Source organism: Miscanthus floridulus, chromosome 5 (genome assembly GCF_019320115.1).
Source record: "Miscanthus floridulus cultivar M001 chromosome 5, ASM1932011v1, whole genome shotgun sequence".
Classification (NCBI taxonomy): Eukaryota; Viridiplantae; Streptophyta; class Magnoliopsida; order Poales; family Poaceae; genus Miscanthus; species Miscanthus floridulus.
The window spans coordinates 26,070,783-26,142,871 of NC_089584.1; the positions used below are offsets into that span (position 1 = coordinate 26,070,783).

The 72,089-nt window shown below is 47.4% G+C and overlaps 2 protein-coding genes and 1 pseudogene across 2 annotated transcripts; 1 reads left to right on the forward strand and 2 right to left on the reverse strand.

Moving 5' to 3' along the window:
- Positions 1-23,624: 23,624 nt before the first annotated feature.
- LOC136451824 (uncharacterized) lies at positions 23,625-43,343 on the reverse strand. The gene is made up of 17 exons (XM_066452508.1): positions 42,920-43,343; positions 42,615-42,712; positions 41,047-41,166; positions 40,419-40,508; positions 40,218-40,336; positions 40,047-40,146; positions 39,218-39,289; positions 38,943-38,990; positions 38,779-38,856; positions 38,571-38,690; positions 38,353-38,458; positions 36,623-36,786; positions 25,708-25,842; positions 25,346-25,476; positions 25,011-25,073; positions 24,846-24,924; positions 23,625-24,023 (listed from the first exon to the last, which is right to left on the reverse strand). Exons 1-17 carry the CDS (start codon positions 43,245-43,247, stop codon positions 23,967-23,969), a joined length of 1,908 nt encoding a protein of 635 aa, XP_066308605.1. The 5' UTR covers positions 43,248-43,343; the 3' UTR covers positions 23,625-23,966.
- LOC136451174 (uncharacterized) lies at positions 28,007-29,976 on the reverse strand (annotated as a pseudogene).
- A 122-nt stretch (positions 43,344-43,465) lies between the features above and the next one.
- On the forward strand, positions 43,466-48,128 carry LOC136451825 (T-complex protein 1 subunit beta). Its single transcript, XM_066452509.1, has 10 exons — positions 43,466-43,677; positions 44,190-44,255; positions 44,387-44,498; positions 44,812-44,940; positions 45,394-45,465; positions 45,733-45,848; positions 46,019-46,095; positions 46,543-47,028; positions 47,126-47,441; positions 47,527-48,128. Exons 1-10 carry the CDS (start codon positions 43,621-43,623, stop codon positions 47,671-47,673), a joined length of 1,578 nt encoding a protein of 525 aa, XP_066308606.1. The 5' UTR covers positions 43,466-43,620; the 3' UTR covers positions 47,674-48,128.
- The last annotated feature ends 23,961 nt before the right edge of the window (positions 48,129-72,089 follow it).

Genomic DNA, 72,089 nt, shown 5'->3' on the forward strand with positions numbered 1-72,089 from the left:
GGGATTACACAAAAGATTACATGAATTCGAATTCTAAACCACACGGGGGTATAGGGATACATGGTTAGGAGCAACTTGATACAACCGAGATCTAATCCAGAAGTCAAGATAGACGAGGACAATGGAGAAACAACAAGATAATGATTATCCAAAACATGGCGTAGCACCAACAGATCCAGAAATAGTCGACTGAGAAGTAAAACATTACGAACCCTAAGACCAAACTAACCAAGAGATCTTGAACTTCTTCGACAAACCGGATCCTTCCTTCTTCTCAGATCACACTATCACCTTAGACTGCTGAACCTAGCTTCACAACGTCGACTGGATTTCGTAGCTCTGCTGTGAATGTGAGAGGAATGGGGATGAAGAAGAAGAGCAAGGACCAAGGGTATTTTATAGAGGTGAACGGAGAGGGGAAGCAACACACCAGAGGTGGAGGCGGAGTGAATGGGATACACAGAGGGTTCATGCTATGGGGATAAGATTGAAAACATGGTGCGCTTTCTGTGCGAGCAGCGGAGGGGGAAATAAAGGAGAAGAGAGGGGGGGTCTGATACGAGGGACGAGGCGTGCGAGTCGAGAGCCGACTGGATGCTGGGAAAAAGGAGAAGCGCACAGTGCATAAAAGACAGCGAGCACTGCACAATGCCGTGGCCACGCGAAAACGGGATGCTATAGATCCTGACACAGGCGGCATTTGCAGGGCACGCAGCGAAATGACCCAGCATGTGTAGCACAGTCAACTAAGCACAGGGCTTAGGACAAGACGTCCACTCTGACTTTTGCAATTACTCCCGACTATCCACTGCTAACCTTCCTTGACCACATCCGTCTTTTCTGCAAACCAGATCATGTCATACTTTCTTTCTCCAAACCACCTCTTGTGTGTACCTTGAGAGAACACTTCTGCATCACCCATTATGGATTTCCCATTTGAACACCTGAACATTTCCAAGGAGAAAATTTATAGCAAAAGTGGTATGGCAGTGTAACTCGGTAAAGGTACTTGGCCAAAAACCTCGATACCAGCGCGTGCCGAGCAGTGTCACATGTGGCAGCTGTTCCACAGGGAGCCCTCGGTTTTGTCGTGGCACCATAAGCTTTTAACCAGGCAACTATTACCAACTTACACACCATGAAGGCGGTGGGGTCATAGACCATAGAGTAAGAGGGTATCGCAAGGGAAAAATTCAACAACAAAGGTTTCCCTCCACAACAAGGGACAAGGAATTCAAATCCAACGACAGATTTGTTTTTAAAAAGATTCAAGTGTTCTGTTGGGATATCCACAATTAGCCGATACAGTGTCCTTTATTATCCAATCATGGCTGATCTGCTGGTATCTAAGTGGCAACTTCTCTTGTAACTCACTTAACATCGCCCTTGAAAACTTGGAGCATGTCTAACGAGACTTTAAAGTAAATGAACGCAATAAACACAGCGAAATAATTAAAATGCATGTTCCAATGATCTTATACGGGTACAACATACAGACACTCAGGCTCCCTTTCACGACATAGCATTTACCTACGGTCGAGCGATCTCAACACTATGGATGACAACAACAGCAAGAGTACAATACCAGAGGATAGTGATGAAAAACACTACTACTACGGTTACAACATCCTAAGGCAACTAATCTACATCCTTGCGTGGCAATGGCTGAGTGAGAGGAACCAAGGGCTCTTCGTCTGACACTTCCGAGGGTGGAGGTGCTGGCGGTGCTGCAACACCGGTTCTTCTTCTCTCGGGCAGGTGGATAGGGATCCCTTCCAAGATCGGGGCATCCTGCCTTTCAGCAGCCAGCGTCCTCCGCTCGGCCCTGGTGACAAGATAGGCCACCCATAGCTGATGAACATGCTAGTCTTTGACCCCCTTTAGAGCTTCCTCCATGGCAGCCTCTCGACTCTCAACAGCTGCAGCGCTGGCATGCGCTTCGCCGAGCTGCACCTGAAGCATCTGGTTGAAGATCTCGGTTTCCTCGGCGTGCCGAAGGCAGGCCCTAGCTCCAAGGCTTGACGGTCATACTGCTCATCTAGAGTGAGCAAGTACATGGTCAAGTGCACCATGGTGGGACTGTCCTCTTGCACATCTCGTCCTTGCAAAGCCTCCATGTGGTCCCTCCATGACCTCTGATTCTTGTCCAAAAGAGGAAAGAACCGCATGGGGGTACGAGCAATGGGTTCCTCATAGATCTGGCAGAGGTACCACAAGGCTTTGTAGGCCACAACCTGGTAGGTGTCGACGAAGCGAAACCCAGTTGCGGTCACACTCTAGGCTTTAGTGATGTCGGGAAACTCCTCACTCTTCCCGATGTAGACGGTAACCTCACACCGCTCGGTGCCATGCTCCTCATACTCATGACTCTCATACTCGGGGCGATCATTGACTCCGAGCTTTTGCAGGGTGGCATGCAGGATTTTGGGAAAACCCTCAATATTCAGGCAGTAGGTACTAACCCAGGCTCTTGCCATCTTTGGCGGTGGTTGCAAGGAAGGCTGAGTGAAAAGCTGGCTCAAAGGAAAAGCCAAGCGAGCTAAAGTGTGTTGAGTGGTGGTACCAATGGCTAAGTCAGGCTCTACTTATAAAGGCGAAGCGTTCAGTGGTCCTGGCGCGGTTCACCAGGGTTCCCGCACGAGATCACTATGGCGGATCGACCAAATTCCATGAGTTCAAGGCGAGCGATGTGCGATGCCATTACTGACTAGTATGACTGCAGGGGAAGGGTCCAACAAGAGCGTAGAAAGGGGTACAGAGAGACATGGGTCACGACCGGCGCAAACCACGGGCAAACATGAAACACAAAGCCATAGTGCAGACCTAACTCTAGAACAGGAACGAGTCATTCGTGCACAATACGACGCGCGTGACACCTATGGATGGCGTATCTACCAGCAATACGAGTGCTACAATGCACAAACGGGATATGCATGAATGCACGTCCTATACGTTCTTGCACTGTTGCCAACATATAGGGCAACCGTTCTTAGATTTTTGGCACATCGTTCTCTCCCTGTAACTAGTCGATACTATCGAACTATGCTCGAGTTAGTGTACCTGCAGAAACTTGATTAATCCTATCTAAGTTAGCAGAGTGCCATCTATCCTAGATACATAACCATAGTAATAGGGCTACTTATATAACATCACATGTAAACGTCCTAACTTTTTGCAAAAACAGGATGTCAAATTTTAGTTTAGAAAAGGTTTTCGAAGCCTTATTTCCTTATTTGCGCTCTGATATCACCTGTGGCAGAACCGCCTAATTTAATGCCTCACAGGAGTGCTCGTCTTCCATTAGACACTAAGCACCTAAGGGAGAACACTAAATTACTCGATTCCGTCGGGCACACCCCAGGGGAGAACCCAAAAATCCATATTTTTCCCTCAGGATCACAAATGAGAGAATAAAGCTTACATCATTCTTAACCAGTTCTTACATCACTTTACATGTACACCAGAGTATAACATTTATTATTATAATAGCGGAATGTAATCATATTATCAGAGTTATAAACAATTTAATTAAACAGCGGAATATAAGCATGTGATAGAGTTACAGCAGAAATAAATATCTAAACATGGCATGAGGGAGTATTGAAATATAAACTACGACAACAGATTAGGAAACTTTCATTTATAAAAGCATTTAGTGAGAGTTATAAATAGCAACTACGATCGCAGCGTAAAGGAAATCTCCTCTGAGCCCACCAGAAGGAATCCACACACAAAGGTCAGCTCAAGCGTCCACCTATCACCTGTAATAGGGGGAATAAAACCCTGAGTACTCAATTGTACTCAGCAAGACTTACCCGACAAGAGAAAAGAAAAGACTCCAAGGGTATGCAAGGCTATCTGGCTTGTGGATTGCATTTGCAGGAAGCATTACTAAGTGTGCGTCCTTATTTTGTATTTTTAAGAATAGCCGTATTGGTTCACTAACTAACCATTCTATGTAAGCACCTGTGCTACTTTCAAGCAGGTGGTAAGCAATCAGATTTCTTTTGTCCATCTTCCATCTTTCAGTTCTTACTACGTTGCTAAACCGCAGACAAGCCGTACCGGATAGCCCGGCGATTCACGAATCAATGCCCCCAGCTGGGTACCCCGAAAACACACGCCCCGCTTGTACCCCAGGCATAAGCAGGACCAACCCATCACTCTCCTGTCCCGGGTGTCTAGGTCCCCGTCCAAAGTAGGACTCTAAGCCCCCACCCCTGAGTCCCAGACTCAGCGCGGTGCGAGGACCTCCTCCACCAAAATAAACCCTAACAGTCGGTCCGGAAAGAGCCGGATCCGCGGCAAGAGAGCAACAAGTCTTTCAAGCGCCCATACACAAGTATGTGCTTGGAATAATAAGTCTGTGACCTGCCTAGAGTCATATGCAGCGATCGGTCCTTAACCGACCAGACAGGGAAAAACGGTGTAACCAAGCTATGACCCGCATCCGTGGCGACACAACTTCTTACACCCACCAATACCCAAATCATATCTCTGTCCGGTCACCATTTTCCTTTCCACCATTTATATTTTCCAAGTGATAATAGTCAAATGATATATTTTCTATCTCTCACGAGTGACAGGCAATCACTCGACTTCTACCGGAGTCCTATAGCATAGCATTCTACACGATCCTATCATACTAGTAAGACTCATAGGGTACAGATATATATGCAAGTGGGTTTCATTCAACTCCTTAAAACTTAATGCACAAATATAATTTAAACTACAGAAAAGTAGGGGTTATGCACTGGGGCTTGCCTGGGTAAAATATAATAAGAAGTTAGCTTTCCATCACGGCGACATAATCTCCAAAAGCACCATTTATCCAGCAACTCCCGATGACTCCGTGATCCATCGACGTCCCTATCATGATATGCAATGTAATGAAATGCAAGGGTATGATCAACTGACTACAATCGTGACTCGTATAAATACGCTCTACATCTCTCAAGTGAACGAGCTAGTTCCAACGACCACAGTACTTAGGCTACATATCCATGTTGTCGCGTAAGACGTTATTTCTCAACAATTCTTTTAGTTACATAAACCAAGGTTGTTTCTTTATTCTATTCTATCAATTTAATCTTTATTCGTAATCGGATATCATTATCTATTTAGCAACTAATTATTCCGGAGCTACAAAAATTACAGTGAGCAGCTAATAAAATTAGTAGTTTACTGTCAAATTTTTAGAGTCAACGCTATCACCGATTTATCCCGGAAATTCCTACAATTTCTCATTTTAACAATATTAAGCATGTTAAAATAATTAGAGAAATCCTAAAAACACACCGAGCCTATGCGAACAAAATACACTATTAGATAGACCATGATTTTATAAACTCAACAAAACTAGTTTGGCATTTTTATGATGTTCCTGTGATTTTCTATGAATTTTACAAGGTTACTTCAGCTTTAAATTAGAAAACACCTTAAACATGAAAAAAGGATCGGCGGCCACTATCGGCCCAGCAGAGTAGCGTGGCCCACCGACCAAGCGTGGGCCAAGCGCAGGCAGTGACCCACAGGCGCGCACAGCAGGCCGGCCTAGCAACCAGGCGCGGCCCAGCCAGGACATGCGGCGCGTGCGGCCCACCGAGGAGGCCGGCGGCCCGAACAGACAGCGAGCAGGCAGCGGCCCACATGTGGACGGGCGCGGCCCACGCGGCCAGGTCCAGATGGCGGCGGCGTTTTTGTGAAACGACCCCTACGCCTCTCCCTATTTAGCCCTAGATCCATAGTACTATTTATATGAGTTGCGTATTTCACCGTAAGGACCTTGTATAAAATTTTCCCTTGGATTCGTACCCTTTTCTACCTTCTCTTCTTCACCGAGGAGCAAAGGAGATAACGGCGGCTCCTGCGCGGCGAACCAAAAAGCGGGCTTGGCCATGGCGCTACGGCACGGCACCGGCAACGCTGGCATGAAGTCGGTGAGGGAAGGCGTGGGTGACAAGGTGCTGCGGGCACTCGAGGAGGAGGGCGCAGCACACGGGTCCAGGCGCGCGGCATGGGCACGGTCATGGTGTGCAGCGGCATGTAGAGGAGGCGTGGGGCTATGGTGGTGCGGGAGGGCTCCATTGCTCCGAGCGGCCTGGCGCGGCCATGGTCGGGCAGTGGAAATGGCCATAGCGCTGCGGGGCAGCGGCAGGTCGCTCACCGGTCGGGCTTTGCAGCACGGCATGGCGACGCTTGGCTCGGCGAGGTGGAGCTACACGCGTGGGGAGGCAGGGCATTAGCGAGCATGGCCCAACGGGTGCCGCGGTGGAGCGACCGTACCAGAGTGGCGTGGAGCTCTGGTGGAGAGGCGCGGGTGGAGGCAAGGTACTGCTGCCCGGCGTGCTAAGGAGCAGCAGACCCACGCGGAGCCAAGGCGGGCACGGTGGTCGTGCGGGCGCGTACGGCGGTGGCGATGCGTCACTGGCATGGCGTCGGTGGCGAGTCGCCGTGGAGCAACCACGTGCGGAGGAGGTGGCGTGGACTGCGGAAGAGGAGGGCGATGTAGAGGTGCGTGGAGGAGTAGCGCTCATGGCTCGGCCCAGTGTGGCGTGGCGGCGCGTGCTGCGGGGAGCAGACCAGCGCAGGCCGGGGCTCGCTCGCGGGGAAGGCGTGGACCAGCGCGGAGCTCAAGCGCGCGCAGGCTGGAAGAAGAATGGCGCTGCTATGCATAGAGGAGAGGAGGCGAGGCAGAGCCGGGCACGCATACACAAAGGGAAAAGGGAAACAACAGACTGTGTGACTGCCGCGGCAGTACTCCAGGGCTCGGGCGTGCTCACAAGGAGGAAAAGGATGGCGCTGGCGCAGAGCGAGAGCAGCAGCAGAGACACGGAGGTGACCCCTGTCGCTGTGACCCGTCCTAGCCTTGTCTTGGTGTGGAGTGAACGACAGTGACAACGTGCAGGCGCAGAGACATCAGTGGACTGGCAGAGGCAAGGACAGTGGGGTAAAAGGAACTGCACCGCTGCAGGATTGCTGTGCTTCAATAAAAAAATGGACAAGACCACTCGCTGTCAAGCACGAAAAAACATGCAGCACGGACAGCAGCAGTAGTAGCAGCTCGGTAGATGCAGACTATATATATATATATATATATATATATATATATATATATATATATATATATATATATATATATATATATATATATATATATATATATATATATATATATATATATCTATATATATATATATATATATATATATATATATATATATATATATGAGTTCTGCATGGACTTGTGTGGATCTGCATTTGACGTGTTTAAATATGATGGCTGGTGTGGTTTTCACGGAGTTCTATTGACACATGTTAAGTTTAGCCTCGTCATGAGCCAGGCGACGCTGCCAGAAGTCACAGAAGATGATGTGATCCCCCATTTTAAATTGAGTATATATATATAACTCGTTCTATTTATTAATGACTTTTATTCTACTTATAAAAGTTGCTCGTCATGCCGCATCTTAAAGAACAAATCGTTCGATAGCATCGGACAGTCCTGAATATTTCTACGTACGGCGTAATTTAACTTGAGCGTGTATTTGAGTCCACCAAACTAAGTCATACAGGATTCACTTATCGCCTCGAGTACGTTTTAATTTAAAACCCGAGAAAACTCGATTCGAAAATTTTTCTTAGGCCTAAATTGCAGTGCTAAACGAGATCGTAACACCAGAGGTGTTACAAGCAGCTCCCTATCTTCAGGATGCCGGAGATCAAAGTAATTAGATTCTACAAAGAATTGGGCATTAGAAGAAACAATGCAATATTATTATTATAATATAATCTGTAAATAAAAAGGCAAACCGTAAGGCAGATGTACAATAAACGCTATGTTCAGTTCATATTCAGATCAGAGAAAAATCAAAAAATATTTACCAAGCATGGTTGCTTCAGACATATATTAGTGGAGAAAACTGAACTTGAACCACAACTTACCTTTGAGAGTCAATGCCAATATATTTCGATGGTTGGCTTTAGGACATTAGTAGTTTAAGCAGTACTGGAGCACTACTGTCAAGAATATCGCAAATGTCGGCGAAGTCATCATCGTGCCATCCAAACCAAGCATTCATCCTAGCATATTCACATGTGGCCGTTACTGATCTACCAGCAAGCAGCAAAATTTATTGAGCACAAGAACTTATTCTACATTTGATTATTTTTTTCATAGTTGCTTTGGCAGCTGGTTGTGCTAAGCATCAAGCATCACTGTATGAATGACAACCATTGATTCATCATGTAAAATTGCAATAATTCTGGGCAACCCAAGGAAAAAAAACCATCTTTGTTAACAGATGGTCTCCGATAGCCTGATTCCACCTTTTCAGATTTGCTCATTCTAAAAACAAAACATCTCTAAAAAAATTTTAACCGAAAATTCTCTAGATGTTAGTTTTAATTATTTTGTTTTTCAGATGAAATATGGCAAAACAATATGCAGTATTCATAGTTTTCGAATTAGTTAAAACCAACTCGGATTTAGGGAGGCAATCAAAGAGATGGTCTAGAATTGAGTGCCTTACATCCTTTTTAATCTTCAGAACAATCCAAACTAAGGGGTTATTGAAATGACAGTCACCTCGCTGCCTAAAGTTAAAAAACAACATTTACACATAAATAGTGATGGTGACAAAAATTAATTCATCCGTTCCAACAATAATAACCTAAAAAATATTCCAGCAATATATCGACATGGTAACTAATCTATCTGAGCAAATTAAATCTTGACAACCAAACATTTGGCTTTGACGCCAAAGAATTTTCAACCAACAGCTCAAATACTTTATAAATTGAAAGATACTAACATACAACTGAATTTACGTGTAAGACCATACTTTATAGACAAGCGAATGTAGTTGAAACGTCCTACCTACCAGAGGAAAACAAGGATCTGTGCATTAGAATCCTGTAGTATATTTGCTAATCCATTTCTGAAAAAAGCTCACTGTTAATAGAAACTCTACACTGAATAGCGACAAGCAGGACACAACTGATAGACCAATCTAACAAATTTTGCTGTTCTGACAAAAGCTCACTGGAAAAGAAATCTACATGGCCAAAAGATTTCGAGACGAACCTGAAAACAAACATTGCATTTGCTACACAAACATTGCTTGCTCCTGCTAAGAAAAAAAATAAAAACAAATCATTGTTACTAACCCTTAACAACAAAATTGGTTTTACACTGTATCCCATGTTAGTGCTGATTTTTTTTGACTCATTGTAATGAGAATATGATAGTAATGTCATAGCCCAGTGTTCGAAGTGTTCTTGTAGGGGCTCTAGTGCAAGGGACACCTGAGAAAATGACACTCAAGGTTTGTTAATGATTTATTTCTGATGACACTCATGGTGACTCTGCTATGAAATTCAATCCTTCGACGGTGGCAACTATTCAATTACTGGTCTTTATAGAGATTGTAGGCAAAAATTAAAAAGAAGATATCCGAACAAAATGAAGTGCTCAAACGTGGACCCAGAAGCCTTACCAACCAGCAAGGAAATCTAAAAGCCCTAGATGATTTTCAATATACTACATGCAACAATATGTTTCATTAGCCTTCTGCCTAAGCAAAATGCACCAGTAGTGAACCAGATCTTTCCTTACCTATAACCACAGAGGTAATAATCAGGCCTACACCCGATAAAAAAACAGTTAAACACATCGTTAAATTTTAAAAAGGTCATGAAGAAGATTAAAGGAGAGCTAACGTACTCCACAACCCAAGAAAGGCAGATTCTAGACGATCTGCTCTTGATTTGGTTCTACTTCTCCATCACTAAAGATCAATACTCTCAACAAAGAGATATTTTTCTCGACCTCGCTCTTCCAGAGCCTAATAAGAAGGTGAATACCAATCAGGCTGCAAGTAGTATTATAGTAAATCACTTCGCTTTGAGGAGCATAGAACAAGGATAATAATCAATGGCATGCTGACATCACGGTAGAGGTAATATAAACAAACATACTATTGCACTTGACTCCTTGTAAATTCCAATGTTGTTCATGTCAACAAAAAAAAACATGCAGTCCAACAAGAAATAATATGATGAACTGGTTTCCTTAATATATACCTATTGTTGTTTTCTTCAGCATAAGAGAGGACATCTAGAAGGCTGAAAGAAATAGAAATATGGACATGTGTCATAGAGAAAACAGTAGCAAATGCAATTGCTCCTGCTTGCAGAAATTGAATTTCCCCTGCCTAAGTTTTTGTTCATGTCCACTTGTCTAATCTTTGTAATGCGAAATTAAGGGGGATTTTAGCAAACACTCCCATCCAGTACTACATAAGCTTCCCTCCCCTCTAAGATATCATATGCAACCATATGTGGTTCACAATTGAAAGGTACCTTAATTCTACTGGATTTCGGTAGATATAGCCAAATCACGCCAAGTATTGCATTTAAGTTTGCAATCACGTGCACACTCTAGAAATTCAAAGAGATACATATGCTATGTAATAAGGAGCACATCATGTATTTCATCCAAATGATAACTCATGACTCAGAACAACTTCTCACCTGGCTAGTGTGCGCACAGACAGGCAGGTTTCGAACGGACCATGCTGATCGTCATGGAAGTGCGGGTGCTACAGTTACTAGAACCGTGTGGCAGGCTGAAATAGCGGGGCTAGGGTGAGGGGTTCTAAGGACACCTCCTATGTGGCACCAGCACCACGAGCTAGAGGAACCGCTCCTTCCTGCAATGGAAAAAACAACAAACACCAATTATACATGCTGAGTAGATCATATGTTATTTAATACCAACATAATTGTTAGGTACTTGCATCGTGTTTGAGAGAGGATGAAGACAATCAGAGATGGTCCCTTGAGCACGTGCACAAGATTCTTTATTTGCTATTCTATAAGATAAGCAATATAAAAATGGCATGTGTTAGGCATTTCATCAAATGCAAAGAAGACATAGGACCTTGAGTCATGGATGAACAAATAATTAAACAATTTATATATTCACAAATCGTAATGTGTAGAAAATATGGTCTGTTTCTGTGGACGAATAATTAAACTGTAGAGACTATTGAGATGCCAGAACTATTTCAGGAGTCACTACATAGTTTAGCTGGAGGTATGGGTACAAATCATTATGTCAATCACGACGAGACAAAATTACTAGCAATTTTGCTATTATAAACTGAGCAAAAGGTGCATAGCAACAGTACCTGCTTGCCTCTACTAGTAGATTTACCAAACTATCCAATTGCTTCTGTTGGATTCGCAAGGTAGTTCATCCCTAAACCCTCTGTAAGGAAAATGGACCCTTGGCCCATTTGCTTTGGATTTTGGTGTTTGATGACCAACACAACCAAATTGGACTAATGAATTTGTAAGTGATTGTTTTGTAGTTCAATAGGATGCAAGACGTGACTTGGACAAAGGTGACATGATGATCTGATGATCAACACCTCAAGCAAGACCTTAGAAGCACAAGAGAAGACCCAAGATATCAAGTAAAGTCCAAGCATGAAGATAGGAACCAAGCCGTACTCAAGATCATGAAGAAACGAGCTCACAGAGGTGACCGGACGCTGGACCGAACGCTGGAGGAAAGTGACCAGATGCTCTGATCAAGAGGCTCAGCAATAGGCGTGACCAGATGCTGGACCGGACGCTGGTGGTAGATCGACCGGACGTAGGACAACAGAGTCCGATCGAGTACAGAGAGGTTTCAGAGCGGCAAAAATGCGACCGGACGCTGGCAACGTCCGATCAGTAGTTCACGGCTCCAACGGTCAGGACGACCGGACATGTCCGGTCAGGACGTGATCAGCGTCCGGTTAGTAGCAAAAAAGCGAGATTTTGTCCCCAACGGCTATTTTCTCAGTGGGGCTTATAAATACAACCCCCAACCGGCCAAATGAGGCGGGTGGAGCTGAGGAAACATACCAAGAGTGTTGATACACCATTTTAGTGTTCTCCACTTGCATAGAGCTTAGTGATTCATTAGGTGATTAGCATAGGTGCTTTGTGAAGTGCTTAGGTTGATTAGACCACTGCTCATGCGCTTGCTCTAGGTTTAGGTCTAGTGTTTAGTGAGGTTTGCATACCTCTTACCACTCGGTGCTTGCGCGCACCATTTTTGTACATCGGAGGTGCTTAAAGTCTTGCAAGATCACATCAACCGCGTTTGTGGTGTGGCCGCCACCGTGTACCGGAGGGAACAAGGCCCACGGTGTTTCGGCCAAAAGCTTGATAGTGAAGATGGCAGGGAGCATCCGGGAGAGGCTTGCCGAAAGGCACGTCAGAGACCCACTTGCGTGTGGGGAAGGCTCGAGGCTATCCACGGAGTTACCCGACTGGGAGCTCGGCCCTTGCGAGGGATTCCTTGCGAGGGGCTCCAACGAGGACTAGGGGGAAGCTTGCGCGCTTCTTGATACCTCGGTAAAAATACCGGAGTCATCAATGGGAGTTTGCATATCTCTATCTTGCTCTTTAAGCTTCTGCATTTACATTGTTTACATGACACCTTTTGTGGTAGAGATAGCAACACACTAGCAAAACCGTAGTTGCATATCTAGATAGTTTATCTATTGCATAGGTTTTTGCTAGGATTAGAAAAAGAGGCCATAGTTTAGATTTAAAATTTTAAGTTGCCTAATTCACCCCCCGTATCGGAGATGGTTGGCTCAATTTGGACCTTTGGCTTAACCGCTATTGAGCCGACGCTATTTAGAGTGGTTGAGATGGATACCTCTAGGCCTCCGCACTTTGACGGCACTAACTTCCCTTATTATAAGGCTAGAATGGCTTGCCACCTTGAGGCGGTTGATTTGGGTGTATGGAGAGTCACTCGTGATGGGATGAAACCCATCAAGAATCCCAAAAAACCCGCAAAGAGTGATGAAAAAGAAATGCATTTCAATGCTAGAGCTAAGAATTGCTTGTTTGAATCATTTAGCATGGATGTGTTTAACGAAGTATTTACTTTAAATACGACACATGAAATTTGGTTAAAACTCCAAGAGCTCCATGATGGCACAAGTAATGTCCATGAGCAAAAATATTGTCTAGCTAAACAAAATTATGATTCCTTTACAATGAATGATGATGAGCTTGTTCGTAATATGTATTCTCGTTTGAATCTAATTATCAATGAGCTCCATTCAATAGGATTAATAAAGCTAGATGATGTGGACATCATGAGGAAGATCATCTCTGTGCTACCATAAAAGAAATATGCAAGCATCATCACCATCCTTCACAACATAGAGGACTTGAGCACCATGACCCCAAGCATAGTTATTGGCAAGTTAGTGGCATTTGAAATGTCACATAAGATGGGTCAAGAAGAAGCTTCTTCATCAAGCAAAGGTAAAGCTCTCGCATGTAGCGAGAAAAAGAAGATGAAGGGGAAGCAAGTTGAGACAAGCTCAAGCTCAAGCTCCTCAAGTGAAGATGAAGAAGAAGATGAGGACGATGATGATGATGATGATGATTCAAGTGATGATGTTCAATCTTCCTCCTCCACCTCCGACCTTGATGAAGAATCAATCAAAATAATCAACAAGGTGGAGAAGATAATTCAAAGGCTCAATGTCAAGGGTGTGCCCATCCAAATTCAAGATCTCATTTTCACCAATCAAAGAAATGAGCAAAGAAAGAGAGGATGCTATGGATGCGGCGAGTTGGGGCACTTTGTGGAAGTTTGTCCAAATAAGCCCACACCCAAGACAAAGAAGAAGGCATGCAAGAACCAAGCCCTCACCTCAATAAGATCATGGGATGATTCTTCAAGTGAAGAAGAACACCATCACAAGAGGTGAGGCCACAAGCACTCATCATCAAGCTCTTCACGTGTGTGCCTTATGGCACGAGGTAATGAAAGCTCATCCTCTAGTGAGAGTGATAGTGATGATGATTTGCCTTCTTATGATAAAATTGTGCAACAAAATCTTAAATATTCTAAAGTTTGCACAAGTCAACAAAAGAAGCTCAAAAGTTTAAAAGAAAAGCTAGATAGTTCACAAGAAGCATACAAAACTTTGCTTGAACAATATGAGAACTTTGCTAATCTTAATATTGAACTATCTACTAAAATTGAGCAACTTAAGGCTAGTGCAACAACAAATGAATGCACAATCAATGATGAGCAACTTGTAAAGAAAAATGAAAAACTAAAAGAAAAGTTAGCTAGCTCGCAAGATGCTTATAAAAGTTTGCTTGCAAAAATGGAAACCATGTGCAAATATTGTGATGAGCTAACTAATAAAGTTGCTAATCTTGAAGCCGTTAGTACAACCCCCACCAAGGCATCTAAAAAGAAAAATTCTATCTTTAACATGTCTAAAAAGGATGCCTCTACTTCTTGTAATGATTTATGTTTAGACTCACCTTTGTGCAACCAAGTTTGTGTTGAGAAAGTTGTTGTAGATACATGCACACAAGAGGTTGCAAAGGAGAATGAGCAACTCAAGCAAGAAGTAGCTCGGCTCACCAAGGACTTGACTCAAGTGAAAGGCAAGGCGAAGCAAACCCAACTTCATCAAGATAACACCGTTAAGGGAGTGAAGAAGCTTGATGAAGGACAAACCGTGGTTTGCTACGCGTGCCACAAGGAAGGTCACAAGTCCTATGAGTGCAAGGTGAAGAATGGGGGAGGAGCAAAGAAGAAAGAGAAGAAGCAAACAAGCAAGCTCTCCAACACCTACACCAACAAGGTGGACAAGAAGGCCTCCACACCTTATCTCTTGAAGAAGAAGAAAAATGACAAGGTGGTGGCCATCAAGGTGAACAAGCAAGCCAACAATAGGGTCAAACGCTTTTAGGTGCCAAAGGAAATCATCTCTAACATGAAGAGCACCAAGAAGGTTTGGATCCGGAAAGGGAAGTGAAGTCCGATGGACTTCAGGGAATTTGGAGACTTGGTAAAGTATGGATGTATTTCATGGGGTGCATCATGATGGACAAAATCATTGCCAAGTGGGTTAGTGAATACTATGGACCCAAATTCCCCTTCCCATGTTAGGTAACTAGAGTCAATTTACTTCAATTGGTATTTGATTTAAATTTTCCTACAATTGGTATCTTTTAGCATCTAGTTACTATTCATGCCTAGGTTTGCATTTGCATGCTTATATCTTTTGTCATGCATACACTAGGTATTTCATATGGTAGGCGTGCTCGGTTTCATTCTTATTCCATGGAGCAATCCTATATGGTTTAAAATTCTTTAGGAGCATGGCACATAGCTTGTCCTTCAATTGTTCATCTAATATGTGCCAAAGTCCAAATTGTAGATAATTTCTTCCGAATATCATCTTCGAAAATGATTCTCACATTCATGAGATGTCATCTTTCAAGTGGTATTTTTTATTCTAAAATCAATGTGCATGTTTCCAACAAGTATTCCATACTTGTGTGCACAAATTTAGGGGGAGGTTACTCTACAAGTTGGATGCTTTGAGACTAACACCTTTTTAAGCTTATCATGTGTGTAGTAGTCTCATTGCAAGGAAAATAGAGTCCCCGGAGTTAAGCGTCATACTTTAAAGATCCACCACTGGCTGCAAGTGGTAGAAATCAAATTGGTTTCTGCATGTGGTATTTCTAAACCAATATTATCATGTTGATTTCACTTTGATATTTATATGCTTTGTCCATGCATTATATAGATTAAATTCCCATAAGCAAAAATTTGCCAATTATGCATATACTTTGTCTTCTATCATATGTATACATATATTTAGGGGGAGCTTTATCTATATAATGTGAGAGTCAAATTTTGTGATATATTCCACTGTACATATAAAGGATCACAAAGTTTGACCCTCCCTTGTGCTACTAATGTCTTCGTTTTTGGTGTTTGATTCCAAAGGGGGAGAATTTAGAGGACCAAAAGCAAGCATTATTTTGTAGTAATGGTCCGAGAAATGGAGGATAATGGATTATGGATTAGCCTAAGTAATGGGAAAACTTGTAGGAAGCAAGGCTTAAATCCATAATACCACATGGGGACATTTGCAAGGGCAAGATAAGTTTCTATATAGTCTTACAAGTAGTATCGTTTAGCATCATATAATCATGCCCCTTGCATTGCATCCTAGCAAGTAGATAGTTTTTAAATTTCAAAATTCTATTATTTGCTTGCTTTGGTCGTGTTGTCATCAATCACCAAAAAGGGGGAGATTGTAAGGAAAATGGACCCTTGACCCATTTACTTTGGATTTTGGTGTTTGATGACCAACACAACCAAATTGGACTAATGAATTTGCAAGTGATTGTTTTGTAGTTCAATAGGATGCAAGACGTGACTTGGACAAAGGCGACGTGATGATCCGATGATCAACACCTCAAGCAAGACCTTAGAAGCACAAGAGAAGACCCAAGATATCAAGCAAAGTCTAAGCATAAAGATAGGAACCAAGCCGTACGCAAGATCGTGAAGAAACAAGCTCACAGAGGTGACCGAACGCTGGACCGGACGCTGGAGGAAAGTGACCGGATGCTCCGATCAAGAGGCTCGGCAATAGGCGTGACCGGACGCTGGCGGCAGATCGACCGAACGTAGGACAACAGAGTTCGGTCGAGTACAGAGAGATTCTAGAGCGGCGAAAATACGACCAGACGCGTCCGGTGGCATGTGACCGGACACGTCTGGTGGCATGTGACCGGACGTTGGCAGCGTCTGTCGATGAAATATGGTCGGCAGTCCACCGAGGGGGGTGCCCGTGGTGGTAGATTATCGGTAGGATGCGTGTGATCTGGAACCAGATGGTGACACAAGGCGTAGAGACAGCGATTTAGACAGGTTCGGGCCATCTGATCGATGTAATACCCTACGTCCTGTGTCTTTGGTGTATTATATTGAGATGTATACAGTATGATCTGTCCCTAAGGGGGACCCTTGTCTCTCCTTATATACTCCAAAGAGACAAGGTTACAAGTAAAGTATCCAATTTGGTACTATTACAATATCTAGTACAACTTATAATCTTGATGTGCACGCCTTGATCTTATGGGCCAGGCCACCTCGGATGGTGCGGCCCATATACCATCTTGTGGTACCCGGGGGTATATCCTCCACAGCTAGTCCCCGAGCGCCATGTATTCTGATGCGACACGCCGTTTCAACCTTCTCCGAACAGTGAGGCTTGAGTTCTTGACATCTCCGACCACCGTTGTCGCCGGAGAAGGAGGTTGTCCAAAGAATGTATGGTGCTCTTAAGAAGAAAGAAAAAGATTTCCGTCCCAGGAAGTGTGCCCACTTGTATTTCTGAAAAGAAATGTAAGTGCGTCTTGAAGCGTAGCATCTTTGATCATCAGAGGCGTAGTGGTCGAAAAACAAGCACATTCACCGCAAGGTGAAGTGTGCCCACTTAGTCCCCAAGCCTGGTAGTAGGTGACTTAGGCACGTGGTGCCAGGGTCTAAAAAGAATTCCCAGTTAAGTTGAGAATCCAACCATCGTACAGGCAATACAAGATGCACCGGCAGGTGCATCGTACCGATGTAGTCCCCGAGCTTGCTGGAAGGCGAGGTATGAGCCTTGTAGCAAGGTCTAAGTGAGAAAAAATATCCCAACTGTATGCGAGTTGCCAGTCACATGTAGTCGAGACGCAAAGTCCCTGAGCCGTGGTCGGAGAGTGGTCGAGGCAGTCCCCGAGCTACGGTCGAGGAGCGAGACGCAAAGTCCTAGAGCCATGGTCGGAGAGTGGTTGGAGCACAGGTCGAGGAGCGAGCGACGAAGTCCCCGAGCCGTGGTCGGAGAGTGGTCGAGGCAGTCCCTGAGCACATGTCGAGGAGTGAGCGACGAAGTCCCCGAGCCATGGTCAGAGAGTGGTCGAGGCAGTCCCCGAGCACAGGTCGAGGAGCGAGCGACGAAGTCCCCGAGCCGTGGTCGGAGAGTGATCAAGGCAGGCAGTCCCCAAGCACATGTCAAGGAGCGAGCGACGAAGTCCCCGAGCCATGGTCGGAGAGTGGTCGAGGCAGTCCCCGAGCACAGGTCGAGGAGCGAGCGACGAAGTCCCCGAGCCATGGTCGGAGAGTGATCGAGGCAGGCAGTCCCCGAGCACAAGTCGAGGAGCGAGCGACAAAGTCCTCGAGCCGTGGTCGGAGAGTGGTCGATGCAGTCCCCGAGCACGGGTCGAGGAGCGAGCAACGAAGTCCCCGAGCCGTGGTCGGAGAGTGGTCGAGGCAGTCCCCGAGCACATGTCGAGGAGCGAGCGGCGAAGTCCTCGAGCGTAGCTCGAGATCCCTGCAATATAAATATATAGAACGGTAGTACATGATGTACAAAGTAATAAATTATGGAGAAATGACGCTCAGCAGTCATTTGTAAATGAGCATGATGTGATAAAGCAGTTGGTGCTTTGTAAACATCAGTATTAATGTGAAGTTTGTGTTTATACTTAATATAAACTGCCCGACCAGTTAGTGTGTAGCTGAGTCTCCAGCCCTAGCTAGCCCGTTAACCATAACGCGGGGCGCGGAACCCGTGCACGTGTAGGAAGAACAAAGCGTCGCTAAGGAGCCGCTGTCGACCACCCATAACGCAGAGGGCAGACGCTCGTGCACGTGTAGGGAGGAGCCGGAGACAGAGCCGTCTCTGGAGGCGTCCGAGCATCAACAGGACTGGTCGAGGATTTGCATTAAGTATAGATGTATGTCATCTTTAAGATGGTATACATGGACAAATATTATTTGAAGAATAATCATGACGAGGACGCTGTGGAGAAACGTCGTAATAAAAATTATATTAAATATAAACATTAGAAGTGTACTTATCTTTCGATAGAAATCTAGTCGATAGCGATAAAGTTGTCCGGTCCTCGAGCTTTCCGACTTGTCGTCACGACGGTGGTCGCGGTTGTCATAGCACCGTTCTTCGCGGCGATCATCATTGCGACGTGGTCTGGTGGTCGATGTGGTCGGAGCTCGGCGGAGCTGCTCGGGACATGGTCGTCGTGGTCGTGGTCGGAGCTTGGCGGAGCCGCTCAGGTCATGGTCGACGTGGTCTGGTGGTCGGAGCTCGGCTGGTCGACGTGGTCTGGTGGTCGGAGCTTGGCGGAGCCACTCAGGACGTGGTCGACGTGGTTCGGAGTAGATGCAGTTTAAAGAGCTCGGCGTAGCTCGCTTGACGGCTCGACATGGCTCGCTGACGGCTCGTGCGGCTCGACGTGGCTCGCTTAGCGGCTCGCTAGTCGGCTCGATATGGCTCGCTGGACGGCTCGGCGATGGCTTGGACGGCTTTGCCTTCGGTTGTTCCACGAGCACGGTATGTGGCCTTGACGTTCCGATCTGTTCTATGCGCCATCTTCTCTGAGCTCCGGCGGCAGGCATGCGCGCATCTTGCTAGCTTTTGGGCACGTTGACAAGTCGTGCCGGCTTTCTGCACGATCGGATTGCTCGCATGATGACGAGTACGCGCGTGTAGCTTGTACGGCTCTTGATAATTAGCTCCCTTTTTGCTCGCTGGCTGAGGATAACGTGGATGCATGTATGACCGTGTAGATGCATGCATCCTCCTCCATGCAAATCCGTCTTTGTTTGCTTATTGATACGTGACTCTGAAAGCTAGCTTGCATGGCCTTGCAGATCGGACGTGGCCTTTGGTTCGATGAGTCTGATCAGTCGGCTCGGCTGTTTCCGGGACGTGGAGGAGCGTGTTGCCGGCTGTCGTCGAGGCTGGTAGTCACCTCTCATAGATGGATCACGGCGACATGTTACGCGACACGTAGATGGATCTTCTGGCTTTTCTGCAAGATTGGTTGATAACACGCCGCCATGATTCGTAGTCTCGGGATGTCGAGCCCGTAGGGCTGAAGGGTGATCTTGAGATCCCATCTGGTTCGCTATAGATCAGCGCGCACAGACCCCTAAAGGGGCCCCCTACCTGGCGCGCCACTGTCGACGAAATATGGTCGGTAGTCCACCGAGGGGGGTGCCCGTGGTGGTAGATTATCGGTAGGATGCGTGTGATCTGGAACCAGATGGTGACACAAGGCGCAGAGACAGCGGTTTAGACAGGTTCGGGCCGTCTGATCGACGTAATACCCTACGTCCTGTGTCTTTGGTGTATTGTATTGAGATGTATACAGTATGATCTGTCCCTGAGGGGGACCCTTGTCTCTCCTTATATACTCCGAAGAGACAAGGTTACAAGTAAAGTATCCAATTTGGTACTATTACAATATCTAGTACAACTTGTAATCTTGATGTGCACGCCTTGATCTTATGGGCCGGGCCACCTCGGATGGTGCGGCCCATGTACCATCTTGTGGTACCCGGGGGTATATCCCCCACAGCGTCCGATCAGTAGTTCACGGCTCCAACGGTCGGGACGACCGGATACGTCCGATCAGGACGTGATCAGCGTCCGGTTAGTAGCAGAAAAGCGGGATTTTGTCCCCAACGGCTACTTTCTCAGTGGGGCTTATAAATACAACCCCCAACCGGCCAAATGAGGTGGGTGGAGCTGAGGAAACATACCAAGGGTGTTGATACACCATTTTAGTGATCTCCACTTGCATAGAGCTTAGTGATTCATTAGGTGATTAGCATAGATGCTTTGCGAAGTGCTTAGGTTGATTAGACCACCGCTCATGCGCTTGCTCTAGGTTTAGGCCTAGTGTTTAGTGAGGTTTGCATACCTCTTACCACTCGGTGCTTACGCGCACCATTGTTGTACATCGGAGGGCTTGAAGTCTTGCGAGATCACACCAACCGCGTTTGTGGTGTGGCCGCCACTGTGTACCGGAGGGAATAAGGCCCGCGGCGTTTCGGCCGGAAGCTTGATAGTGAAGACGGCGGGAACATCCGGGAGAGGCTTGTCGGAAGGCACGTCGGAGACCCACTTGCGCGTGGGGAAGGCTCGAGGCTATCCACGGAGTTACCCGACCGGGAGCTTAGCCCTTGCGAGGAATTTCTTGCGAGGGGCTCCAACGAGGACTAGGGGGAAGCTTGCACGCTTCTCGATACCTCGGTAAAAATACCAGAGTCATCGACGAGAGTTTGCATATCTCTACCTTGCTCTTTAAGCTTCCGCATTTACATTGTTTACATTACTCCTTTTGCGGTAGAGATAGCAACACACTAGTAAAACCGTAGTTGCACATCTAGATAGTTTATCTATTGCATAGGTTTTTGCTAGGATTAGAAAAAGAGGCCATAATTTAGAGTTAGAATTTTAAGTTGCCTAATTCACCCCCCCTTAGGCGTCACGGTCCCCCTTCACCCTCCATCACTACATAGCAAAATCAACAAAACCAAGATCAACAGTAGGGGCGGATCCAGTAAAAGGACACGGTGGACATATGCACACTTGATAACTTTTGTAGAAAATCAAATTTGGTAGACTTGATATTAGATCAGATCTGAGTACACCAAACAACTTAAGTTAGGGTTTGGGTCCTTGGCTTCGCATAGAAGAGAGAGCAGGGAAGGGACGGGCGTACCTGTTGGATGCTCGTCACCGGCGAAGGGTCCGACGAAGACATGGCGAAGGGCCCGACGAAAACCTGGGCACCTAGCGTAGGGCTGTCGCGATGGTCTACGGTCGCCATGAGAGAGAGTGCGCGCGGGCCCTGCGCCCTGGTGGCCGACGGCATGAGGCTTGTATTGCCGTGCCGGAGGCAGGCGGCCTGGCGTCCTTGGCCGGCTCCTTCGCCTGGTGGGCTGGTGCCTCGTCCGTGGGGGAGACATCGAGGAGGAGGAGTCACGCGCGTGCGAGAGGAGGCGTCGAGGGAGTGGGGACATTGCGCTGGGTGGGAGGCGGCGTTGGGGGCGAGGGGGAGGCAAAAAATTTTTTCGCACGGACAAGCAGAGCGACGACGTGAAATTGTCGCACGGGGGAGGGCAGGAAGGTGAGGCGAAGTTTTCAAAACAGTATGTTCTCTGTAGTCTTTTTAGTTGTGAGCTTACTTCCTCAGTAAATAAAAACATATCTCGTCTCTTTTGAAGAAATCAAAGAAGTACGAGTATTTATGATGAACAATAAATATTTTTATGAATCTTTAAAAACTTGAAAATAATGATTATTCAAAAAGCGAGATGTGCATTCGAAAATATGTGAGAAACAACCTCAGCCAACCAGGAGCCGGATTCAATGACTTTATAGAGCAAAGTCACGTTGTAACTTTCCCTTAATCTCCATCCTCCATCTAAGATAATAGTTCGTAGCAAAAATGCCTAGCGGCAGCTCACTCTCATGAGTAAAACTGGCAACCAACATAGTAATATTGCTAAACAGCACAAATAACTTTATACGAAGTTTTTTTGACATTTTGTATATACACAAGTACACAACTTTAGCTTTTTGCAGTCCAATGCAGTACATTTTAGCTCACAGCATGGAATAATCTACTGCATGTAGCCATGGATCTCTCATATTAAAAAAATAATTAGAGTGTAAACTACACTTGTTTGCATACACATAAGTGTGTGCAGATGTCTTCTTGCTATTTTCCTCCTTGCCTCAAATTTAGATTTCAATTTCTTAGTTTTTTTTCTTCCGCAGTCCTCTCAAAATTCATTACCATGTGAGGGTAACGAAAAAAGAGATTTCTGACCGATGATATTACTATTCAAATTAACTTGCACTTTTTTGGGTTTCTATCTTATTTTGAACACATGTGAGGTGATAAACATGATAACTGCAGACTAAATGTGTGGTTCACTCGAAAATTGCTCCGAATTAAATTTTTGCATGTGTCCAGACTATCAAGGCATCAAATGAGACTCGTCCATTTGATATTTGATCCTTATGACTAAGACATGTTTAGTACTCTCTCTATTTTAAAGTATTAGGTGTTTTACTTTTCTAGATTCATAGTTTTTGCTATATATTTAGATATAAACTATGTCTAAATTTATAATAAAAGCAACGTAACTTGAAAAGTCAAAACATTTTATAATTTGAAACGGAGGAAGCAAATAATTTAATTGCCAACAAGGAGGGCTAGATATGCGAATCAGTTCTTGGTCAATAGGCGTTTCAAATGTTTCTAAATCAACTCCTCGCCCACCAAAAAGAGAGAGAGATGCTACATCAATTCAATAAGTAAAGATTGCTGTTATTCCCTTCGTAAGATTTTCAGGTCACATAGCGCTTCCCAATTCCAATGGACGAGCTCATCTATGTTTTCTAATTTTTATCATTAGTAAATAAATTAATAATTATCAGTATGTTATATTATTACTTAGTAATTATAATGACAAGATTAGTTTTGATGTGTTAATATAGTGACTAATATTGTTTTGTGTGCCGATTAGGATAGTACCGGTGCTAATTAACATATTTTATGTTTAATTAGTGATTATCATGACAAGATTAGTGTTTATTCTATTCTGAATTGTAAGTCATTCTAGCTGTTTTTAGGCTCATAGCTTTTCGTATGCATCTAGACATATATCATATCTAGGTACATAGCTAAAGCTATATACATAGAAAAGCTAGAAAGAGTAGTGTATAATTAGTTATCGTTATTTTTAATTAATATAATTAGTCAACTATTCACTTCTCATCCATCCAACAAAAAATAAAAGCTTGTCTTATCTATCTAGCCAAACAGGAAGTATTGATGAGCTCATCCTGAATCTATGGATGGTCAAATCCCATCAAACTTTGACCAAACCAAACTCACAAAATCTCGTCTTGCGCAGCATCAAATGGGGTGATTTATCACTTATCTTTAGTTCTTTACCTTGTCATACTTCACTTCACACTTTACATATACAATGCAAACATGTACACCAAAACAGGTCACTGTGCCTCCCCAAATGAAACTCTTTTGGTTGGCCACGACAAACAAACTGACTATCGGACCAATCATTCAGCATGCTATAACTAAAGATTTACTTATACATTCATACAATCATACAAGATGTATTGATTAATTTGTTCAAAACGACAATTGTTACTGTCTAGCCATAGCAGCCATAATCACAATGATCACGTTCTCTCTTCCCTGCCTAATCTCCACATTGTGACTTGAACGGACGCTCAATGATCTTCGATGGCCTTTCCCCCAGAATAGGAATGGGCATCATGTGCAAGTGTCTGAGACATTTTTCAAGAATCAACAAGTTAATAGTAAAACAAAAATAGCGATCATGAGTTTACAATAATATATATGATAATATGCAATCAATGCTCATTTATGTTGATTTCAATTTCAAACAAAACACAAATAAACCATTAATACTATACTTCATATTGTCGCAAAAAATTACTACACTTCATATTGATGTAGTATATACTAGTGGCTAGTAGCTTAGTCGGAACACCCTCCTTGGTCACTCTCCATCACCGTTCTCCTTGCTCGCTCTCCACCATTCTCCTCGCTCGCTCTCCATCATTTACTCTTCTTGCTCTTTTATGTATGCTTGCATCACTCTCTTTTCTTCTACCTCTACTTGGATGATTGATAACTGTAAGGTCACCACCCTAATGGAAAAATATGGCCACAATATTCCTCCTACCCGCATAGCATGTCTTAGTAGCTTAGTCAGAACACCCTCCTTGCTCACTCTCCATCACCGTTCTCCTTGCTCATTCTCCATCATTTACTCTTCTTGCTCTCTTATGTATGCTTGCATCACTCTTTTCTTCTACCTCTACTTGGATGATTGATAACTGTAAAGTCACCACCCTAATGGAAAAATATGGCCACAATATTCGTCCTACTGGCATAGCATGTCTTATATTCTTTTCACAAGCTCCAAGGTAGCTGCCTATCCACAAGCAGCATCTTCTATTGCTCTAATTAGTCTTCAGTCATTGTAAAGAAAATTGACATTCTTGAATCTAAACCAATAAACATGACAATAGCAAAATGCCAAAGGTAACAGCACAGCAGATAGTATGGAGCTGTGTATTTACCTGTTCTTGAGATTGGAAATACATGAATGGAGTATAGTGTAGAAAATTTGAAACCCTTGATGTGTATATATCAGCATATCTACAGCAAATGCAAAATTAGTTGCATTCAGTTTGGAGTCCATACGACATTTTTCCTCACTGTCAAAAAAAATTATAGCCACTCACTTTTCAATTTGCCTGGTCAGATGACTCTTATCCCATAGGCCAGCACGTGACAACCAACCCCATCTTAAGAGGAAAAAGAAAAACATACTTGCTTAGCTTACTTTTCTAACAATTAAAGAGATAAATACCATGAAATTTATGAACAAGACCGATAAATTGATTACAGGGAAGTTAAAATCATATGAATTGGAAATCAGAAGCAGAAATAGGTGCAATGACGTTTCAAAGCAGTTATTTATGTAAGAAATATATGGGATAATAGATCTGAACACCCAGATTTGAAGGATTTCCCAAATTCGCTACAAGAATAAGAATTTACATAGTGATTGATGTACCTTTTATTGAAAAGTTCTCCATCTGCTTCTAGCATTGGCCCAATCTTTTCATCTAATCTTTGCATAACAATGAGCAACTTTTGCATACTTACCGTAAGCTCCTGGTCATCCATACAAGTTGCAGCAAGCGTCTGAAAAAAATGTATATCAGTGCAAGCATCTCGAGAACTTAACAAAATCCCTGAGTCCTAGAAACTAAGCCAAAATCACCAGATTATCTTAATTTTTGGTTAAGATGTATAAAAATTCATACATGACAGCAGTGCACTGCTGAAAGTAATACAAATGTTAAAGTTTCAAACATCTGAAAAGGACATTCAACATGCTGGAGCTCACTAAAGCATCAGGCTTCACTCTAGTACCTGTGCAGGACGTGAATTAGAGCGCCTCTGCAGAGCCAGGCGAAGCTGGTTAAAAAGATCCCCCACACTTTCTTTTTGTTGTATAAGTGTAACAAGCTTTTCTTTCTGATCATGGCTTTTGACCAGTGCATCAAACTGCAAACACAGAAGAGGAAATTGGTCAACAAGAGGCTACAACTCGATTGGCTACATAGCACCGACAGCATAACAAATTGTGGCCTATCTTGCTTCCACATTAATTCAGAATCAACAGATGCATATACTTGATAATGGTCAGTATAAGTGTGTCATCAGCATCTTGGAATTAAGGTGCAGTTTGGTTGATGCAGTGATAACGTAAATGTAAATGGTAACAGATCACACTGTAATCAGTGATGGAATGGGCGATCCCATTGATTGTTTGGTTTCCCCATGTAATGTATCTGTTACCATGTGGAAGAAAAACAATTTGAATGAACCTTCCTGAAACTCATGGTGAAAGCAGGAAGCTAGCACCTAGGAGGGATGGAAGCGGGAAGATGGAACGGGCGGAGTCATCATCTTCCTTAGCACCGTCAGTTTTTTTTTCTTTTGTAATCAGAACCTGTAGCGTTATCTGTTTATGGTCAAAAGGGATCGTGATTGAATAGGACTGGTATCCTATACTGTGGAAATGGATTTACGGATTTCATGAAATAAACAAATGTAAGGGAATCTTATCGCATGTCATACAAGAAGGGATCGAGTTCGGAACGATGATATACGTGATAGATTAGAGGTAGCACCAATTGAAGAAAAGCTTGTCCAACACCGGTTGAGATGGTTTGGACATGTCCAACGGAGACCTCCAGAGGCACCGGTGCGTAGTGGAATCCTAAGCCAGGATAGTAACGTGAAGAGAGACAGAGGAAGACCGAAGTTGACTTGGGTAGAGGCAATAAAAGGAGACTTGAAAGGATGGAATATACCCAAAGACTTAGCCTTAGATAGGAGTGCTTGGAAGACAGCTATTCACGTGCCTGAACCTTGATTGCTTCTGCTGGGTTTCAACTCTAGCCTACCCCAGCTTGTTTGGGACTTAAAGGCTTTGTTGTTGTTGTTGTTGTTGTTGAAGGGAATCTTATCGCAGCATGATCTGATAACGCCCAAAAATCACTGAACAAACAGCAACTAAATGGTATAAATGGTGCAGGCTGCTTCATGTAGTTATACCATCATATCACCAGTAGACAGTTTTATGCTTATGCAAGTAGTTTTTCTTCCGACGCGCAGAAGAGCCGGGTGCCATTTCATTACAACAACAACAACAATAACAAAGCCTTTAAGTCTCAAACAAGTTGGGGTAGGCTAGAGTTGAAACCCAGCAAAAGCAGTCAAGGTTCAGGCACGTGAATAGCTGTCTTCCAAGCACTCCTATCTGATGGATAAGTCACTGGCTGCTGTGGTCTTTGTAGGGCTATGCTGGTCACATGGTCTGTTTTTTAGGACAGCATAGGACAGCATCTTAGACTAGAGGACAGCATCTAGGACAGCATCTTAGCATCTAAGACAACATCTTAGACTAGCATCTTGGCATATGTTTGGCTGGCTAGCAGCCTATAAATATGTATCCCCAACCCCTTGGGTTGGTATGGCATTGAGAAATAAACCAGAAAATTGTCCCAACTCCTAATGTCATTCTCTCTCGATGAGAGTAAGAATTCTGCTACTACCAAGAGTGAGAATTCAGTAACTAACAACTGATATCGAAGACGTACTATCCTGTAGCCTGAGTATCTCCTGCTCCTCTCCTCTCCCAGCCACACAACAGCCCCAGCTGCGAGTAGCAGCTCCGGCCACTCCTGCTCACTCCTCCCCCGCGCGTCTAAAGCAGCCCTCTCCCCACGCAGCAGCCCCCCGGTAGCGCGTCATGTCAGCAGGGCTGTCTCAGCGCTCAGTCGCCTCGAGCACGCGGCGTCGGCAGGAGGCCGAACTTGCCGCGGCAAAGGAACTCGAGCGAGCGGCGGCAGAGACCGCTGCGGCGGCGGCAAGGGCGTCGAGGCTGGCAGCGGCGGAGCTGGCAGCAGCCAGAGCAGCGGCGAATGTAGCGCGTGCGACGGCAGCGGAGGTCGAGGCTCTGCGCGGCAGCATCGGCAGCTCCATTTCCGCTGATGACACCGCCGATGCGGACCTTGAGCTGCTAGAGAGGGAGGCAGCGCGAGCGCGGGCGGCGCAGTGGGCAGCCGCGTACGCCCACGAGCGTGGCGGCAGCCCAGACAGGCGCGGACGCGCTAGCGGCGCTCCTGGGGCAGCCGCGCACGCCCACGAGCGCAGCGGCAGCCTAGACAGGCGCGGACGCGCCGGCGGCGCTCCTAAAGGAGGCGTGCACGGCGGCGGCACTCCTGGAGGAGGCGCGCACGGCAACGGTGGCGGACGGGTCGATGGAGAGCGCGGCCTTCACAGGCAGCGTGGCTCTCTCCCTAGATCGGTACCGTGGTTACCACGGGCTCCAGGCTGTTGTCAGGGACGTCAGTCTCGGCGGTGGGTGGCCTACCCTCACCAAGACCAACTACGTCGAGTGGGCTACGGTGATGAGGGTAAAGCTCCAGGTGCGGCACATGTGGGAGGCAGTCCGATACGGCGATGTCGACTACGACCTAGATCGACGGGCGCTGGATGCCCTCATCGCTGCAGTCCCGCCTGAGATGCAGTTCTCGCTTACCAAGCGGACTGCAAAGGAGGCTTGGGACGCCATCGCTGCGGCACGCATCGGCAACGACCGCGCCCGCAAGTCCACACTGCAGGCACTTCGCAAGAAGTGGGAGAACCTGGCCTTCAAGCCAGGTGAGGACGTTGATGACTTTGCTCTCCGTCTCAACACTCTGTTGCAGAAGATGGTGCAGTTCGGCGATGACACCTACGGCGAGGAGAGAGCTGTCGAAAAGCTCTTTCGCTGCGTCCCCGAGAAGTACAAGCAGATGGCTCGCTCGATCGAGTCCCTGTTGGATCTCTCCACGATGTCGATCGAGGAGGCGATAGGTCGCCTCAAGGTCGTCGACAGCGATGAGCCACAGTCACTCTCGGGGCCCATCACCACTGGCGGGAAGCTCCTTCTCACTGGGGAGCAGTGGCTTGCCAGCCAAGGTGACCGAAAGAAGGGGGAGCCTTCTTCCGCGACAGGCGGTTGCAAGCGTGGTAAGCCACGCGGAGACGCCCAGGCCGGGGCGCGAGGACGTGCTGAGGGTGATGCCCGCGGAGGCGCCTAGGGCGGCGCCGCCGGCAGGCACAAGCCGGCACGAGACGACGCCTGCCGCAACTGCGGCCAGCTTGGCCATTGGGCCAAGGACTGCCGACAGCCACGGCGCGGCTAGGCCCACGTCGCACCGGCGGAGGAGTCGGCTCTGTTCATGGCACATGCAAGCATCGAGCTACCTCCAGTGACACCGACCGCAGCGGCCCTCCTCCACCTTGACGAGCCAAAAGCACACGCCCTCCTCGGCGACAGCTCCGGCAACGACAAGACTGACGGGTGGTGCCTCGACACCGGCGCCACCCATCACATGACCGGTCGACGGGAGTTCTTCACCGAGCTTGACTCTAGCGTCCGAGGCTCCGTCAAGTTTGGGGATGCCTCCGGCGTGGAGATCAAGGGCGTCGGCTCCGTCATCTTCACCGCCGTGTCTGGTGAGCACAGGCTGCTCACCGGAGTCTACTACATCCCCGCGTTAAGGCATCAGCTTGGGACAGCTGGATGAGAACGGTTCGCGTGTGGTGGTTGAGGATGAAGTCATGAGGATTTGGGATCGCCGTCGTCGCCTTCTTGCCAAGGTATCTAGAAGCGCAAATCGACTCTACGTCCTTAACGTGCAGGTGGCACAACCCCTCTGTCTCGCTGCTCGTCGGGACGACGAGGCGTGGCAGTGGCACGAGCGTTTCGGGCACCTTCACTTCGAGGCCCTGAAGCAGCTCAGTGCCACGGAGATGGTGCGAGGCCTGCCGTGCCTCGACCATGTGGAGCAGCTCTGTGACGTCTGCGTGTTGACGAAGCAGAGGTGACTCCCCTTTCCCCAGCGGGCGAGCTTTCGAGCCAAGGAGAGGCTCGAGCTTGTGCACGGGGACTTGTGTGGCCCGGTGACACCGGCCACACCGGGAGGACGACGCTACTTCCCGCTGCTCGTCGACGACCTCTCCCGCTACATGTGGGTGATGGTCCTCGGCAGCAAGGGAGAGGCTGCGGACGCCATCAGGCGCGCGCAGGCTGCTGCGGAGGCGGAGTGCGGCCGCAAGCTGCGCGTGCTGCGCACCGACAACGGCGACTGAATTCGCGTCATACTACGCTGATGAGGGCATTCAGCGCCACTACTACGCGCCGTACAGCCCGCAGCAGAACGGCGTCGTCGAGCGGGGCAACTAGACGGTTGTGGGGATGGCTTGGGCCCTTCTCAAGCACAGGGGGATGTCGGCTATCTTCTGGGGAGAGGCGGTGGTGTCGGCCGTCTACATCCTCAACCGCTCGCCTACCAAGGCGCTCGACGGCAGGACGCCGTACGAGGCTTGGCATGGGCGCAAGCCGACGGTCTCCCACTTGCGGGTCTTCGGCTGCCTCGCGTTTGCCAAGGAGCTTGGCCACATCAGCAAGCTCGACGACAGGAGCACTCCAGGAGTGTTCATCGGCTACGCGGAGGGCTCGAAGGCCTACCGCATCCTCGACCCAAAGACACAGCGTGTGCGCACGGCGCGCGACGTTGTGTTCGACGAAGGGCGAGGATGGGCGTGGGACAAGACGGTGGACGACGGCTCGGCTCCGACGTACGACGACTTCACTGTCGAGTACGCCCACTTCGAGGGAGCTGGGGGAGTAGGCAGCTCTTCTTCGACGAGCGCGTCTACCCCAGTCCCCGAGCCTCCACCGACCCCGGCGCCTGCTACTCCGACAGCACCACACTCCAGCCAGGACCTCAGCTGCGATGAGTCCTTCGCCGGCTCCACCACAGCCGGCAACGCCACGCACTCCAGCACCGACAGGCACCTCTCCGGGCACGTCTACTCCAACACCAGCTCGTGTCGAGCACAGCCCGGTTGAGCTCGCTACTCCGCTCTCTCACGACGAGGAGCGCATCGACGCGTACCACGACGGCGAGCCGTTGCGGTACCGTACGATGGAGAACCTTCTCGGCGACCAGCCGGTGCCGGGACTCGTGCCTCACGACCTGGACCTGGAGGCGCAGTTGCACCTTGCATGTGATGACGGCGAGCCTCGGTCGTTCGCAGAGGCCGAGAGACACGCGGCATGGCGCGCCGCGATGCAGTTGGAGATGGATGCGGTCGAGAAGAACCGCACCTGGGAGCTTGCTGACCTTCCTCATGGTCACCGCGCGATCACCCTTAAGTGGGTGTACAAGCTGAAGAGGGATGAAGCCGGCGCCATCGTCAAGCACAAGGCTCGCTTGGTGGCACGAGGTTTCGTGCAGCAGGAGGGGGTCGACTTCGACGACGCCTTCGCTCCCATGGCACGGATGGAGTCCGTGCAACTCCTTGCGCTAGCTGCCCAGGAGGGTTGGCGTGTTCATCACATGGACGTCAAGTCGGCGTTCCCTAACGGCGCCTTGAAGGAGAAGGTCTACGTGCACCAGCCGCCGGGATTCGCGATCCCCGGCAAGGAGGGCAAGGTGCTCCGCCTGCGCAAGGCCCTCTATGGCTTGCGGCAGGCACCGAGGGCGTGGAATGCCAAGTTGGATTCCACGCTAAAGGGGATGGGCTTCGAGCAAAGCCCGCACGAGGCGGCCATCTACCGACGGGGCAGTGGAGGTAATGCTCTGCTGGTGGGTGTCTACGTTGACGACTTGTGATCACCGGCACCAAGGATGCGGAGGTGGCGGCATTCAAGGAAGAGATGAAGGCCACCTTCCAGATGAGTGACCTGGGGCCTCTCTCCTTCTACCTGGGAATCGAGGTGCACCAGGATGACTCCGGGATCACGCTTCAACAGACCGCCTACGCCAAGCGCGTCGTTGAGCTAGCTGGGCTCACCGACTGCAACCCAGCTCTCGCTCCGATGGAGGAGAGGCTGAAGCTGAGCCGCGACAGCACGACGGAGGAAGTGGACGCTACGCAGTACCGGCGTCTTGTGGGGAGCCTTCGGTACCTCGCCCACACACGGCCGGACTTGGCATTCTCCGTCGGCTACGTTAGTCGGTTCATGCAGCGACCGACGACGGAGCACCAGCAGGTTGTGAAGAGGATCATCCGCCACGTTGCGGGGACTCTCGACCACGGCCTCTACTACCCTAGGTGCCCTGGGGCGGCACACTTCGTCGGGTACAGCGACAGCGACCACGCCGGCGACATCAACACGAGCAAGAGCACGAGCGGGATCCTCTTCTTCCTCGGCAAGTGCCTCGTTGGCCCTGTCCAGCTGCGAGGCCGAGTACATAGCGGCCTCCACCGCTTCGACTCAGGCGCTCTGGCTCGCTCGATTGCTTGGTGATCTCCTCGGCAGAGACACTAGAGCGGTAGAGCTCAGGGTAGACAGCAAGCCCGCTCTGGCCCTGGCAAAGAACCCCGTTTTCCATGAACGGAGTAAGCACATTCGGGTGAGGTACCACTTCATCCGAGGCTGCTTGGAGGACAGGAGCATCAAGGCGAGCTACATCAATACCAAGGACCAGCTTGCGGACCTGCTCACCAAGCCCCTTGGGAGGATCAAGTTCCTTGAGCTCTGCTCCAGGACCGGGATGGTTCAACTTTCCCACAAGACGACGCGCAATACTTAGGGGAAGAATGATGAATAAGTCTTGCTGCTGTGGTCTTTGTGGGGCTGTTGTGGTCTTTGTGGGGCTGTGCTGGTCACATGGTCTTTGTGGCTGCATGATCTATTTTTTAGATAGCATAGGACATCTTAGACTAGAGGACATCTTAGACTAGCATGTAGAGGACAGCATCTTAGCATCTAGGACAGCATCTTAGCATCTTGGCATATGCTTGGCTGGCTAGCAGCCTATAAATATGTATCCCCAACCCCTCGGGTTGGTATGGCATTGAGAAATAAACCAGAAAATTGTCCCAACTCCTAGTGTCATCCTCTCTCGATGAGAGTAAGAATTCTGCTACTACCAAGAGTGAGAATTCAGCGACTAACACTATCTAAGGCTAAGTCTTTGGGTATATTCCATCCTTTCAAGTCTCCTTTTATTGCCTCTATCCAAGTCAACTTCGGTCTTCCTCTGCCTCTCTTCACGTTACTATCCAGGCTTAGGATTCCACTACGCACCGATGCCTCTGGAGGTCTACGTTGGACATGTCCAAATCATCTCAACCGGTGTTGGACAAGCTTTTCTTCAATTGGTGCTACCCCTAATCTATCACGTATATCATCATTCCGAACTCGATCCCTTCTTGTACGACCGCAAATCCAACGCAACATACGCATTTCCGCGACACTTATCTGTTGAACATGTCGTCTTTTTGTAGGCCAACATTCTGCACCATACAACATAGCAGGTCTAATCGCCGTCCTATAAAACTTGCCTTTTAGCTTCTGTGGTACTCTTTTGTCACATAGGACACCAGATGCTTGTCGCTACTTCATCCACCCTGCTTTGATTTTATGGCTAACATCTTCATCAATATCTCCGTCTCTCTGTAGCATTGATCCTAAATATCAAAATGTATCCTTCCTAGGCACTACTTGACCTTCCAAACTAATATCTTTCTCCTCCTGAGTAGTAGTTCCGAAGTCACATCTCATATACTCAGTTTTAGTTCTACTGAGTTTAAAACCTTTGGACTCCAAAGTCTCCCGCCATAACTCCAGTTTCTGATTCAATCCTGTCCGGCTTTCATCAACTAGCACTACATCGTCCGCGAAAAGCATACACCACGGGATGTCCCCTTGTATGTCCCTTGTGACCTCATCCATCACTAAGGCAAACAAATAAGGGCTTAAAGCTGACCCTTGATGTAGTTCTATCCTAATCGGGAAGTCATCCGTGTCTCCATCAATTGTTTGAACTCTAGTCACAACATTGTTGTACATGTCCTTAATGAGCCCGACGTACTTCGTTGGGACTTTATGTTTGTCCAAAGCCCACCACATAACATTCCTTGATATTTTATCATAAGCCTTCTCCAAGTCAATAAAAACCATATGTAGGTCCTTCTTCTCTCTATATCGCTCCATAACTTGTATTATTAAGAAAATGGCTTCCATGGTTGACCTTCTGGGCATGAAACCAAATTGGTTCATAGAGACTCGCGTTATTGCTCTCAAGCGATGCTCGATAACTCTCTCCCATAGCTTCATAGTATGGCTCATCAACTTAATTCCCCGGTAATTAGTACAACTTTGAATATCCCCTTTATTCTTGTAGATCGGTACCAATATACTTCTCCTCCACTCATTAGGCATCTTGTTCGATCGAAAAATATGGTTGAACAGCTTGGTTAGCCATACTATAGCTATGTCCCCGAGGCATCTCCACACCTCAATTGGGATACCATCCGATCCCATCGTCTTACCTCCTTTCATCCTTTTCAACGCTTCTCTGACCTCAGATTCTTGAATTCTCCGTACAAAGCGCCTATTGGTGTCATCAAAAGAGTCATCCAATTGAAAGGTTGTGTCCGTATTCTCACCATTGAACAATTTGTCAAAATACTTTTGCCATCGATGTCGGATCTCATCCTCCTTCACCAAGAGATGCTCCCTTTCATCCTTAATGCACTTAACTTGGTTGAAGTCCCTTGTCTTTCTCTCACGAACCCTAGCCATCCTATAAATGTCCTTCTCTCCTTCCTTCGTACTCAAACGTCGGTAAAGATCCTCGTACGCTCTACCCTTTGCCACACTTACAGCTCGCTTTGCAGTCTTCTTTGCCACCTTGTACTTCTCTATATTGTCCACACTCCTGTCATGGTACAAGCGTCTATAGCATTCTTTCTTCTCCTTAATAGCCCTTTGGACTTCCTCGTTCCACCACAAGTATCTTTAGCCCCGCCTCCACTTCCTTTGATTACTCCACACACCTCTGAGGCCACCTTCCGAATGTTGGTTGCCATCTTCTTCCACATGTTGTTTATGTCCTCTTCTTCCTTCCGAAAGCCCTCTTTGATAACCCTTTCCCTGAATACCTCTGACGTCTCCCCTTTCAGTTTCCACCACATTGTTCTTTCAATCTTAGCTTGTTTATCCCTACGGGCACGCACCTGAAAACAAAAGTCTGCCACCAAAAGCTTATGTTGAGAAACAACACACTCCCCTGGTATCACCTTGCAACCCAAGCATGCTCGTTTGTCCTTTCTTCTTGTGAGGATAAAGTCAATCTGGCTAGAGTGTTGTCTGCTACTGAAGGTCATTAGATGAGATTCTCTTTTCCTAAAGAAAGTGTTGGCTATCATCAGGTCGAAAGCTACCGCGAAGTCCAGAACTTCCTCCCCCTCCTGATTCCTACTACCATACCCAAAACCTCCGTGAACTGCCTCGAAACCTGCGCTTGTAGTACCTACATGTCCATTAAGATCTCCTATAAAAAGCTTCTCACTACTAGGTACAGCTCTAATCAGGCCATCTAAGTCTTCCTAGAACTGTCTCTTAGCACTCTCATCGAGGCCTACTTGGGGGGCCATACGCACTAATTACGTTCAAGACCATATCACCAATGACAAGCTTAACTAAGATAATCCTATCTCCTTGCCTTCTCACTCCCACCACACTATTCTTGAGGCTCTTATCAATCAAAACTCCTACTCCATTTCTATTCGCAACTGTCCCTGTGTACCAAAGCTTGAAACTTGTATTGTCCACCTCCTTCGCCTTCTGACCCTTCCATTTAGTCTCTTGAACGCATAATATATTTACATGCCTCCTAGTTGCGGTATCAACTAATTCTCTTAGCTTACCTGAAAGCGACCCTACATTCCAACTACCTAAACAGATCCTAGTTGGTTCGACTAGCTTCCTTACCCTTCGCACCCGTCGACTCAGATGTGAAGACCCTTGCTCATTTTTCACTACACCCGGGCGCCGATGTAGCGCGCCACTAAGGATGCGACGACCCGATCCTTGCTCATTTGACACCGTGCCCAGATCGCGACACGGCGCGTCACGGGGGTGACGACCCGGCCCTTGCTCATTTAACACCATACCCGGGTTCCGATATGGCGCGTCGCTAAGAGGGTTACGCCTCAACGGTTTTCTTTTAGGTTTCATCTCCATTAGAATGGCTAGATTTAACGTTGGCTCGCCACGCCTATCACAACCCTCCTCTACCAGGGCTTGGGACCTGCTATGTTGAGACAACATAGGCTGGTGCCATTTCATTAAATAGGAAAAAAAGGTACAAAGAAAAAACACTCAAAGATGATGCCCTAACCTCAAAGGCCACCACAAGTCTACAATGGCGGAATGTAAAATAAACGCACCACGGACAACAGAAAGATGGCCACATCACATCACTACAGCACACAGTTAGAACCAGGGAGGGAGGACTATATTAGCCCCAAGACCATGTTCCTAAGATCCCTAGTCCCAGCAGCACACCGGACAGTTCCTTCTTCAATCACCGTCCTAACCACCATATCATAGGAGTGGCATTGTTAAAAATGCAGTGTTATGATGCTTCCACGGCTCCCAAGCAGCAAGGACAATAAGAGCATATAGGCACCAACTAAACTAAAACTGATCCAAGAAGTCACCCCATATGAAATTACAAGGCAAGGCAAATCTAAGAGTCCTGATGCAGTTACTCAAAATGAAATGAATTAAAGATCTTTTTGTCCAAAAATTCCTTTTAAGAAATTGGAAATGCAATGTGAGATGGAAAAATACTAGACAGAATCAATAAATGTTCAAGAGAAAGTTTCATCCTGCTAGTTGGAAATAAAAATGCTACTGTAATGCCTAATGATCTACACATTGTCATTATTTTTTTAATTAGTGAGAGAAGGTAAGCAAACTAACCTCATCTTCTAGTTCTCTGCAGATTAATGCTGTCCTCCATCGTAAATGAACTTTTGACTGGCTTACATCTGTGTAAATATGGTCCCCAACATATAATATCTCATCCCCATGAATGTCTAGTGATTTCTCAACCATCTGAGCACTACCACCAGAATATAAGCCACCTAAATACCCATTTTCATAAAAGGGGTAGCAAGTCAGTCACAAAACTGGCAGTGGATAATAGACAAGAGCATATCGAAGAAAGAAACTAGGTTGCAGGATCTAGTCTAGTGACATAAGCAATCAAGCATAAAAGTTGGAGTAGCTCTCTTGTTTTATTCCCCAATCCAAACTCTCCCTTCTCCATTTCAGAATAAAAATGAAAAAAAAAAATCATATCTGCACTAAAGAAAGAGAAGATCCAAGCACCAAAATGGGAAAATAACATGGTGCCTGCACATCAGAACACCCAACTTCTGCACAACAAAGACCAACATGTGGTTCTGCTGTTGATAAGCAATGATGTTACAACTTTCGCTAAAAAAAGGAACAAGTCCACTTTTTGGCCCCTCAACTCTTGAGTTTGTCTAATTTTGACCCCACCTGCAAAACCATACAACTTTCGCTAAAAAAAGGAACAAGTCCACTTTTTGGCCCCTCAACTCTTGAGTTTGTCTAATTTTGACCCCACCTGCAAAACCAGGTAATCTTGGCACCTCAACTACCAATACCGTTCAATTTTGGCCCCTCAGCCTAGTTTTGGTAGTTTTCCGGTAACTCGGACCCAGCATGGGCCCACATGTAAGACACTCCATCTTTCTCTCTCTCTCTCCCTCCTTTTCTCACCACCATTGTCCCCATCTCCTTCCCTCCTCTGTCTATCTGCCACTGCCGCCTCTCTCCCACTCCACCGTCCACCTCCTCTTTATCTTCTCCACCAGTCCTCCATCGCAGCCTCCTCCTTCCCTCATCCAGCGCACAGCGAGATTGCCCTCACAGCTGTCCCCACGTCCGATGGTGCTCCATGGCATGGGGGTGCCCTTTCCCTCTGTTGGCCACCCAGAGCATGCAGGCCATGGGTGGAAACTTGAATTGGCGTAGCCAGGGGCTGCATCGAGCTCGGCCATGGCACGTCTCCTCTGTCTCTCCATCTCTCTGGTGATGAGCAAGGGACAGTCTGTGGCAGCACACAGGTACGAGGCGGCAGGGTGGTCTGCACACAGCAGAGGTGAGTGCAGCAGCGCAAAAGCAAGCACTCTGGACATAGCTATGGGAAGTGGCGTTGGGAGAGAGGGAGGTGGGGAGGGAGAGATGGAGCATATGACAGGTGGGCCCAAGCTAATTGAAAACCATCACAACCAGACCGAGGGGTAAAAACTGAACAGCATTGAAAGTTGAGGTGCCAAATTTACTAGTTTTGTAGTTTGGGGTTAAAAATAGACAAACATAACAGTTGAGGAGCCAAAAATGGAGTTGTTCCCAAAAAATATGATGTCGGAACTATAAATCATCTTAATTAGATAGGGGAGCTACCATGAAAGAATGCCCCCCTCCTTAATTATTTTTTTCCTTTAAGTTTCATTTTTGGTTTCCGTTCATTGAGTTTTGAAGAAAAATGAACATAATGCTACAGCATAATACATATTCACAGTTTGAAACGAAACATGTTCCTTCACAGTGACAGAAAGAGAATTATTGGAGGTTCTATGAGTTACTGTTCACAACAGTAATGGCGCGAAGAATTTGACCTGACTTTACTTTAAAACAGGGGCGCATCAGTCCATCATCTGTTACAACCTCATATAATGGATGTGAAAGCTGGAAAAACTCTGGCTTCCTTGCGGAGACTATAACCTATAGTAAGAAAGAATCAATGGATATTAATGAAGTTTCCAGTATGTTGTAAGCAATGACTGTTAAACAGTCACTTCTACAAAGCTGGTATAAGGGAGAGAGATAAACTTACCATTTCAAAAAGATCTCTCCATCCCACATCATTAGGAAGAAAGCGATTGAATGCATGATTCATCATTTTGTTTGTATAATGGTAATCTGAATTAGTAATGAGAAGCAACTTTTTTCCAGCCTGATAGATTGGAAAGCCAGCATATCAGTACAATGGTTCTATTACTTTGAATTGATCATATGGCACCATAAGGTGGAACTGTGCTAACCTCTCTTTGATCAAGAAGAGCTAAAGGAAGTTCTGGATCAGGCTCTACAAACCGCTCAGGCTCAGCCATTATTTCTCTCTACATTTCAACCAGCTAAAGAAGTTTTCAGAAAAAAATAATAATAATCATATATCATAATCATATTATGATTAACTGAAGAGTACCTTAAGTTGGCCTTCTACATGTGCTCGAAACAGTGCTTTGGAAACAGCCTGGAAAAAAGGTACACCAAACTTCGTTTATTACATAGCAAAAGTGGACAAGGACAAAAGTTCCACACGTCAGAAGAGACATTGCTTGGTGGGCGGACCTTTTTTTCTTTCTGTTTCTGTATAGACTAATTCTTTTACTTTATTTTTAATATAATATAATAAAAGCAGGTCTCTACGCTGATGTAATTCCTTCAAAGAGACGAAAAGGAAACAGCAGTGCTCATTACATTGTACAGTCCTTTGTAATCCAATGGCCCAAGTTCAGCTGGCACCAATCCCTGATCTAACTTGTCGACCATCTGAAGAAAATAGTAATATCCAGGTTCAGTCCAAACTTGAGAAATGTTTAGTGTGAGAGATCACATGCAAATTCAGAATGTCTACATAATCATTGGAAAAACACTACAACTACTCCCTGAGTGAATCAAAACAGGATTGATTGTGTTGACGTGTATTGATTTGGAATAAATACATTTAGATTTCTGAGCACACATCATGTTTCTTTGATGGGCTCCTAATTGTGATTTATTCTGCCAAGGACAAATCAAAAGCCAATGTATTACCAACTTCTGTTTGATGCTACTCAGACCCCACTACTAACAAACGGAAGGATCATAATCTGGTTGTTAGATCATCAAGAGACATGTCTACACATACATCTATATATTAAATTAATTTCCAAATCAGTGAGGTAAAATATGGCCAAACTCCAAGTCCTTAGAAGTTAGAAGGCAAAGGCGTGGTTATTCAAGGATGAAAGAGCAGAGAACACCAAACTACTAGCAAAAATATTTCAGTTGGCTTGCTTAGCATAGTATCTCATCTGAACTTGTACCATTTCTGCAACTCTTGCCAAGTCTTTAGCTAATCTAGACAAATACTTAGCTTCTGGAAAATATAACTCAGCCACTTGCAAATCAACAGAGAAACCATTAGCTCCCTTGGTATGCTAATGAGAAAGATGGACATGGACTTAAATAGTTGAGATGTCGAGTGACATCATATCACATAAACATTGAAATGACTATATCATATAAAAGGAAGAGGTAAGGAAACCTGCATGAACATGACAGCTTCTGAAACAGAGAAAAGGGTGTTAAGGAACTCCCATCGACTTTCTTTCCGCAGGTCCACCAATTCTCTTCCATATATTTCACTATTCAAAGACATGAATTAGAGTTCTCATCTCTGGAGCCCAGAAACTTTGACGAAATGTGATACCTATACCTCACAGCACGAGTGGAAAGCATCTGGGTACCATGCATGGCCCTCTTAACATAGCCAAATCGATCAGCTTTAACCAAGTTTCCCTTCTCTTTATCAATAACAACAAGACCACTTATGACCTGTGACACAGCAATTGTATCACTACTAGAGGTGATGTATGTGCTTCAAGGTATTATGAAAGAAGTGCACAGCAGGAACTACCAGGTCAGGGTCAAATTTAAGGTCATCTACTGGGAAACCCATGCTCTTGAGGTTGTCCATCCCATAGTCATATGCACGTCCTTCCCAGGCCTGCAGAAATGTTATGTGATTACCATAATACTTGCATTGAGCAAAATTATACTAGCTCCAATCGAAATATAAGCCCTAGGTTTTATCCTATGTCAAACTATTATTTTAACTTTGACCATCAATAGCTAAAATTCATATACATTGACAATATAAGACTGATGTTAGTAGATTCATCATGAAAAAATACTCTCGCAATGTATAACCCTTCATATTTGAATTTGACACAGCATATTTACATAGAAATTAAGTCAGTGTACTAATGTGAATATAGGGATTGGGGGAAATATTTATATCTAAAATCATCTACATTACAACACATTGAAAACTCACAGCAACTAACCCCTGACATGAACTTTATGAACCAAAAATTAAAGGAAAAACAACTTTAATTGGCACTTGAAAATTTAGATCACTCATACGCTATCCTTTGGAGTTACCGGTCAAATCAGCTGAACATATTTACAGAGTTTTCTAAAAGTGCAACCCCTGGTATCAGAAAAGTTTATAGGCGAATCAAGAAAATGGGGCCATGAAGTACCATCACATTGTAATGAATTAATGTATAATCCATATCGTAGCCAACCACACTGATAGATCGAAGATTTAGTGTCCTGGTGCAGAAAATTCCGCGAGGAGAGTGTCTTACTGAAAACGGGGCCTGCATTTTTAGCAAACTGATGTTAGTATTGTTTTCGGAAGGCTGACTGGTTTTGTCATCATGATGATACTCAAACAAGATATGATTGGCAAAGGGGCAACCAAAAATGGAAGTTCAAGAACAAAGTGCTAGAATGTTAGCAGATAGAATATAACTGCAAAATTAATTTTGATTTACAATGAAAATAGTATTAACGAGTTTGATTATAGCTTGTCTTTCAAAAGAACATATGCTTTTGTCTATTCCTCATTTCCTTGGAACGTGTGATCAATGTATTCACTAAAGTTATATTCCACTGAATGTTGGAGCTTTTGTTGCTAGAAAGGCATGTCTCTTGTATCTTAATCATAAAAAAGGGAACGCCTTGTCAAGAACCATCATGCAAAACAAATTTATCAAACCATTTGACAACAGTTATCTTGGGATGCATTTTATAGTAAATCTTTTTTTTTTCTCAAGAACGCGGGAGAGCTGTGTATCTTTGTATTAAGACGAAAGAGGGTCCAGAACCCTTACAACACACACCCACACACCCTTGATTTTTTGCTTGTGAATTTGTGATTACATTAGCGCCCTTTTCTTACAAGCATTTTACAGTAAATCTTAAAATAGTAAAAAAAACATATAGTTTTGTCGAGTCCTTTCCCAACAAAAAAGGCCATAAAACAATTTCAAAGCAATGGATACATCTAACAACTTTGAAAACTGAAAGGTCAATGCAAGAGAAAATTTTCCTTTCACCAATAAGAGAACCCTCATTCGCTTCTGCCAGGAAGAAAAAAGGGCCGTTGATGCTTCACAGGTTTTCGATAACCATCTCTTTTTGGTTTTTGCCATTACTTGATGGTCAAAAATCATAAACCTCAACTGCCACATTAGTTTTTTCGATAAAAATAAAGGTCGTGTATTTGACTGAACATGAGATTGTGAGACCATTGCCACAATTTACTGTCAGGGATCGTGATGACTGCATCCACTACAAGCCAACACTTTGATTCTCACCTGCCAGAAACTATAAATGCCTACAATAGTAGAGGTCACACCAGGCATGAAGAGTAGTGACTTATTCTTACACATGACAACTGGCTCTTAGTCGACTAAATTCTAAACACATGAGTGGTGAAACATCTCTCGCTCGTGGAATTCTAGTGGTAATGACATTTAAAGGAAAAAGGTGCGTAACAGAGTGGAGGTAAAAAAAAATGCTACTACAATTTTATGATGGTAAGGGTATGAGAGGAAGGCCCTTATTCCTTAAGTGGATAGTTATAATCTTTTCTCTAAATTCCACAACATAACACAGTTGTATAGGACTATAGGTTACTGATAACTAAACATGCATTGGTGACAACATCAATGAGTTCTGCACAGGGAACGTGAATAGAAACAGAAGATGCATACCGAGCATCAACAAGGACAAGATAATGCTTAAAAGGATAGAACCTTACTGCAATTCCCAAGTCATGAAGCAATGTTTCAGCTTCTCCAGCTTCTTTCCAAGCTATCTCCTCAATAGGACCATGCAAAGTTGACCTGCCGTTCCCACCTAAAGTTAAGGCAGCTATGAGAAATTACAAAGTTATCATGATCCAATTTTGATGATGTTGCGGTATATTCCAATTAGCCATTAGGAGAGAAGCTGTCTACTTATAACCACGTATAGTGGCCCATGCAATAGTATAGTATCACCCACGAATCAACATCGATTACCCGCATGAACATGAACTCAAAATTAAGGAGATCCAGAGCTCACCAAGCGCCTCGAGGCGCTCCCTCCGCACGTTCAAATCCCCCCTGGTGCTCTCCCCGAGGTAGTCCACCTCCGAGAGCCCCGACGAGGTGACCGAGAAGTAGGACTCCTCCTCGTCCTCGAGCCCGTCCTCCTCGTCCCGCTCCCCCTCCACCGCAACCGGCCTACTGGAGTCGAGCGCGCGGCACCGGAGACAGATGGGAGGGCGGAGGCGGGGGGGAGCTCTGAGCAGGCTTTGTGGCCGCTGTGTATGTACAGAGAACTGCGGAAGCGACGGCCGTGGCGGGGCCCGGAGACAGCGGAGGCGCACGAGCTCGGCGGCGTCCGCCATTGATTATTGCGTGCGCGGCGGCGGCGGCTGTAGCCGTTTGGTGAGGACGATGGACGAGAGCCTGCGCGATGACCGGATGGGGAAGTGAGGAGTGGGGCCGGGTAGAATGTCGACGAAAAAGGGAACCCGGGTCCCAGATATCAATTCAGCTTTCTAAAAAAACTATCAATTCAGCCCATGAAACCGCTACCGCCGGCCCAGCCCACGGAATGCTCAGAAGCAGCGGCATCTCCATCCACCCTCAGGTCGGCTAAACCCCAACGCCGCCGCCGCCCGCGGCTCGGGGATCGGCTGTTTTTCTCTCCCGACCACATCTACATAGCACCACCGGTCGTTCCAAGTGAGCTCCAAGTCTCCAACCCCCTGCGTGTAGATGGAGAGAGTGCTCAAGGATGACGCCGTCCAGGAGAAGGGCGAGCGCGCCAGGATGGTAAGACTGCCGTCTCTGTAATGCGTGCGGTTTCTTTGTTAGGTTAGGTTTAGTTGTTTCGTTCTGCGGCGCTTCCCCAGCTTGAGTGATGGCATGATCTGTGGGAATTATCAAACCAGAAACCTTAGTAGCGCTGACGCCTAGTCTTTGTAGGATATTTTGGTTGCTGTTCTCTTGGGGTGCTTTGCTGGCGCAAGTGCTTCACTACTCTGTGCGGTTAGTTTCAGCGGGTGTTCTGTAAATGAGTACAGTTCCTTGCTTCTGCTACTCATTTGGGACTTTTAACGGCTTAGGTTTTTCTTTTCTTTTTGAATTATTGGATGATGTTTTTTACTGAAAAGAAATTTAGGTGAGCGGCAAAGGAATACACTGATATTGTTTACACTTCAGCTTGTAAAATGAATAGAATGTGTGTGGGTTGGGGGAGGGTCCACAACGAATGACACTTTGATCTGTGTACCTTCTGATTCTTCTGAATGGAGGCAGTATTTGCTAACGCCATGTCCTTGCAGGCATCGTTTATTGGGGCCATGGCAATAGCGGATTTGATTAAGACCACATTGGGACCAAAAGGAATGGTATGCTTTTGAAACATATTGTTTTTGTCTTGCAGAGAAACCCTGCACTTTACATGAATGATACCAGTTTTTCACTCGTTATAGTTTTTCTTGTTGAAAATTTGCAAGTGCCATTTTTTTTGCTTATGTAGGACAAGATCCTGCAATCAACTGGCAGAGGGCGTAATGTTACTGTTACAAATGATGGGGCTACCATTCTGAAGTCGCTTCACATTGACAATCCTGCTGCAAAGGTCCTTGTTGGTATCCTTTGTCAATTTGATTACTGCTTGACTGATAGTGTTGGTAAGGTGGTAATAGGAACCCCCCGCCCCCAACCTAAATTAATTACATGGACATGCCATTTTAGCATGTTTTGGGTCCACCCAATGATCCCAAACAAGTAGAACTTGCAACCTAGTTGGGGTTGAGACTTGAGGTTTTATAATTTCTCTTGATCTTTCATGGTATTGATCTTAAACTTCATATTGTACTTGTGACCTCATTGGGCCCTCTTTTGTACAATTAATTTTTTTCCTACTGAAAGAAAGGCCAGTTACTCCTTAATGATTGTTAGACATCTCGAAAGTTCAAGATGACGAAGTTGGTGATGGGACAACTTCTGTCGTTGTTCTAGCTGGAGAACTTTTGAAGGAGGCTGAGAAGTTAATTAACATGAAAATTCATCCGATGACTATTATTGCAGGTATTACTTGCTGAATGCGTTCTGGTTAATAGTATGCTTTTCCATCCTTCACATTGGAAAGCTTGGTAATTATTGTAGCAGGTCATCGTACTTGGTTTTGCTTGCATCAATCCCATAGTAACAAATAAAATAGATCAGGCATACAATACAAGGTCTAAGGATGGATTCTGCTGTTAAGCCATTCAAAATTTGAGATGCGGCCTTCCTTCTTTTTTACAATTCATGTTTTCATATTAATCTACCAATTTTTTTTTAGTAATAGTAATGTATAGGCAGTGCACTGATGTTCTGATTCTAATCTGTCTTGGGTAGCCTGTTTTATACCGAGCTAACTAGTATGCATTCTGGAGCACTACTAGTATGCATTCTAGAGCACTCCTGCAAAACTGCAACCATTGTTCTTTATGACGGGATTCAAAGTCTCCAATGGTTAATTCATTTTGTAAATTTTAGGGTACAGAATGGCTCTCGAGTGTGCCAGAGATACTTTGCTACAAAAGACCATGGACAACAAAGAAAATACAGGTGAATTATTTTCCCAATCTCATGGTTAGAAAGCATAATTTTTCAGTATTCATAAGACATCGGCTTATTTGAGCCATTATTTTCCTTAACAATATATATGTATTTTGCATAGCACATAGGATTTGACGTCATTGAGAATTTGTTATGTTGGAGTAATATTCAATCTCATATAAATTCAAATTCACTTCCTCTTGCATCTCATGGATTCTCTCAGGAATATGCCATCATGCTCATCAATCTCATGACAATATCCTTTTCCTTCTGCAGATAAGTTCAGAACTGATCTCATGAATATTGCTATGACTACTCTTAGTTCAAAAATACTTTCCCAAGACAAGGAGTACTTTGCTGAACTTGCGGTTGATGCTGTCTTGAGGCTTAAGGTATACAAATAGTTTAATGAAAGTTGGTTATCATTTACGTTAAACTCTGATATCTTTATCTGTAGAATTTTAACTCTTGAAAAAGTATGGTTCATACTTCATAGCTACTCAGTCATGTTGTTATTCGATGATGTTATAGTATTGACTGGTTTCTATCTGAATGGTGGTAGGGTAGCACCAACTTGGAATCTATTCAAATTCTGAAGAAACCTGGAGGATCTCTTAAGGATTCCTTTTTGGACGAAGGGTATGTATTTATGGAAAAATTATCAATTGATTCTTTTGACCACACAGCACTGGGCTGCATGCAAATTCTTTCACTCCAACCTAAGAGCCCAATTCAATTAATTTCTGTTTTTTATCAATAATCTAACCAGTTAGCATTAACGCTACATTTTCTAAATGATCAATTGCTCATTTACCAGCCAAATAAAGTAGGAATATCGATTTGACATTTTGGCTACTTAACTAGTCCTTAATCAAACATGTGCCATTTTTTCTATCAACTGCATGTTCTTTCATTAATTATATTTTGGGAAAGTGTTTCACGACTTGTGTTAATCTCATCATTGATAGTCTTTAATCTAATAGTTTCTAATCAGGTAGTAGTTTCAAAGTAGTTCTTGCAGGCATCTATGTAATGGTTCCCAACAGAAAATGATCCTAATATTTATGTGCTTGTTTCTATATATAGGTTCATTCTTGACAAGAAAATTGGCATTGGGCAGCCAAAGCGCATTGAGAATGCCAAAATTTTGGTTGCAAACACTGCTATGGACACAGATAAAGTTAAGATATATGGAGCACGGGTCCGGGTGGATTCAATGTCTAAGGTTGCAGATATCGAAGCTGCTGAGAAGCAGAAAATGAGACAGAAAGTCCAAAAGATCATAGCTCATGGAATCAACTGTTTCGTCAACAGACAGTTAATCTATAACTTCCCTGAGGAACTCTTTGCTGACGCTGGCATACTTGCAATTGAGCATGCTGACTTTGAGGGAATTGAACGCCTAGCTCTTGTTACTGGTGGTGAGATCGCATCAACTTTTGATAACCCAGAGTCTGTTAAGCTTGGTCACTGCAAGGTCATTGAAGAGATTATGATTGGGGAGGACAGGCTAATTCATTTCTCTGGGGTTGCGATGGGGCAGGCTTGCACCATTGTCCTAAGGGGGGCTAGGTATGTCTTGTTTTTAACTACTTATCATGTAGGACTACTTTGTTCCATTTATGCATTTCAACTTTCCATAAATTGATTTGCTTTTGCATCCCTGCAGTGAGCATGTACTTGATGAGGCTGAGAGGTCCTTGCATGATGCCTTGTGTGTGCTGTCCCAGACAGTAAATGATACCCGTGTCTTGTTTGGAGGCGGATGGCCTGAGATGGTGATGGCCAAAGAAGTAGATGAACTTGCAAGGAAGACCCCTGGGAAGAAATCTCATGCTATTGATGCTTTCTCGCGTGCTCTGCAAGCCATCCCAACAATCATAGCTGATAATGCTGGTTTGGATAGCGCTGAGTTGATCTCTCAGCTCCGAGCTGAGCACCACAAAGAGAACTGCACTGCTGGAGTTGATGTCATCACAGGCACCGTAAGTTCACAAAGACGAGAGTTTTCCGTTCATAACAAATTATCTATTACAGAATCTGATACTAGTTAAATTGTGTGGTCCGCAGGTTGGGGACATGCAAAAGCTGGGGATTCAAGAGTCGTTCAAGGTGAAGCAGGCCATCCTTCTGTCTGCGACAGAGGCCGCTGAGATGATCCTCAGGGTCGATGAGATCATAACCTGTGCCCCGCGCAGAAGAGAGGATAGGATGTGATTAGACACTGCTGTTTCTCGATGTAGTGGGGATGCTTGTTACCCTAGTTTTGAGGGGTATTATGGTTCAGGGGCGTTCAAGTTGGTCAGATTTCGAGTGTTTTTGGCCCCTAAGAAATTGGGACTTGTTATTTGGTTGAAACAATCAACCTTAGGCTTGTGTTCTAGATTCTCATGCTGTGTACCATTTGGTAGCGAAGTACATCGTACGATATGCTTGTGTCATCTGCCTCTACATGTTTTTCTATTCCTTTTTTTGACGTAAGAATGAGCCTAGTCTTTGTTTCTGGGACGTGGTTGCTACTTCTGGAGTTCTGGTGTTGTTCTGAGCGTCAGGACAGGGTGCCAATTGACCTTCAATGGTCATGTGTTAATGTTACCAGAAGACACTCTTCATATACATATATACAGAATATGCATTCTGTGGCCTAAGGCCGTAGCATGACATGGCTATAATCCTATGTTGAAGAAGTGGCAGTGTAGATGTCTTAAGATTTAAAGGACGTCTTCTTTAGTAATACTTTAAATTCCTTTAATTGCTACAAAATAAATTTCATACACTCATACTGAAAGGTATTTGCAATACGAATCTATATTAATATAACTGAGACACTACTCGTGCATATACTCTCTTTATACCTGAATAAATCAACTTAGTTGTCCTAAATCAAACTTTTTTAAGTTTAACTAATTTTAAATAAAAGAGTACTAACATCTTTGACCTCAAAGTAAAGTATGAAAATATATTTCATGTTCTAACTATACTAGTTTTATGTAACAAATATTAGTTTTTTTTGGTGCAAAATTTGGCTTAATTTAAAAAAAAAAAAATCTTAGGACAACCTCCGAAGTAGATTTATTTAGGGAATGATTGAGTATTTATATCTCTTATAAAAATAAAATCCACTATCTTTTAATCTTTAGAGTAACTCTAGGGGGCTCTCTATATCCTTTCTAAATGCTAGGAATAAAGATTTTGGTAAAAAACTATCCTCCAACAGCTTCTCTAAATGGTTATCTAAATATAGCCATCTTCTATTCCGGATTTTTCATTAACAAAAAATAGAAGACGAGAATGGCTCTCCAGAGTGTGCATCTCATATAGAAAAACTGTTGGAGAGTGGAAATATATAGAAAACGTTTTTTATGCAAATGACTCTCCAAATGATGATTTAGAAAGTGGAATTTAGAAAGCCATTTGGAGAATCATTTGCATAAAAGTTGTTTTCTATATCTTTTCACTCTGCACTCTAGAGAGTCATTCTCGTTTTTCTATCTTTGGCTTGCTAGAAATCCGGAATAGAAAGTGACTATATTTAGGATAACTAATTAAAAAAGCTATTGGAGATTATTTTTTTCATCAAAATCTCTATTTCTAGCAATTAGGAACTGATACAAAGTCTATTGGAGTTGCTTTTACATGCAAGCTATCCATATATCATATCCTACTAAGTGCCACATTCTCCTCCTAATAAGCTACAACATCTGCTACACTAAATGTAATTACTATTTTCAGTCTATCAACATACAAGACATTCATGTTGTACTATTTATTTGGCCGTCATATTCTCCTATTATTTCATCTAATAGGATTTTATTTAAACTTTTAATTAGCTTACCCAGTTTGCAACATATCTTCTGTAAACCACTTCATATTAACTGGACATTTCTGGCGTCGCCGTTGGTGGCCGATCTTCCATTCAGCTGCCGCCACCGCACAGCACAGGCACAAGCGAAAACTGCGCTACTCAGGCTGCGCGTGTGGTCGGTAGTGGAGTAATCAACAACCGGCCCGCACTGCACGCGGGCAGCAAGAGAGTCATCGGGTCGGCGTCTCCAGCCTGTCCGGTGGTCTCTCAGGCGACGATCACGGAGCCGCGGAGGTGAAGCGAAGTGCGGCGAGGGCGCGGCCAGTTACCGGATCATTGAACAGGTAGAGCTTCTGTTCACCTGTTGCTCCATCTAAGCATAAGCCCTTCTGCCCGTGCATAGATTGTCCCTTGCAATCACAGTTCGCTGTTTGGTCTAGTAATCCATTTTGCTGCTAGAACTGCACCAATCTTGCCCATAAGGTGTCTTGAAACAATGCCTGGATGAGCACCACTGAACATTGGCGTTCCTTTTGCACACTAGGTGCTCAAACAACATGCTGAGGCATGCAAGAACCCGTGTATAGAAGCCAAAATGGCAGCATAGGGGGTTAACATGCAACATTCACATTCAAAGAGTTTGAAACAGTTTGAACTGAAAGGTGCAAAGAAAATGGAATTCCCTTGATCGGCACTCAAAATTGCTAGTTTTGTAACTATCCAGATTGGGATGCTCAAATTGCAAGTCCAGTGTGGCAATTTGTGGTTTCAGTTGCAATATATTCAGCATTTAGATCAGCATGGCATTTACATACTGCTTTTGTTTGATGTGATTTGCACATTAGCCTGTGTATTTTGCTGCATAGTGTCTCGATGTTACTCACTGATACCTATTGTAATTGGGAGGTAGCATATTGCCCACAAATTTGTTTTCTGCTTCGAGAACTAGTACAATCAGTGCTTGTCAATTGCTATTCATATTTTCTTAATCAAGCATCACCACTGGAGATTGAAAGCTGTCAACTTTGGACTTGCCAACCTGTTGGCGGTCCTTAACTCACACTTTTAACTGCCAATATTTATATAAAATTCATCCAAATGAACACCAAACTTAGAAATAGAGCTCATAATTAATAAAGTTCCACGAGTTTTGGTGATTCATCAATTGCAGAAGGATATATCGGGATAACACAAGAAACGTGTCAAAAGTACACAAAAAACAAGGCATAACATCACCCGACATGAGCCCAAGGGGAGAGGCCCACTTACCAGGCAAATCAGGGCCCAGTGAGGTGGAGAAAAAAGGCCAAAACCCATATCAAATCAACTCCAAACGACGCAAAACTTTGTAGGACCCACCTAGAGGCTCAAAGGATGCATCCCACCGAAGATGGGGCCATTTGGGCATAGTTGGGGTGCGACCGCACCACTGGTGCGCCCGTACCACCACTGGGGCCTCTCGGGCCCATCTTTCACATGTTGACATATGCCGCCTTACCCACGTCGGTTCCTAGGGTGTTGTCTAGGTTCAGTGCACCTAGACGGCGGTTTGGAGGTCGGTTTGGTGCTTTCCATGAAGGGATGAAGCATTTTCCAAGGAACCCCCTCCTCTCCACCTATAAAAGGAGGCCTCTCCCCTCCTCATATCATCATCAAGGAAGAAACACAACACAAGAGACAACACCATGTGACAAGAAGAGAAGAGCTACACTCCTATTTTTAGTTTTAGCTAAGTTTAGTATAGGGAGTGAGTGAGGAAGAGAAGAGATGGAGAAGTACCTGGAATTGTCGGATACCTCCACTTGTGTACCGGGGCCCCTTTGTACACCGAGCGGAACAAATGCCGGGAATGTCGGCTCCCTCTTCACTTGTACCTCGACGAATCTAGTACTATTTGGAGTGCAAGGTTCGTGTTTATCTTCGGTGGTGAGTTCTACTTTAAGTTAGTCTTGTTCATTATTTACTTGTAGGTTCGCCCATGCTTTTTCTAAGTAGCATCTTCTTTATACTGTGCCTACAGGGTGTCATTTATTTGATGGAATCGTCCGGCCTAGAAACAGGGGCTCTTCTGTCGTAGAGGCCTCATCGAGTGCTTCCCACTCCGCCAGAAAAAGAATATGATATAAAAAAGATAAGCGGATAAAAGTGTCCCACCAAGACAGCCGATGAAAGGACTTTGCAATGAATTCAGCAAGTGTATCATTGATGAAGAACTCGTCAAACTATCGAAAGATATGTTCTAAGAGTACATACCACACCTCTGGGCGCCCGGGCCGACCGACAGGCTGAGGGCAATGGAGACAATCCGTTCCTGTATAGAACAAAGGCGGTGATCCATTCTAAAAAGGGAGGAAGAGAGAGATCTCTCGTTAGGTCTTGGTGATGACCTGCCTGGAGGGAGAGTACGAGAAGGCGGACATCTGGCTGCTATCAGTCGGCTAGCGAGCCTAACCCTACAGGGTTGGTTTTGTTCAATACATTAGGTAGGGCCGACTACACCACCTCAGTAGCTGGGACTAGAATTGCTTACAATACATCTCATCTGGCCACTGACTGAATTCGATGTAGGGCCAGTGTATAAAGACCGACTTATCTCTCTTAAGACTTAGTCCACTTTCTACTAGAATCAGATTTTTTTAGTTTTCAAGCTGGTGTGCTAGCTGTAACAAAAACTTACGACTTAGGTGGATTTCTTTAGTTAGTCTTTCTACAAGACCAACATACTTTCCTAGAGAACCAGTAAAAACTTTGGCCACAAAGAACGGTTGTGATAAGAATCGCTCGATTTTTCGTGCTCTTGCTACAGTTAAACGATCCTCCTCCGATAATTCATCCAATCCAAGAATTGTGATAATGTCCTGAACTTCTTTGTAACGTTGTAAAGTTTCCTTAACTCTTTGCGCAGTTTCATAATGTTCGTTGCCAACGACCCAAAGTTGTAAAGGTCCTTCCCCCTTTGAAAGGCTATGGGCGAGGAGGGATTCAAACCCCCGACACCGTGGTTCGTAGCCACGTGCTCTAATCCTCTGAGCTATAGGCCCACCCCGTCTCCACTAGATCTCTTCACGGGGATACCCCAAAAGGAACCTTCTTCTCCTCAGCCATTTCATTTCGGGTTAAGAAGATGGGAAAGCGCCTTTCTCTTTATAAGAACAGTGCGTTCTGAGGTGTGAAGTGGGAGATAGAGGGATGATTGAGGTTTTGAATAAGACGACCTTTGTCGGGTTCATAAACCCGGGGTCCCCAATGGGCCCGCTTTTTAGCAAAAGCTTGACCCAGTAGACAGCGTAGCGACAACGCGCACCTCCCAGGCCGGCCTAGATACCTAATGACAGGCCAGGAGAACGATCCGGTCCTCGACCGGAAGGCCTGGCCAAGGAGAGGATATAGTCTGACTCTGACCTCCTTTTTTGACCAGGAATACACTGAACCTCTGCTTGCAGCTCTTCCCCGACCGACACGGTTGGGGCTGACCGAGAACGACCGATCGGGGACGCCCGCTCGATAAGGGCCTGGGGATCAGGTGGAGCAGATAAGGTAAGGCGCTCAAGTCAAACCGTAATACCGAGGACCATACCCTGCGCACCTACAGGACGGTGCCACCAGGCCATACCAGATAGGCACTATGCAATCTTCTAGGCGTGTCAGAACCCAAACAGTGTTGTGAGCACCGTCGTTTGCCATACCCTGCCATGCCCTGCGCACCTACAGGACGGTGCCGCCTGGCGAACACGGTAGAGCCTGCTAGACGCGTCTGGGAATAAACAGTATTATGGGCTCCGACAATCATCTCATACCCGATGGCGTGAGCAACAAGACTAGGTAGCACACGTACGCACTCTCTCTCTTTCTCTCTGACTTGTAAGGACATCCCCTTCACCTATAAAAGGAGATGCACTCTCTCCCAACAGGGACGATCGATCTGGTTCTAGACAACGGGAGCATTCGAACAGCTCCACAGCTCTAGAACTCAACAGCTACACAGAGCATACGCTCCAATACTTAGCACACGTCAGAGCCCCTATCACTCTCGGCCCTTCGGTTTAGAGTTCGACCGGGCCTTTAACACCCCCCTTCTTATACGTTTGTAACCCCACAACAAACTTCGAGCACCTGAGCTTAGGAATAAAGTTACTGACCGACTGAAACTGGACGTAGGGCACGTTGCCTGAACCAGTATAAATCCTGTGTCATTGAGTGCCAGGCCAAATCCGATCACAACACACGGCAAAACTACACATATTTACTAGTTGGTCACTTTTCGCATCGACAGTTGGCGCCGTCCATGGGGAGGACGCCGTGCGTTCACGCTTTTGGTCATCGGATGGCCCATCTTTCCACCATCTTCGGCATGGCGGGCTCAAGCGATACGATTCGCTTTAGCTCGTTGGAGTTTCCCATGCTTCCACCTATTGGGATGTGGGTTCCTCCTATCTTTGAGCCATTCTAGACCTTCCTCTTTGGAAGTCTGGACTTCATCGCCGACTAGCTCGACGTACTCCGCCTCCGCGAGGAGGCACTTGTCCCAGCGCCCACTGGAGGAGGAGCGCCCTCTGCCAGCCCCGGGCCACTCAACGACCTCAATGTTGAGACACCCGCGCTTCGCCTCGAGCCCATGCTGGGCTCAAACTCCACGGTGAGTAACATACATATTGTTCTTTATTCACTATTTAACACTTTCTGCCGACTCTCCAGAGGGGCCCCGTTGTCCTCACCACGACCACCGTACGACCGGTTCCCCTATGGCTTCTCGTCCTTGGTGGACGCGTCCATGCGGGGGCTCTAAAGGATGCTAACGCCGTCTCCTCTCACATCTGAATTCATGGGGATGGCGGGCTATGCTCCCGCCTCATTTCATGACCTCATAGATGATGAGGTCAAAAGCGACGGCTCTAGCATTGGTGACGTCATGGCATCTGGCCACTCTCTATCCTAGGAGTGTGCTATGGTGGATGCCCTAGGATAGACACCGGTGGTAGCAGAATCTCTGTAGACCCACACCCCTCTGGACCCTCGTGCGAAGGCCCTCACGCGTACGCAGGAGCATGACGAGGAGTTATGATAAAGGCGGTAGAGTCAGCTGCCACCTACGCTGGTGCGCTCAGCGCAGCACGCTGCGCCACGTGCACGTAACCCAGCGAGTGGTGCTCGGGGATGCACCTGTCAGGTCCAGCGTAACATCCTAGATGGAGGGAATGATCTCCCATAGTTTGCTCGAGCTGGCCAGAACATCGCTGCTGCGATGATGCTCCTACGCGGCCTTCCTGAGCCTGCTGACCCCTAGGAACAGGCAATCCATCAGAACCTACGGGCTCTGGTGGAAACTGTTGCTGTTCAACAGGCGGAGAGCTCCGCGTCACGACACCATCTCATGGCCTCCTACCCCACCTGGGGAATGGGGCCGCACCAAACGAATTGCTCCATCCACTCACCACTACAGTTGCTGGGCGTGGGGCAGGATGCCATGGCTGCACCACAGTCTGACCTGGCGCCCGCTCCACATCGACCACCTGTGCGTGAACGGCTCGGGCTGAACCATGACGCTCGCAGCGTCATCGACAATCGGTGCCATGCCCGACGCGATGATGACGTCCATCAAGTGGCGGCGAGAGCAGGTGGCACGGGCCTTGGCCTAACCATCAGGGAGTGCGGGGGCACGCCTCCCAAGCATGGCGGTCGACCAAACGATTGGAGCCCCATCCTGGATGGCCCAGGGCCACAGGCCTTTGGTCGTCGCATCCAGAGAGCGCCGTTCCCACAGCGCTTCCGACCACCTACCAACATCACCAGATATACCAGGGAAATGAACCCCGATATATGGCTCGAGGACTTCCAGCTCGCTTGCCGAGCCAGAGGAGTGGATGATGACCACTTCATCATTCAATACCTCCCCATCTGCGTGGGGGAGCATGTTCGAGCATGGCTTGAATTCCTCCTGCCCAACAGCATCCGCGACTGGGCAGATCTCAAGAGGGTCTTCGTCAGGAATTTCTAGGGAACATATGTCCATCCTGGGAATTCCTGGGACCTCAAGAGCTACCAGCAGGAGCCCAATGAGTCCCTATGGGATTACATCCATAGGCTCTCAAAACAGTGCAACTCCCTTCCTGATGTCGTTGACGTGAATGTCATCAGCACGTTCCTCTCTGAGACAACCTATGAGTCCTTGATCCACAAGCTCGGTTGTCTGAAGCCCTGTACCACCCGTGACCTGCTCGACATCGCCATGAACCACGCCTCCGGTGAGGAGGCGGTCGGAGCGGTCTTCAGCGGTGGTCGGTACAGGGGCAAAGCTAAACACGAGGACCAAGGCGAGGGCCCCTCCACGCAAAGGGGCAAGAAGAACAAGAAGGATCGACACCGACCGACCAACCCAGCTTTGATCGCCGTAGCCGATCGTGCGGGCAAGCAGCCCTAGCAGGGCTAGCCCGAGCACTTCGACAAGCTCATGGAGAGTCCATGCACCAACCATGCCTACCTTGTCAAACACCTCTATAAGGACTACGAGCTCCTCAAGCGCTTTCTGCGATAGGCCAGCAAGCTGAAGGAAGGGAAGGGCAAGGAGGAGGCGGCCAAGAAAGGAGGCACGGTGGGCAAGGATGGTGATGGCTTCCCCGACCCCGAGGAATGCCTCATGATCTTTGGGGGATCCGACGCCATCCACTCCAAGCGCCAGCACAAGGTATGCTACAGAGAGGCATGTGCCACCGAGACAGCCATCCCCTCTTTCCTTAGTTGGTTAGACTCCCCGATCACTTTTGATCAGAGCGACCATCCTTCCCACGTCGCCTGACCGGGTCGCTACTTGCTCATCGTCGACCCCATCGTCTGCAAGAAGCGCCTCACCAAGGTGCTAATGGACGGAGGCAGCGGCCTCAACATCATCTATGTCGACACCCTCGATGCCATGCGCATTCCCCGGTCGAAGCTCCACCTAATGAGCTCTCCCTTCCACGACATGATCCTAGGGATGCAGGCGTACCCGATCGACCTGCCCATCATGTTTGGCGACCGAGCCAACTTCCGCTCGGAGGTCCTCACCTTCGAGGTGGTGGACTTTCTAGGGTCCTACCACACCATCTTGGGGGCAGCCATGCTACGCCAAGTTCATGGCGATCCCCAACTACACCTACCTCAAGTTGAAGATGCCGGGACCGAACGACATCATCATCGTGGGTAGCACCTTTTTGCATGCCTACACGTGCGACCGTGATAATTATGAGCTCACCACGACTGTCATCAACTCCGTCGAGCTCTCGAAGCTCAGGAATTCATTGACTCCAGCAGTCCTAGATTGCAATGAGCCGACCTCCTCAAGTGCCTTCCACCCAACTGAGGAAACCAAGGTGGTGGGGATCAACCCCGCCGACCCAACCAAGACGGTGCAGATCAGGACCAAGCTCCTGGCCAAATAGGAAAGCGAGCTTGCCGACTTTCTATGCGCCAATCATGATGTCTTCGCATGAAAACCTTCAGACATGCTAGGCATACCAAGGGAGGTTGCCGAGCATGCATTACACCTCGTCCTGGGCTCGAAGCCTACCAAGCAATGCTTGTGTCGCTTTGACGACGAGAGGCATAGGGTCATAGGCGAGGAGATCGCCAAACTCCTAGCAGACGAGTTTATCAAAGAGGTATACCACTCTGACTGGCTGGCTAATCATGTTCTTGTGAAAAAGAAGACCAAGAAATGGAGAATGTGTGTTGATTATACTGGCCTCAACAAGGCGTGTCCAAAGGATCATTTTCCTTTGCCACGCATAGACCAGATAGTCGACTCCACCTCAGGATGCGAAATCCTTTCCTTTCTGGATGCCTACTCAGGCTACCACCAGATCACGATGAAAGAGACCGACCAGCTCGCGACTTCATTCATCACCCCGTATGGTTCGTACTGCTACGTAACCATGCCTTTTGGTTTGAAGAACACCGGCGCCACTTATCAACGGTGCGTGTAGCGATGCTTTACCGATCAAATCGACCTACCCAACTAGCCTGATCAAGTCAAGCAGCCAAAACCAACAATCGGCATCTATGTAGATGATGTGGTGGTGAAACGGCTCGAGCTAGCGACCTGATCACAAATTTGGCCTTAACTTTCGCAAACCTCTGAAGGTTCAATATCAAATTGAATCCCAAAAAATGTGTTTTTAGAGTTCCAAAGGGGAAGCTCCTCAGATACATCGTGTCTGAGCAAGACATCGAAGCCAACCCTGAAAAAATCATGGCCATCTCCAACATGGGCCCTATACGCAATGTTAAGGGCGTATAAATGCTCATCGGCTATTTGGCCGCCCTAAGCCAGTTCATCTCCTGATTAGGGGAATGGGGGATGCCTCTCTATAAACTTCTCAAGAGGACAGATGCATTTGTTTGGTTAGAGGAGGCACAACAGGCTTTGGAAAGCCTCAAAGCATCACTAACGTTGGCCCCAGTCCTCGTTGCTCCCGAACAGGGAGAACCCCTCCTCCTCTACATCATGGCAAACAACCATGTGGTGAGTGCCATCCTCGTTGTCGAAAGGGAAGAGCCAGGACGCCCCCTGAAGGTTCAACGGCTGGTGTACTTCATCGGTGAGGTACTAACCGACACCAAGGCTCGATACCCCTAGGTGCAGAATCTTCTATGCATCGTGCTAATGGCGACTCGAAAGCTCCTGCACTACTTCACTGACCATGAGGTCATGGTCGTCACCTCGTACCCGCTGGGAGACATCATCCGCAACCGTGATGCTGCGGGATGAATCTCTAAGTGGGTTCTCGAGCTCATGGGTCACAGCATCAGGTATATCCCTCACACCGCTATCAAGTCTTAGGCTCTTGTCGACTTCATTGCCGAATGGACGGAAGTCTAGCTCCTGAACCTGGAAGTCACCCACGAGTACTAGACAATGTACTTCGATGGGTCAGTTATGGTGCCCGGCTCGGGGGTTGGAGTGGTTCTGATCTCCCTGGATGGGAGCAGGCTCTGCTACGCGATCCGTCTTCATTTTTCGGCCTCGAACAACGCTGCAGAGTATGAGGCCCTCATCAACAGACTGTGCATCGCCATAGAGCTCAGAGCTACACAGCTGTACATCCGCGGCGACTCGGAGTTGGTCATCGACCAAGTCATGAAGGAGTCCTCCTAGAAGAGCCCTCTCATGGCAGCATACTGCCAGGAGGTGCGCTAGCTCGAGCACAAGTTCCAAGGGATTGAATTGCATCATGTCCCCCAAAAAGGACAATGATGCCACCGATTTTCTCGCAAAATTGGCTGCTAGGTGGGATCCGTCTCTAGATGGGGTTTTCATTAATGATATCCATGAGCCATCTACCCACATTCTGGAGGATTCGATCCAGACACACTCCGATACCAATCTGGCATTCGGGGGCTCTGACCTCCCGACATGCCCCGACCCTAACCAAATGCTCGGGGGCTCCGACCTTGGCCCCTCCATGATGATGTCACCCACCAATGTCGCTGTGGCATCACTCGATCAGGCTGACTGGAGAGCACCACTACTTGCCTACCTCCTCGAGGAGTTTCTCCCACTAGAAAGGGCTGAAGCGCGACGAATCACTCGACGCGTCAAGACGTTCGTCACCAATGGTGATGAACTTTACAAGCGAAACCCGTCGAGAGTACCCATGAAGTGCATCCCAACCGACCAAGGGAAACTGGTCCTCGAGGTCCATGCCGAAATCTACAGACATCACGCGGGCCCGAGGTCACCGGTTGGGAAAGCTTTTCGCTAAGGTTTTTACTGGCCCACTACACTGTGAGATGCAGAGGAGGTTGTCCGCAGGTATGAGGGATGCCAGTTCTATGCTCGACAAACTCATCTATCGGCATAAGAGCTTCAGACCATCCCCATCACCTGGCCATTCATGGTCTAGGGCCTCAACATGGTCGGACCTCTAAAAAAGGCCCTAGGCGGCTTCACTCATCTGCTCATAGCGGTGGACAAATTCACCAAGTGGATAGAGGCGAAGCCTATCACCAATATCCGCTCGGAAGAGGCGGTCAAATTCTTCCTCAACATCATCTATCGGTTTGGTGTTCCAAACTGTATCATCACCGACCACGGAACAAACTTCACCGTGAAAAATTCCTAGACTTTTGTGACGGATATGGCATCAGGATCGATTGGGCCTCGGTCGGACACCCGTGTACCAATGGTTAGGTCGAGTGGGCCAATGGCATGGTCCTCCAAGGACTCAAGCCCCACATCTTCGACCGACTCAAGAAGTTTGTCGGGCGATGGGTTGTAGAGGTTCCAGCAATCATCTGGAGCCTAAGAACGACGCCAAACCGGTCCACAGGGTTCACCCCTTTCTTCCTCGCATACGGAGCTGAAGCAGTATTGCCCTCCGACCTTGATCATGACGCCCCAAGAGTAAAGGCCTTTGACCAAAACCAAGCCGCGGAGGCTCAGCAAGATGTGATCGACCTGCTCATGGAGGCTCGTGAGACGACCATCATCCGCTCCGCTCGTTACCAGCAAACTCTCCGCAGGTACCATGAAAGAAAAATTAGGGGAAGGATCCTTGAGGTCGGTGACCTTATACTCCAAAGGACCCAGTCAACCAAAGAGAAGCATAAACTCTCCACCATGGGAAGGACCCTACACGATGACTTAGGTGATCCAGCCGAGCGCCTACCGGCTGAAGGACAACAACGGCAACGTTCTCACCAACACATGGAACATCGAACAAATACGTCATTTTTCCCTTAAAACTTGGTCTTACCGTTTTCTTTCCATTCAACGTTTGCTCCTATAGCACCCTAGCCCGAGCATTCTTGGCCTAGGTCACTCGAGGGCTCCATGAGGGTGCGATACCACCCTCCTCTTTTACTATCATATAGTAATACTTTTTGCCCAAATGAAAGGGCGTCGCCCAAACGAAAGGGCATTCCATTCCTTTGATTACCCTATGTAACTTGCGTTTTAACCTCCTGACCGATCACACCCTGCCACGACCTATGGTTATGAGCAGCTTAGCCTCGTGGACCATGCCCAAGTTCTTAAGGTTGCAGCCTATGGGTCAACAGGCAGGTGCGAAAAAGTGGACAAAAAACAAAGCTATACTAGGGTAAAAACAAGGGCGGATGGGACAAGCTTCCCCTCACGAATAATTTCATTCACAAAACGAACTTAGAATATTCACGAATGTAAAGCTATTCACATGGGAGCTCCCCCATGAACTCATCTCTTACATGAACTGCCTATTTCTACTCTAAACTCTATCATGGCCTCCCGGTGGCATCGGCTGTTGGTACGGTCGACAAGGACGAAGGCAGCTCGCTTCCGGTTGGGACGATGTTCGGTTCTGTTGGGGGCAGGACGACACTCGCCTTCGACCTGGTCTCCACTCCCTCCATAGGCTGGACGACATCTTCCCAGTGCATGTCTTCAGCCATGGACGAACAGTGAGCCTTCATCACCCATTGCATGGTGACTTGCTCGGCAACCATTTGTGCACATGGCACCAAACTCTCCCCCAGCACATGGATTTCGTCTGCGATCACCCATCGGCGTATCCTCTGTAGATGGTCGCGAAGTCCAAATTAGGGTGTTGGGTCGACACCGAGGCTAGCACCCCCATCGTTCCATAGAACATGCCATCGGAGATGAGCCCCCGAACTTCATTTGGGACCTCCACCAGCTGGACGACGAGCGTACTGGTGCTCGGTCCTGACCTGAACTCATCAGAGATGACCACCTACATGATATTATGAATCTGGTCAAGCTCCCCCTCGAGAGCACGTTGCTCCTCAAGGGACTAGGCTAGCGCCTCCGCGCCCTGACCGACCACCGCTTTAACTGTCTCCAGCTCTTGCTCTAGAGAGTTGATCTTTCCACCCAGTTCTGGAAAAAGACAACAAATTCAGAAAGGAAAGGAAAGGAAAAATCAAGGCATCATCTGAGGGTGAAACAGATACGTACCAAGGCGGGCGCTTTCAAGAATGGAGAGCCCTTCCTCTTGCCGGGTCACCCTCTCGAGTAGTCGAGTGTTTGACTCCTCTGCCTCGGAGTGCAACCATTTCTTGTTCGGTGTCTGACTGGGCCTTCCGCTCTGCCTCTAGAGCCTCCAAGGACTTTAGAAGCGCCACCTCGGTCTTCGCCAAGTGGACCTTCATCGCGTCAAGTTCCTGCTTGGCAGCAGTCACCCGCTCGACCGCACGTAGCTCTATCGCCTATGCTCCCATCACCTTGGCCGCCCGGTATTGGGACTCATGGCGGGCAAACTCTAGTTGGTGCCTAAGCTCGTCAACCCACCGTGATGCCATCGCTTCCTGCTCCATTCGACCATGCTCCTCCCTAAGAAATCGGGACTTACGGATCGACATCCTCTCTAGATCCTATGAGACAAGAAGCAGGCATGCTGAGACAACTGTTGAAAGGCCAAGGAATCAAGGACAACACCAAAAACACAGAAAACTTACCTTTGCAATGTGTGGTAGGTCGACTGTCACCGCCTGATGGACGAGCTCAACCCTCTCCATGGCCTCCTTGAGCCTCGCCTTGGTAAGGGTGAGATTGAACTCCATCGATAGTCCTCTCTCCCCGAGCAGGTGCTAGAGCTTCACCTCCTCCTCATCACGAAGGACGAACTGGGCCTTTCTTGGCTCGCCGAGGCAAGGCCACATCAGCTCACGGGTCGCCCCCGACCCGCTGGAAGATCTAGCCATCGCAGAATCATGCGACGACCGGATCATCACCAGCTCCTAGGACGAAGGGATGGCCAATGGCTCCACCCTAGTATCTTCCTCGCCGGAGAAGGGGATGTCCACCGCCAGGACTCCATGGCTTGCTAGTGGATGTTCTACCTCTAGCCTGGCCGCATCTCCTCCCGACCCCTTCAGCTTTGACCAGGCGGGTGAACCGTGCGCTCCTCCGCCAAGCGAGGCAGGGAGCTCGGTTTCCCTCCTCTCCTCCTCCACAACTATTGGGGGAGGGACCGCGAGAGTCACCTCTGACCCAACCTCCACCATCACCACAGAGATCGCTGCCATCATAGTCACCGCCACTACCGCCGTTCTCGCGACCGATCAGGAAGACGCAACCCCCAGTGGGTAAGGTCGCACCGCCGCCAACCTACTTCCCCTATCGCTCGTTGTGACCTGCTATAGGCTAGGTCTCCACTCTTCTTGCATGGGAGGTGGGGAGATTCCTAGTCCCGCCAGCCCCTGGCCGCTGTCAAACAAGCACAGGTTGGTCATACTAAAAAACTCAACTATGAGAACAAAAGGGAGCATAAATGCATACCTAGACGAAAGCGACAGAGCCTTGAAGGCCCAACCGGCTGACAATGAGCCAACCGGATGGGGATCGCTCATGGGTTGCGACCCGCGCTCCCTCACATTAGCCAAGGAAGGGGCCAACCCGGCCAGTCCCCGATCGGTCATGCCCGCTAGCTCGTGGCGAAACCGCTGGAGCAACTAGCGGGGCATCCCCCCATTGGGGGTCGCGCACACACACCGACCCCAAAGATGTAGGGGAACGAACACGCCCCCCTGACCGATCAGCGTGCTCCGCCACACCTAGAGCAGGGGACCACGAAGCTAACGATGCCTCCGAAGGACACGGCGACCGCGCCCGCTTCGCCTCTCGTTCGAGGGCGGTGTCTTCACTCGTAGCGTGCTTCCTCGACTCAGGAACATCGCCATGCGTCTTCACATCACGCCCGCCGCCGATGGACATAGCCATGGGCTCATGGTGCTCCACCGAGATCACAACAGTGCCCCTGACTTCTTTGTCCTCAGAGGCACTTGTGTCGTCACTCATCTCCATGGGCTCCTCTGACTCAAGCTCCGCCTCCACGTCACTCTGGCTCTCGCCCCCTTGGACCCACTAGTTGATCTCCTTCTCCTTACCGAACTTCCTCCGGGCCTTTTCGGTTTTCTTCTTCCTCTTGGAAAGCGATGCCTCCCTCTGAGCAGCTTGCCAAGCCATGCCTTCTGGCCCTTTTGGAAGATGCAGCCGGGATTTATAGCCCACGAGTCCCTTCAAAACGGGAAACTCGAAATCAGTCAAAACATCAAAATAAGAAGGAAAAGGTCACAGAAGGGGGCATACCAAATTGGACAGCTTCATGGCATGAAGGGGACCAGGCATCCCTTCGAGGGAGTCTTTATCGCTCAACTGCAGCACCCAATCGAGATGACTCCAGACTTCATCCTTTGGCAACTCCTCCGGTGACACGTGGTTAGGATCCATCGGGCCGAAATACTCCCACATCGGCCGTGTTCTTTCCACCAACAAGGTGACCTGACGGCAGAAGAAGGTGTGGAAGACCCGCAACCCATCAAGGCCATGCTGCACAAGCCTCTGAAGCTCCGTCTCGATAACCTCCAACTTGTTCTGCCGACCGGTGGGACCCCATGACCAGCTTTCCCTCCTCTTTGGCCTTCTTCTAGTGAACGTCGGGAATGGCGCTTCCACTGGGTTCCTAACATAGAACCACTCACCATGCCACCCCCAGTTGAAGTCACAAGGGGAGTACGTAGGGTAGGGGATCGACAGCTTCGGCTTCTTCTACAAGGCGAATCCCCCAACCGACGCGATACTGGGCGGCTTCCCCTTAGACAGGGCTCACCCGCTGAAGATCTGCCAGAAGAGGTCCACATGCGGCTGCATCCCAAGGAAGGCCTTGTAGACAGTGACAAAGCCGGCGATGTGCAGCACCCTAGTTGGGTTGAGGTGCTATAACTCTAGGCCCTACTCGTTGAGGAGCCCACGCAAGAACCAGTGCATGGGATACCCAAGCCCATGCTCATGGAAGGCGAGAAAGGAGACAACCTCGTCAGCCTGCGGTTAAGGAACAACTTCTCCCAGCACAGGAGCCCTTCAATGCGCCACCTCCTTCAATGGGAGCAACCCCTTCTTGGCGAAGGCGGCTAGCACCTCCTCATCCATGTTGGAAGGCCTCCAGTTCGACATCACGCCTTGGATTCACGAACAGATCTATGAGTTCTCCTCTCCCTCGCTCTACCCTCCTCTCTCCTAGAAACCACCATGGCACACGAACAGACTTGGTGAAAGGGAGGAAGGAGGAACAACAGCGGTTGGAGGAAGGCAAAAGAACGGGAGGAAAATCCTCTCCCTTCCCCCTATTTAATGCAGAAAAGCATGCGGCGGGACGTGGCCTAGGCAGGGGAAATAAGGCACAACCGCACGCAAATGATCCTTCGCCTTCTAGGCATGATTTGGAAGGGCCCACCAACGGAATCTCCATCGAGAAGAGGCCAACGGGCCACCCGAGTCGATCGGGCGGCTCGGGCGGCTGCCGAGAGACAGGTAAGGAGCAGTGGGATACCTCATGCGGGTAATGCCGACCCTATCATGAATGACGGACGCGGATCCCATTCGGACATATCCAATAAGAGCTCCCCAGACCTGTAACTCGAGCCATCGAGGTAACCTTACCAAAACCCCCTTTTTTATTTTCTAGTGCATAATCATTCATTCATCCATTCTCATGCATGCATTCATACATTCATCCATACATTCATCCCATACATCCAAGCATTGTATATGCAGTTGATTGCATCACAACGCTTCGTGTTGCATCACGAAGCGGTAGTCGCCTCATTCGATATGAGCGATGACCGACCAAGGTTCGAAGGCCGACCCATAGAGGGCTCAAGGCCGCCTCGCATCAAACAGAACTAGGGGAGAAAATATAGATGAGCCCCAGCAGCCCTCGCCCAATCCGCTCAGAAGCGGATAGGTTCATCTTGACCTTCTCGTTAGATCTTAACCTTGAGCCATGCCCATAGAATCTCCATCGAGGAGAGTCCAGTAGGCCACCTGAGCCGCTCCCCGAAATGGCTCAGGCATCTACCGAGAGGTGGGTTAAGGAGCAGTGGAATGCCACATGAGGGCTATGTTGACCCCATTATGAATGATGGACCCAGATTCCACTCGGACATACCCGTTATTAAGCTCACTGAGCGCATCACCCGAGCCATCGAGGCAAGCGACATTAGCTCAACCACTCCGATTGCGGAAACTACGGACGGGGTAACGCACAAAACTAGACCGACCCCTCAGCCACGCCTGACACTTGGGGTGGCACTCCGCATCGCCCAACCCCTCAGCCGCGCCCGACACTTGGGTTGGCACTCCGCCTCGCCCGACCCCTCATCCACGCCCGACACTTGGGGTGGCGCTCTGCCTCGCCTGACCCCTCGGCCGCGCCCGACACTAAGGTTGGCACTCCACCTTGCTCGACCCCTCGGCTGCGCCCAACACTGGGGTTGGCGCTTCGCCTCGCCCGACCCCTCGGCTGCTCCCAACACTTGGGTTGGCGCTCTGCCTCGCCCAACCCCTCGGCCACGCCCGACACTTGGGGTGGCGCTCTGCCTCGCCCGACCCCTCGATCACGCCCGACACTTGGGGTGGAGCTCCGCCTCGCCTGACCCCTTGGCCGCGCCCGACAGTTGGGTTGGCGCTCTGCCTCGCCCGACCCCTTGGCCGCACCCAACAGTTGGGTTGGCGCTTTGCCTCGTCTGACCCCTCGGCCGCACCCGACACTTGGGTTGGTGCTTCACCTCGCCCGACCCCTTGGCCATGTCTGACACTTGGGGTGGTGCTCTGCCTCGCTCGACCCCTCGGCCACGCCTGACACTTGGGTTAGCGTCCGTCTCGCCCGACGGCGACCCACAATCTTACACCCACTAGATGCGCTCGTAAAACGAGTGTAAACAACCCCTTCACGACTTCACAGAAGTCCCAAAAGGGTTCGGGGGCTCCTATCAGGTTCATAAACCCAGGGTCCCTAATGGGCCCGCTTCTCAGCAAAAGCTCGGCCGAGCAGACAGTGTAGCGACAACGCGTGCCTTTGGGCCGGCCCAGATACATAATGACAGGCCGAGAGAACAATCCGGTCCCCAATCGGAAGGGCTGGCCAAGGAGGGGACATAGTCCGACTCTAACCTCCTTTTCTGACTAGGAATACACCGAACCTCTGCTTGCAGCTCTTCCCCGACCGACATGGTCGGGGCCAACTAGGAACGACCGACCGGGGACGCCCACTCGGTAAGGGGCTGGGGATCAGGCGAAGCAGATAAGGTAAGGCGCTAAAGTCAAACCGCAATACCGAGGACCGTACCCTGCGCATCTGCAGGATGGTGCCACCAGGCCATACTAGATAGGCACTATGCAATCTTCTAGACATGTCAGAACCCAAACAGTGTTGTGAGCGCCATCGTTTGCCGTACCCTGCCATGCCCTGCGCACCTGCAGGACGGTGCCGCCTGGCGAACATGGTAGAGCCTGCTAGACGCATCTGGGAATAAACAGTATTGTGGGCGCCGACAATCGTTTCATACCCGATGGCGTGAGCAACAAGACTAGATAGCACACGTACGCACTCTCTCTCTTTCTCTCTGACTTGTAAGGACATCCCCTTCACCTATAAAAGGGGATGCGCTCTCTCCCAATAGGGACGATCGATCTGGTTCCAGACAACGTGAGCATTCGAATAGCTCCACAGCTCTAGAACTCAACAGCTACACAGAGCACATGCTCCAATACTTAGCACACGTCAGAGCCCCTGTCACTCTCGGCCCTTTGGTTCAGAGTTCGACTGAGCCTTTTAACACCCCCTTCTTATTTCTATTCGTTTGTAACCTCACAGCAAACTTCGAGCACCTGGGCTCAGGAATAAAGTCACCGACCGACTGAAACTGGACGTAGGGCACGTTACCTGAACCAGTATAAATCCTGTGTCATTGAGTGCTAGGCCACATCCGATCACAACGCACGACAAAACTACAAATATTTACTTGTTGGTCACTTTTCGCACCGACAACCTTTGTGTTTTGGATTTGGATATTTTTCGTATTTCAAAATAGTGAAAAACTCAAATAAGAGGTGTTAAGCTATTTATCATTATGGCATCGAGCTATTTTGTCGCAGGACCTCCCCTATAGTATCATCACTGCAGTAGAGTTTAACCACCAAATTTGGGATGGATTAGTGTGGTTCGTCTACGCCTAGGACACCAGAATATCGAACCATGAACGAGAAAAGGCATGAGAGAAATATTGGCTAGTAATTGTGAAGCCCCAATTCGTTCTTGTGACGAATACTCTAGTAGAGGACCCTGATAAAGATGGATAATCCTGATCACGCTAGAGTAGTAGACAATAGCGTAGACGTGGTGTCTAGGCTATAGACTATCTTCGTTTGCCTGGGACTCTACGGTTGAGGGGTTGGCGGCAGGTGGTGACAGCCATGTCCGTCCCTTGTAATCCCCCACGTCCGGGTACGGTATAGAGCTGTAGGCCGGCAACGCTCGGCAAACCAAGTGTTATCCGGTGCCCGGAGTAAGTCTATAGTGGCAAAGCTATCTTAACTTAGGTTCTCTATCATTAGAAAACCTCACTACTCGAGCTATCTTTCTTCTTATTCTTGTTATCTTGGGTGAACTAGCTTAAGAGACTCTTACACCTCCGTTCCTCGTGGAAATACGATACCCTGAATACTTCTGGGTGAAATGCTACAACGGTAATTCCGTGCGCTTGCGGATTATTTTTGTATGCGTTAAGAAATACCAACACCAACCTGATCCTGTCTCCTTAATAAAATCTGTAGAACAAATGATTGATAGAACTTTCACCGTCTTTGAACCAAGCTTTCCTCGATTCCTCTCTTTTCTTTCCCTTGGAATGCAATGGGTTCAAATGTTATTTTGTGGATTTGTTTTTGCAAATCAATTGATTCTTTTAGAATTTTCTCTAGGTATATAGCAAAATATGTTCAGTAAATGACACAATACATGAGTTAGTGTATTGTGATCGTTTCGTGATCCTTTCAGACTTCTGTTGTTAAAGACAGGTTCTGTTCCTTCAGTACTTTTCTCAGGGAAGAAAGTGTAGAAAGGTGCTCTAGAGTCAGAACAATTGTCAAATCCAGCAGAGAAGCTGAATCCGTGCACCAAAGAAGCTCAGGATAGGGATAGCACTCCGGAATGCATTGGGATGGTCAGAAGGGGAGGTGATGCGGCCCGAGTCAAAGCCTTGCTCGCGGTTGATGAGTCAGACTGCTGGCATCTTCTCCACTGGTGGTGCCCTTGCTTTGTGGGTGCTGTGCCGCCTTCATTACGGTCATGACTCCGATCCATTTAATCACCTGCTTTTAAGTATTTTTGTTCTGCCATTCAATGCATCGTAGCAGCCGATAAACCTTGTTTGTTGTCTCCTCACTTCCTCAGTGTGCTTCGAGAGAATCAGAGGTTAAACCTTTGTGCTGCCTGACCCATGCGTATATTGTACAGGTCCGAAAATAACAGTCCCAAGGAGCCTCAGGTGGGCGTCGTGCGGAGCGATCTCAATGAGCTTAACATCAGCCCTGCTTGTGCGGTCCTTCAGCCCGGCGTGCCAACCTCAGAATATGAGGCTTTTACATGTGTGGCATTAAAAAAGTTTGTAATTATACGTAGGTCATTAAAAAAGTTGACCGCACACAGATGCCACTATTCTGAACTTCTTTACTCTCCAAGTCATTCGGTCCGCTTTTCTATTTAACAATGTCACAAGGACAGGTGAAATGACCATTTTAACTTACGGTGGGGTCTGTTTGTCAGCCACCCAAACTTTCTCTTTCTCTCTCTTTCTCTTGCGCCTTCGTTCCGCGCTCGGCCCCGGCGTCGCCGTCCCCGCCCACGGCGGCTGCGGCGGCGATGGAGGAGGAGCGTCGGCTGCGTCGGTCCCCGCCCATGGAAGCGCGGCGGGAGTGGGAGCGGCGGCGGGCGTGGGAGCAGCTGCGGTGCGGGGAGGTGGCGGGCGGGACGGCGGCCGAGTGCGCCGCGGTGTGCCGCTGCTTCCCCTTCGCGGTGGTGGAGCTCGTCGTGCTCGCGGCCGTGGGCGTGCCCGCCGCGCGCTCCGCGCTCGGGCGAGGTGCAGGCGCGCCTCCCGCGCCGCCGCGGCCAAGAAGGAGATGGCGGGGATGGACAGGGTGAGCAAAGGGGAGCTGCGGTGGCGGCGAGAGCCAGGAGGCGGCGCGCGTGGAGCTGCCACAGCCGGTCCTCGCCGTGGATCTGACGCTGCGCGCGTGGAGGTGACGCGAGGAGGTGAGCTCCGGCTGCCGTGGGCGCGCGCGGGCGAGCCTGGCCCCGGTCGACTGCCGCGGGCGCGGGCGAGCTCCGCCCCGGCCGCACGCACGAGAAGAGAGATCGAGTTTGAGAGAGAGAGAGGATATGGATGAGAGGGGTATTATGGACGTTTGGACTGACCGGACCCACTTATCAGGACTCCCAAATGGTGAAAAACGAACGGAATGCGGACGGAATGGCTTGGAAAGCAAAGAAGTTCAGAACGGTGGCATCTATGTGCGGTCAACTTTTTTAATAGCCTATGTGTAATTACAAATTTTTTTAATGGCACACGTGTAAAAGCCTCCGGAATATAGCTGCTTACGACAAACCTGAACGCAATGAATAGCATCAACAAGGTTCAGGCCACTGCTACCTCTCCCTATCAAATTATGTGTTTTGTTTGATTCAGTCGAGGATATACTTGTATTTCCCTTTATATGATACGTATTTTATGCATCATATCGCCATGTTGAGTGAAGAACTACTTGCCTTTTTTGTTTTGCTACTATATACAGACCAGCACGGGTTTGTGTGTGAGGTGTAGAATCAATGTTGATACCTGTTGCGAAACTGCAAACCGATACTACTTTACCTTTGTGGCTTTGTCTTATGTCAAATCCTTTCTCTTGGACTAAGTTTTCTATAAAAAAATATATTAACATCAAATATGCTCAAATAAATGTGATATATGGAGAATTTAGGCTATGATTAAATCCAGGACGTAAAGTTTTGGGGTGTCACATCGGGTGTCACAAAGGGGTGTCGCATGTGATGTTCGTATACTAATAAAAAAATAAATTATGGAATCTGTCAGTATTCCGCGAGACGAATTTATTATGCCTAATTAATCCGTCATTAGCGTATGTGTTACTGTAGCACCACATTGTCAAAATCATGGACTAATTAGCCTTAAAATATTTGTCTCATAAATTAGTCGCAAACTGTGTAATTAGTTATGTTTTTAGTCTATATTTAATACTTTATGCATGTATCTAAACATTCGATGGGATATGGAGTAAATATTAGAGGAATGAACTAAACAATGCCTTAATAACGGAAATGCTACGATGAGGATGTCCGCTCGTCCAGACATTCCCATTCACGGGCCGCAACATCATCACAACAGCCCAATAGTCGTAGCTCCTCGTCCGTTCGCCCCTAAGCGTAGCCTGCTGTTTCCATTCTTTAAGAAAAAAATCACCGCTCTTTGCCGCGCCGCCTTGACGTTCTCCACGGCGGCCGGGGACCCGATGCCCAGCATCTCCACCGTGCCTGAGCGTGGTCGCCTGCCTTCCTCCCTCTCCATCACGCCTCTCGGCCGCCTGCCTTCCTCCCTCTCCACTGCGTCTCGCCGGTCGCCTTCTCCACCGGAGTAACGACAGCTCGCGCCAGACCCGCTACAGCCTTCTCCACTGGAGCAGCGACAGCTCGTGCCAACATGATATCGGGAGCACCACCATCCAGCGCTGCGCCGCCATCCACCATGCCCGTCGCGGAAGGGGAGGCAGGGGAGGCCTACGCCTACGCTTGGGGAGGCTTGCGCTTGCAACTGTGCCTGCACCCCTATCCACCTCACGTTGTCGGTAGGAAGGGGAGGCTTGCGAGTTCCCCACCAGGTAGGCCATGGTCGCCGGCGACGCTGTGTTTCAAATGTTTCAAGGCGTTTTACAGACATGTTGCAAGCCTATGTTTCAAATGTTTCAGTTGTTTCGGATGTATGTTTCAAGTGTTTCGTACGGATTTTATAAAAGTAGATCGGGATGTTGCATATGTTTCAATGGTTGTATACGTATGTTGCAAGCATTTGTTCTCAATGTTTCATCTATTTTTCATACATATGTGGCAAATGTGTTTATCTGGATATTGCATTTGTTTCACACATATGTTCCAAGTCTTTTATAGGGATGTTGCATAATATTTGCAATGGTTTAAGTGGTTTTCAAGTGTTTTTGTAAGTGTTTAAGAGGCATGTTTCAAGTGTTTCATCTGTCTTCTTTTGTACGTTGCAACTGTTGTATCTGAATGTTTCAAAAGTAGATTAGGATATTACACATTGGGATGCACGTGGGAAGAGAGAGGGGGCGTGAGCTCCCCCTGCGCGTGGTCTGGCGGCATGGGCTGCTGAGGCGCTTGCTCGTAAGTCTGACGTTGGTAGGGGGAGCTCACTAGCTTGCTGCACGGGTACCATTCGACGCTAGCGCTCTAGATTGGACGTTCGGATGCTAGCAAGTTCGATTTAATAAAGCAAATTTGATGTTGTAGACCGTACATTTTTTTATAAATTTGGTCAAAGTTAGATAACTTTAATATAGGATGAATTGAAGTAATGTGAAACAAAATGAGTAAATTGTTCTCATCTTGACGTCACATGTGTTTATATAATTAGCAAAGTTATGTGGAGCACTTTTGGCTTGACAATATTTGCTTGAAAAAAAAGAAAATACGTCAATCAGAGATGTGCAGATTGATATCGCGACTGCTAAACCAAATCCGAGTACAAGAGAGAAGAGACCCCACTGTTTCCTGTATGTATTGGTCGAATTAGATTCGTGCTTGCAGTAGTACTTGAGTCCGATTCCAACTGTGCTTGACGATATTATAATCATCTGTACACGCTTTGATTTCTCTCGTCCCCTTCACGTAATCAAATCACGTAGCCACAGGCTTTCCACGTACTTGCAGCTAACGTTTCCAGAGTGCCCGAACGAATCTGCAAGCTGCCTGGTTGTCCGGCGCACAGC

Excerpts from the sequence above, each read along its gene's own strand:
- LOC136451824 (XM_066452508.1), bottom strand. The coding sequence starts at position 43,247 with ATGGCGGACGCCGCCGAGCTCGTGCGCCTCCGCTGTCTCCGGGCCCCG. Across the intron at positions 40,509-41,046 it reads TAATTCATTACAATGTGATG|GCCTGGGAAGGACGTGCATA; the intron begins GTACTTCATGGC and ends ACATTTCTGCAG. Across the intron at positions 24,024-24,845 it reads ATTTCCAATCTCAAGAACAG|ACACTTGCACATGATGCCCA; the intron begins GTAAATACACAG and ends AAAATGTCTCAG.
- LOC136451825 (XM_066452509.1), top strand. The coding sequence starts at position 43,621 with ATGGAGAGAGTGCTCAAGGATGACGCCGTCCAGGAGAAGGGCGAGCGC. Across the intron at positions 44,256-44,386 it reads CATTGGGACCAAAAGGAATG|GACAAGATCCTGCAATCAAC; the intron begins GTATGCTTTTGA and ends TTGCTTATGTAG. Across the intron at positions 45,849-46,018 it reads ATGCTGTCTTGAGGCTTAAG|GGTAGCACCAACTTGGAATC; the intron begins GTATACAAATAG and ends GAATGGTGGTAG.